The sequence below is a fragment of the Pleurodeles waltl genome, chromosome 1_2 (genome assembly GCF_031143425.1).
Source record: "Pleurodeles waltl isolate 20211129_DDA chromosome 1_2, aPleWal1.hap1.20221129, whole genome shotgun sequence".
Classification (NCBI taxonomy): Eukaryota; Metazoa; Chordata; class Amphibia; order Caudata; family Salamandridae; genus Pleurodeles; species Pleurodeles waltl.
The window spans coordinates 1,353,358,347-1,353,430,435 of NC_090437.1; positions in this window are offsets into that span (position 1 = coordinate 1,353,358,347).

Consider the following 72,089-nt stretch of genomic DNA (forward strand, 5'->3'; position numbering starts at 1 on the left):
CTGCTTACTAGGCAATGATTTGGAGACATCAGCATGGGCTGAAGTGGAGTTGGAGGCTCATGCAGCAATGCTGGACATTCCAGGGCATATCTTTGCTTTGACAAGGGCTCAGGCCCAGAATCAAAGAGAACAGGGAATTTTGGATCCTGGAACAATGGACCAAGTGCTCCCAAAACCTAGGGGTAGAAAGGGGAAATCCTTGCCCACTATCCCTCCCTTTCCAGAAGATTCCCCTTTTGAGGAAGAGGAATCCGCTCCCTGTGCAGAACTTACACCAGATGAGCTGGCAGCAGTCACTGCTGAGGTTTTGGGTGCAGGGGGGGGCTGCTAGGGAAGAGCTGAGTGTGGCACAGCACACCTGTCCCATACTAGAGGGTTTAAGACAACAAGCTGCCAAACAGCAGAATGGGGATGTCACTGATAGCCATAAGGTGTATTGGGAATACAAACTCCTTTATACTGAGTCAAGGGACCCTAAACCTGGAGCTGCCAGGAGATTGGTCATCTCTTTACAGTATAGGGAGTTTCTTCTACCCTTGGCACATGGCATTCCTTTGGCTAGGCATCTGGGCCAGAGTAAAACTTGGGACAGTCCATTGCTGCACTGGCCTCATATGTCAGAGGACACTAAGGAGTTTTGTCGCTTCTGTGTGACCTGCCACACCAGTGGCAAGACTGGTGGCACACCCAAGGCCCCCTTAATTCCACTCCCAGTGGTTGGGGTACCCTTTGAAAGGGTAGGGATTGACATAGTTGGCCCCCTTGACCCTCCAACAGCTTCAGGCAATAGATTCATCCTTGTGGTAGTAGACCATGCCACTAGGTATCCTGAAGCAATTCCCTCAAGGACCACTACAGCTCCTGCAGTGGCAAAAGACCTCCTGGGAATCTTTTCCAGAGTGGGGTTCCCTAAGGAAGTGGTGTCAGACAGAGGGAGTAACTTCACGTCTGCATACCTGAAAGCTATGTGGAAGGAGTGTGGTGTAACTTATAAGTTCACTACTCCTTATCATCCACAGACAAATGGTCTGGTTGAGAGGTTTAATAAAACTCTCAAAGGTATGATTATAGGACTCCCTGAAAAACTCAGAAGGAGGTGGGATGTCCTGTTGCCATGCCTCATTTTTGCTTACAGGGAGGTACCCCAAAAAGGAGTGGGCTTTAGCCCTTTTGAACTCCTCTTTGGGAACCCTGTAAGAGGTCCCCTTGCACTTGTGAAGGAGGGTTGGGAACAACCTTTAAAAGCTCCAAAGCAAGACATTGTGGACTATGTACTTAGCCTAAGATCCAGAATGGCTGAGTACATGAAAAAGGCCAGTAAAAACCTTCAGGCCATCCAAGAGCTCCAAAAGCAATGGCATGTCCAGAAGGCTGTCCTGACCCAGTACCACCCAGGACAGAAGGTGTGGGTATTGGAGCCTGTGGCCCCAAGAGCACTCCAGGACAAATGGAGTGGACCCCATCTCATTGTTGAAAAGAAGGGTGAGGTTACCTATTTGGTAGACCTGGGCACTGCCAGGAGTCCCTTTAAGGTGCTCCATGTCAATCGCCTAAAACCCTACTATGACAGGGCTGACATAACCCTGCTCATGGCAACTGATGAGGGGCAGGAAGAAGAGAGTGACCCTATCCCTGACCTCTTCTCCACCACTGAAGCTGATGGCTTACTGGAGGGAGTGGTGCTTGCAGATTGGCTTACTGCTGAGCAGAAGGACAACTGTATAAATCTCCTAATCCAATTCTCTGACCTCTTCTCACTAATACCAGGTACAACTACCTGGTGTGAGCTCACAATCAACACTGGAGACAGTTTACCTGTCAAAAGTAGGATTTATAGGCAGCCTGACCATGTCAGAGACTGCATAAAACAAGAGGCACAGAAAATGTTAGATCTGGGAGTGATTGAGCCTTCTTAAAGCCCATGGGCTAGCCCATTGGGGCTTGTCCCTAAACCTCATAGTAAAGATGGTAAAAAGGAAATGAGGTTTTGTGTTGTCTATAGAGGTCTCAATCAAGTAACTAAAACTGATGCTCACCCTATACCCAGGGCAGATGAGCTAATAGATACACTGGCTTCTGCCAAGTATCTAATCACTTGTGACTTAACTGCAAGGTATTGGCTGATTAAGTTGTCAGAAGATGCTAAACCTAAACCAGCATTTTCAAACATTGGAGGGCACTATCAGTTCACTGTTATTCCCTTTGGTTTGAAGAATGCACCTGCCACTTTTCAGAGGTTGGTGAACACAGTCCTGCAAGGTTTGGAAGCGTTTAGTGCAGCATATCTGGATGATATAGCTGTCTTTAGCTCCACCTGGGATGAACACCTGGTCCACCTATGGAAAGTTTTGGAGGCCCTGGAAAAGGCAGGCCTCACTATCAAAGCTAAAAAGTTCCAGATAGGCCAGGGGAAAGTGGTTTATCTGGGCTACCTGGTAGGTGAGAAACAGATTGCACCACTGCAGGGGAAGATCCAAGCCATTATGGAATGGACTCCCCCTACAACTCAAAGCCAGGTGAGAGCCTTCTTAGGCCTAACATGGTACTATAGGAGGTTCATTAAGAACTATGGCTCCATTGCAGCTCCTCTTCATGACCTCACTAGTAAAAAGATGCCTAAAAAGGTATTGTGCACAGCTAGCTGTCAAAAGGCTTTTGATGAGGTAAAACAGGCCATGGGCTCTGCACCTGTCCTAAAAAGCCCTTGTTACTCAAACAAATTCATAGTCCAGACTGATGCTTCTGACTTAGGGGTAGGGGCAGTACTATCATAGCTTAACACTGAGGGCCAGGATCAACCTGTTGCTTTTATCAGCAGAAGGTTGACCCCTAGAGAAAAGCGTTGGTCTGCCATAGAGAGGGAGGCCTTTGCTGTGGTCTGGGTCCTGAAGAAGTTGAGACCATGCCTGGTTGGTACTCACTTCATTGTTCAGACAGACCACATACCTCTATTATGGCTTAAACAAATGAAAGGTGAAAACCCTAAATTGTTGAGGTGGTCCATCTCCCTACAGGGAATGGACTATACAGTGGAACATAGACCTGGGAGTACCCAATCCAATGCAGATGGACTCTCCAGATATTTCCACTTAGACAATGAAGACTCATCTGGGCAAGGTTAGCCTTATTGTCCCTCGTTTGGGGGGGGGGGGGTTGTGTAGGAAAGTACCTTCTTGGCTGGCATGTTACCCCCATTTTTACTTGTGTGTCAGTTTGTTTTTGCCTGTCTCACTGGGATCCTGCTAGCCAGGACCCCAGTGCTCATAGTTGTGGCCTGAATGTGTGTTCCCTGTGTGGTGCCTAACCGAGTCACTGAGGCTCTGCTAACCAGAACCTCAGTGCTTATGCTCTCTCTGCCTTTAAAATTGTCACTTCAGGCTAGTGACCATTTTCACCAATTCTAAATTGGCACACTGGAACACCCTTATAATTCCCTAGTATATGTTACCTAGGTACCCAGGGTATTGGGGTTCCAGGAGATCCCTATGGGCTGCAGCATTTCTTTTGCCACCCATAGGGAGTTCAGACCATCGTTACACAGGACTGCCACTGCAGCCTAAGTGAAATAACGTCCACATGATTTCAAGGCCATTTTACACCGCACTTAAGTAACTTATAAGTCACCTATATGTCTAACCCTCACTTGGTGAAGGTTAGGTGCAAAGTTATTAAGCGTGAGGGCACCCTGGCACTAGCCAACGTGCCCCCACACAGTTCAGGGCAATTTCCCCAGACTTTGTGAGTACAGGGACACCATTACACGCGTTCACTACATATAGGTCAATACCTATATTTAGCTTCACAATGGTAACTCCAAAAATGGCCATATAACATGTCTAAGATCATGGAATTGTCCCCTCATGCCAAATCTGGTATTGGGGTGCCAATCCCATGCATCCCGGGGGCTCCAGCATGGACCCCGGGTACAGCCAAACCAGATCTCTGGTGTTTTCACTGCAGCTATGCTGCTGCCAACCCACAGACAAGCTTCTGCCCTCCTGGGGTCTGGGCAGCCCAGCCCCAGGAAGGCAGAACATAGAATTTCCTCTGAGAGAGGGTGTTACCCACTCTCCCTTTGGAAATAGGTGTGAGGGGTTGGGGAGGAGTAGCCTCCCCCAGCCTCTGAAAATGCTTTGAAGGGCACAGATGGTGCCCTCCTTGCATAAGCCAGTCTACACCAGTTCAAAGATCCCCCAGCCCCTGCTCTGGCGCGAAACTGGACAAAGAAAAAGGGAGTGACCACTCCCCTGTCCATCACTACCACAGGGGTGGTACCCAGAGCTCCTCCAGTGTGTCCCAGACCTCTGCCATCTTGAATGCAGAGGTGTGAGGGCACAATGGAGACCTCTGAGTGGCCAGTTCCAGCAGGTGAAGTCAGAGACCCCTCCTGATAGGTGCTTACCTCTCTAGCTAGCCAGTCCTCCTCTGAGGGCTACTTAGGGTCTCTCCTCTGGGCTATTCCTCAGATAACGAATGCAAGAGCTCACCAGAGTTCCTCTGCATCTCCCTCTTCGACTTCTGCCAAGGATCGACCGCTGACTGCCCCAGGACGCCTGCAAAACTGCAACAAAGTAGCAAGAAGACTACCAGCGACATTGTAGCGCCTAATCCTGCCGGCTTTCTCGATTGTTTCCTGGTGGTGCATGCTCTGGGGGCTGTCAGCATTCACCCTGCACTGGAAGCAAAGAAGAAATCTCCCGTGGGTTGACGGAGTCTTCTCCCTGCTACTGCAGGCACCAAACTTCTACTTCACCGGTCCTCTGGGTCCACTCTCATCGTGACAAACATGGCCCCTTGAACACAGGTGGTAGACCCAAGTGACCCAGACTGTCCAGTGGTCCAACTGTCCAAATTTGGAGGAGGTAAGTCCTTGCCTCCCCTCTCCAGACAGTGATCCTGTTTACCACGTGAACTGCAGCTGCTAGGGCTTCTGTGCACCTTTCCAAGGAATCCTTTTTGCACAGCCAAGCCTAGTTCCCCAGCACTCCGTCCTGCATTGATCAACTCCCTGAGTTGACCTCTGGTTTCGTGGGACCCTTTTTTGTAGTGTTGAGACGACCGCTGTGCTCAGTCTTCTTGAACCCTTCTTCAAGGACTTCTGTGGGTGCTACCTTCTTGTGTGTGGGCTCTCTATGTTGCTGAGGGCCCCCTCTATCTCCTCTCCCCAGTGGCGACATCTAGGCCCTTCCTGGGCCTGGAAAGCACCCTTTTTCTTCAACTGTGACTCTTGCAGCTAGCAAAGCTTGTTTGCAGTCTTTCTCCAAAGAAACAACTCTGCATCCTCCAACACTCCGTGGGAAATCTTCTGCACAAAGGAGAAGTTCCTAGCACCTTTCGTTGTTGCGAATCTTCAGCTTCTTCCATCCAGAGGCATCCATTTTTCACCTTCATCTGGGGTTTAGTGGGCTCCTTCCCCCCCGGACACTTTCACGACTTTTAGACTTGGTCCCCTTCCTTTGCAGGTCCTCAGGTCCAGGAATCCGTCTTCAGTGCTTTGCAGTCTGGTATGGTCTTTGCAAAATCCACTATCACAAGTTTAGTGTGTTTCTGGGGAAATAATAGTACTTTACTCCTACTTTCCAGGGTATTGGGGTGGGGTATCTTGGACACCCTTAATGTTTTCTTATGCTTCCAGTGACCCTCTACACACTACACTAGCCTAGTGGTCCATTCGTGGGTCACATTCCACTTTCTTAGTATACGATTTGTGTTGCCCCTAGGCCTATTGCATCCTATAGTATCCTATAGTATTCTACAGTGTTTGCACTACTTTCTGACTGTTTTACTTACCTGATTTGGGTTTGTGTGTATATTTTGTGTATTTTACTTACCTCCTAAGGGAGTATATCCTCTGAGATATTTTTGGCACATTGTCACTAAAATAAAGTGTTTTATTTTGTTTCCGGTCCAGGGAGGACCTGGCCTGGCAGTTCGGGCTGGACTGTTCCCATGAGTGACAGGGTCAAGACTGATTTGCATATGGCTGGGTCCAAACTGGGGTGTCATGGTGAGCAAAAGAACGATGGATTAAACCCAGATCTGTGACTGGGGGTGAGTGTTTGCATTGTCAGCACTCCGTCCATCATACTTTTGTGTTGCTAAAATAAAGTAACTCTATTTTTAGTAACCCTGAGTATTGTGTTTCTTATGATATAGGCCCTCATTACAACCCTGGCGGTCGGTGTTAAAGCAGCGGTAATACCGGCAACAGCCCGGCTGAAAAAAAATGGAATCACGACCATGGCGGAAACCGCCAACATAGACAGCCACTTTAACACTCCGACCGCCACAGCGGTACAAACAAACACCGCGTTGGTAACCGCCAACAGACAGGCGGAAGACAAAGTATCGCCCACACTAATACAAGAGGCCTATCCGCCACCTTTTTCGGGGTGGTACCAACGACATCAAAAGCACAGTGGAAACAGGACTTGGAACGGAAACCTCACCTCTCGACACCCAACGATGAACCAGGACGCCATGGAGCCCGAACTACAGGTCCTGACCATGATGGTCTTCCTCCTGTTGTATCAGGAGCAGCAAAGATGCCAGCGACGACCACAAAGAGTACTGCACCTAGCACACAGCGGAGGGTGGGAGGGAAAAGAGAGTGACACACACACGCAATACGCAATACCCCCACCCTCACCCACAACACCATACACACAAATACATGCATCAACATTACCTATACACCCCCTCACCCCCTGGAAGAATGCAAGGACAAAAGGAAATGATTGTAACAAGTGTAATCAATAAAAAATCAGCTAGGGCAATTTAAAAAATCAGTATATACAAATATGTACACCAACTACACAAGTCCGGATAGTTTTCCAATCATTGTCCGTGGACCAGTGGTCCCAAAATGCATGGGAGAAGCCCACACAAGATACCTGACTCGAAACGGAGAGAACACTGCAAGGGCATCAGATCGAAATATTACAGGCACCTCAGGGGAAGGGGGGGCACCTCAGCCGGATGAACACACGGCGCCACTGATGCACGAGGGGACTCCATGCCCACTGCTCTATCCTGGGGAATGCAAAGCCACAGTCTCTCAAGTCTTTCCAGTGGGTAGTTTGCCCACTGCTCTATCCTGGGGAGTACAAAGCCACAGTCTCTCAAGTCTCTCCAGTGGGTGGTTTGCCCACTGCTCTATCCTGGGAAGTGCCAAGCCACAGTCTCTCAAGTGGTTGCTTTTCTCCACTGGTTCTGGAGGGAGCTTTGTGCCCAGAGTGCTTCACCGTGCCAAGGACTGGTGTAGTGGATGTATTTCGCCACTGGTTCTGGAGGGGGCTTTGTGCCCAGAGTGCTTCACATGCAGTGCCTGGGTGTGTGTGCCACGAGATTGCCTGGGAACAGGTAGCATGATACGCCATGGAGGCAGAGACACACTCCACCCTGCTGCAACTTCGCCTGCCACCTGCAGGTATAAACCCTGCTGAGAGTCATGCCTCATGGACGCTGGGCAGGTTCCAGGACGTCTCCAGGAGCCTCGGACGGCTGCCCACTGGGGATGATTGCCATTTCAGCTGTGACGGCACTGGCTGAGCACGTCGCGGGGCTGGTGGCGGTGGTTGCAGCGGTGTCTGTGGCGGAGGTGCTGGCGGTGGTGGATGTGTCTGCACCTGTTGAGGGACACAACAGGACGTCTCCTGCAGCCTCGGACGGCTGCCAACTGGGGATGATGCTGGGGACTGTTGCTGAGGCAGCAGACGTGCAGGTGGAGGTGCAGGTGGCGGTGCTGGTCGCGGTGCTGGTGATGGTGCTGGTGGCGGGGTCCACCGCCGTACTGGTTGACAGAAGGGGTGACTCTGGTCCCTCAGCCGGAGCCATCGTGCCCTGTCCTGACCTGCTCTTCGGTTTGTGTCCCTTCCCCACCTTTGATGTTGCTGCTGGTGACTTGCCACTGTCCCCTTTTAGTTTGGAGGAGCCCTTGCTTGGTGGTAGGTGCGGCTTCTCCCTCTGGCATGTGGGCACCTTCTTCACCTTGGCAGGTGGTGGAATGGCCTGCTCCTTGGCCTCGCTAGGTGGCACACTGGCAGCCCTGATGGGTGGCGGCCGCAATGAGACCAGAGTTGCTGTGACCACTGTGCTTGGGGATTTGGTGGCTGAGGTGCTGGGCTGTGACCTGGACAGCCTGGCCCTAGGGGAAGGATGGGGGGGCAGGTGTAGGGAAGAGGTCAAAGTTAGCGAGGAAAAGTTTCTTAGACACACTGGGATGGGAAGATGGAGGGGGTTTGGGAGTGGAGGAAGAGGTAGTGGTTGTAGGAGGTGTACTGAAAACAAAGGAGAGGGACCTGGGAGATTAGTGGTCCAGTGTACAGTCTCCCATAAGCAATAGTAAGAAAAGAAGGGTACACTGTTCCAAAAAATAACTAGCTGGGACTACTTTCTACAGGAGCGAGAACCCTCAAGCATTGCATTGGATGTATGATTTCATCATTGGGAAAGCTCCTCGTTAGGCCGGTGCTCCAATGCCTAACGGGCTCCACTGAGGGGGCTCTTAACCGTATATGCTCTACTGATAGTTAGAGATTAGTAATCAGTCTGAAAGGGTATCTGAAGATCACCCAAGCAATATAGGAGAGAAAAAATAAAATTGGTTATCCATCAACACTCAATAATCATGGTTTTAATCAATACTACTGTGATGGAGACCAACATTAAAAACCAAGAGGGAGTAGAAACTGAGTTGTAATGCTCATCTACTCGCACACACAATATGAATTAGAGGATAAACCCAAAAGTGGCTCCTCAGAAAAAGGGGTCTGCATGTTTCGCTTCTGGTGGTCCATACGGATCCCTCGACGCTTCATCAGGACCATAGAAAATCTTCTCCAAAAATCAAAAATCAAAATAGGAGCAAAAATTAAGTAAAAACACAGTCACTTACTGTGAAGTTGTTTATGTCAGTCAAGGTCGCCCTAAAAAATAAATAAAGCAACAGCATGTAGAAAGTATAGTGCCCATTAATTGCACACAAACACAATTTGATTAATTTATCATGCGCAGGAAAAGACACTATATAATATAACAATGAGCAATCTAAAATATAAAACATTTCTTAAGGCTTACCATCCCCGGTCTGGGGATAGAGCCTCATGGGAATCATGTATCAGGAACCGGAACAAACAATCTGAATGTCGTAGTAGTGTAAAAGAAAACATCAGGAGTAATGCCAACGACAGTCAAGAATCAAATGCAACAATTATCTAAGCTGTAGATGTTGTTGGTGCAGAATCAAAAAGAACAAAAATCTGAAACTTGTTTGTTAAAATGTGATAAAATCCGATAGTACACCTCCATAAATCAGGGGCTCGGTGATAAGACACTAGCAAAAATTGTCGCCCGTGTTGTACGAAGTACTAATAGGATCACGGTGAAAGAAAGAGAACTCAACTTTCTACGCCTTAGAGATCCTGTGGACGCACCCCGGAGATATCGATGACACAGCGGTTATGTACAGATATGGACAATACAAAGTACTTACTTGTATTGCCGGTCCGTAGGGCATCTAGCACCTACCCCCTTGATAGCGTCCCCGTGTAACCAAGAACGCGCACCTCCGGGTCCTCAAATACGTATTGTGGGACCCAGAAGTGCACTCGAGCGCGTGCGCGTCTCGCGCTGTCTCGTAGGCAGTCAAAGAAACAAAAAACAAAAATGAAAGACGGACTTGCGCTCCGTCGCCATTTTTAGAAGGAAAACCGCTGGATTCAAAACTATTGGGTCTGAAAAAAAAGTCTAAACAGTTCAAAAATTGTAAAAGCCTTTATAGTAAAGGGTGGTGGAAGACTCCAAACATGAGATTGTGAATTACTAATGCCATAGTCTTAAAAATGCTGGTAATGGAAAAATAATCAAGCACTCAGCAGGCAGATGAAGTCATTAAAATCATCTACGGGAATCATGAGTACAGAGATTATGTCAAATTAGAGAGGCAAATAAAAATTGTTAGAGTCATATAAGGGAGTCACGAATACAGAGATAATGTCATAATAGAGATTACAAAAAGGTAGTCAGTATATTCGATTGTCAAAAATTGTCAATTGCTGGTAAAAAGACTTGATTTATCTAAGGCTGAGTGAGGACCATGGAATTTCATCATTTAATCCCCGAGTTGAGGTACCCAATCGAAAAATCCAACGTTGTTCGATTCTAAAAAGAGACTGAGTAACGTTCTGTTTAGTTCTTGGTGCTTCCAGGACCACCCACCGTAACTCATCTGGGGTATGGGGAAAATCAATGAAATGAGCGCTAAGTTTGGTAGTTATTCTGCGGCATCTAATGTTGCTCCTGTGTTCATTGATACGTATCTTCACAGGGCGTGTGGTCATTCCTATGTAACGTAGTCCACAGGGGCATGTGATCATGTAAATACAATTCTTTGAGTTGCAATTTGTGTGTTTTTTTAGAAACCATCTCCCGATAGGATCTAGGTCCAATGACATTGTTTGGTTAGTCAGTGCGCATACATTGCAATTACCGCACGGGTAATGACCCTCAACTGGGGGTAAGTCCCATAATGTTCTTTGAGTGGAGGTGTCGTGTAATGTACTTGGACGTGTATGGACCACTATGTCCTTAATATTGGAAGTCCGTCTAAAAGCAAATAAGGGTTTAGGCATTGAGGTACCTCCACTTTCTAATATCGACCAACGTTTGTTGATCAGTTTCTTAATGTCATTGGAAAGAGGGGTAAACGTCGAGACACAGGTAATAAATGTCTGCAGGACCTTCTCTTTATATTCTAGTAAACTCTCCCTATGGTTATTCCTGGCTCTTTTACGAGCCAGGTTGACAACCTTAGATGGATAGTGGCGTTCATGAAGTTTGGTCTGAAGTGAACTAGCTTGTTGGTCAAACTGTGTAAGAGTGCTGCAGTTCCATCTAAGTAGTAGGAATTGACCATCAGGTAGATTGTCTCTGAGTGCTTTCGGATGATAGCTCTCATATAAAAGGAGGCTATTCCGATCTGTGGGTTTTTGATATGTGCTAGCTGACATACGGCCGTTGTCAATGGTAATCATAAGGTCGAGAAAAGGTAAATGAGTCGATGATATGGAAGCAGTGAATTTCAGAAAAGTGTCAAGGGAATTAATCCAGGTTGTGAACTCATCTGCTAAGGATAATGGTCCTTGCCATATGACTAATATATCCTCTATATAGCGTTTCCATAATTTAATATCTCTCTGGAAGGGATTGTCTGCTGTCAAAATAAATGTCTTCTCAAAGTTATACATATATAGACAGGCAAGACTAGGTGCAAATGTGCTACCCATCGATGTACCTCTGATCTGATGGAAAAATGTATCTTCAAATTGGAAGTAATTCTCAGTGAGGGCCAGGGTAGCGCATTGCATAATGAAAGATGTAGGGGTGGAAAGTGAGGCTGAATCGTTCAAAAGTGCTGTTTCTACTACATGCAAAGTGGCCTCCTGGGGGATGTTGGTATAGAGTGCTTCAACATCTAAGGTGATTAAACCCTGGATGTCTCCAGTCTGGTTCACAGTTTCAATTAGTCTAAGGACATCCTTGGTGTCCTGTAGATAGGTGGAAGAATTTTTCACTAGAGGTTGTAAAAAGTGATCACAAAAAATTGACAAAGGTTCTAGGACGGAGCCTATACCTGACACAATGGGTCGACCCGGAGGTGGGTTTACACGTTTGTGAATTTTAGGTAAACAATAGAAGTAAGGTATTTTAGGGTCGGTAGTGTCAAGAAACTCAGCCTCTTTGGCAGAGATCCAGGTATTGCTTTTAGCTTCCTCTAAGAAGCTCCTGATCTGAATCTGTAGTCTCTTGGTGGGGTCAATGGTGATCTTAGAATAATAGGTGGTGTCATCCAGCAATCGTAAACATTCATGTCTGTAATCCTCTGTGTCCATGATTACTATTGCCCCACCTTTGTCGGCCTGTTTAATGGTGATGTAAGGATCAGTTGCTAAAGATTGTAAAGCCTGTTTCTCCTTCGTAGGGATATTGATATAGGGGTGCTTAGGTAGTAAACGGGATATATCAGATAGTACAGCTTTTTCAAACGTCATAACCTCGCTAGGCATCACAGAGGATAGTGGTAGAAAAGTCTAAGGTTTTTTAAGACCTGAGTCCAGGATTTGAAGTTCCACAGGTTTGTCTTTGAAAAAAACATGAAGACGGATCTTGCGGAAAAATTGGGCCAGTTCGATCTGTATGCGAAAAAAGTCCTCATCAGGGGTAGGGACAAAACCAAGGCCTCTATTAAGAACCCTTGTTTCGTCTGTTGATAGTTGTCTCTTGAACAGGTTGACAACTAAGTTCTCAGTGTGGGGCTCTTGGCTTGGCTCCTGGTCACCATTTGTGGCTCTTCCCTTGACCATCGGACAACAAATCGAACTGGCTCAATTTTTCCGCAAGATCCGTCTTCATGTTTTTTTCAAAGACAAACCTGTGGAACCTCAAATCCTGGACTCAGGTCTTAAAAAAACCTTCGACTTTTCTACCACTATCCTCTGTGATGCCTAGCGAGGTTATGACGTTTGAAAAAGCTGTACTATCTGATATATCCCGTTTACTACCTAAGCACCCCTATATCAATATCCCTACGAAGGAGAAACAGGCTTTACAATCTTTAGCAACTGATCCTTACATCACCATTAAACAGGCCGACAAAGGTGGGGCAATAGTAATCATGGACACAGAGGATTACAGACATGAATGTTTACGATTGCTGGATGACACCACCTATTATTCTAAGATCACCATTGACCCCACCAAGAGACTACAGATTCAGATCAGGAGCTTCCTAGAGGAAGCTAAAAGCAATACCTGGATCTCTGCCAAAGAGGCTGAGTTTCTTGACACTACCGACCCTAAAATACCTTACTTCTATTGTTTACCTAAAATTCACAAACGTGTAAACCCACCTCCGGGTCGACCCATTGTGTCAGGTATAGGCTCCGTCCTAGAACCTTTGTCAATTTTTTGTGATCACTTTTTACAACCTCTAGTGAAAAATTCTTCCACCTATCTACAGGACACCAAGTATGTCCTTAGACTAATTGAAACTGTGAACCAGACTGGGGACATCCAGGGTTTAATCACCTTAGATGTTGAAGCACTCTATACCAACATCCCCCAGGAGGCCACTTTGCATGTAGTAGAAACAGCACTTTTGAACGATTCAGCCTCACTTTCCACCCCTACATCTTTCATTATGCAATGCGCTACCCTGGCCCTCACTGAGAATTACTTCCAATTTGAAGATCAATTTTTCCATCAGATCAGAGGTACATCGATGGGTAGCACATTTGCGCCTAGTCTTGCCTGTCTATATATGTGTAACTTTGAGAAGACATTTATTTTGACAGCAGACAATCCCTTCCAGAGAGATATTAAATTATGGAAACGCTATATAGAGGATATATTAGTCATATGGCAAGGACCATTATCCTTAGCAGATGAGTTCACAACCTGGATTAATTCCCTTGACCCTTTTCTGAAATTCACTGCTTCCATATCATCAACTCATTTACCTTTTCTCGACCTTATGATTACCATTGACAACGGCCGTTTGTCAACTAGCACATATCAAAAACCCACAGATCGGAATAGTCTCCTTTTATATGAGAGCTATCATCCGAAAGCACTCAGAGACAATCTACCTGTTGGTCAATTCCTACGACTTAGACGGAACTGCAGCACTCTTACACAGTTTGACCAACAATCTAGTTCACTACAGACCAAACTTCATGAACGCCACTATCCATCTAAGGTTGTCAACCTGGCTCGTAAAAGAGCCAGGAATAACCATAGGTAGAGTTTACTAGAATATAAAGAGAAGGTCCCGCAGACATTTATTACCTGTGTCTCGACGTTTACCCCTCTTTCCAATGACATTAAGAAACTGATCAACAAACGTTGGTCGATATTAGAAAGTGGAGGTACCTCAATGCCTAAACCCTTATTTGCTTTTAGACGGACTACCAATATTAAGGACATAGTGGTCCATACACGTCCAAGTACATTACACGACACCTCCACTCAAAGAACATTATGGGACTTACCCCCAGTTGAGGGTCATTACCCGTGCGGTAATTGCAATGTATGCGCACTGACTAACCAAACAATGTCATTGGACCTAGATCCTATCGGGAGATGGTTTCTAAAAAAACACACAAATTGCAACTCAAAGAATTGTATTTACATGATCACGTGCCCCTGTGGACTACGTTACATAGGAATGACCACACGCCCTGTGAAGATACGTATCAATGAACACAGGAGCAACATTAGATGCCGCAGAATAACTACCAAACTTAGCGCTCATTTCATTGATTTTCCCCATACCCCAGATGAGTTACGGTGGGTGGTCCTGGAAGCACCAAGAACTAAACAGAACGTTACTCAGTCTCTTTTTAGAATCGAACAACGTTGGATTTTTCGATTGGGTACCTCAACTCGGGGATTAAATGATGAAATTCCATGGTCCTCACTCAGCCTTAGATAAATCAAGTCTTTTTACCAGCAATTGACAATTTTTGACAATCGAATATACTGACTACCTTTTTGTAATCTCTATTATGACATTATCTCTGTATTCGTGACTCCCTTATATGACTCTAACAATTTTTATTTGCCTCTCTATTTTGAAATAATCTCTGTACTCGTGATTCCCGTAGATGATGTTAATGACTTCATCTGCCTGCTGAGTGCTTGATTATTTTTCCATTACCAGCATTTTTAAGACTATGGCATTAGTAATTCACAATCTCATGTTTGGAGTCTTCCACCACCCTTTACTATAAAGGCTTTTACAATTTTTGAACTGTTTAGACTTTTTTCGGACCTGATAGTTTTGAATCCGGCGGTTTTCCTTCTAAAAATGGCGACAGAGCGCAAGTCCGTCTTTCATTTTTGTTTTTTGTTTCTTTGACTGCCTACGAGACAGCGCGAGACGCGCACGCGCTCGAGTGCACTTCTGGGTCCCACAATACGTATTTGAGGACCCGGAGGTGCGCGTTCTTGGTTACACGGGGACGCTATCAAGGGGGTAGGTGCTAGATGCCCTACGGACCGGCAATACAAGTAAGTACTTTGTATTGTCCATATCTGTACATAACCGCTGTGTCATCGATATCTCCGGGGTGCGTCCACAGGATCTCTAAGGCGTAGAAAGTTGAGTTCTCTTTCTTTCACCGTGATCCTATTAGTACTTCGTACAACACGGGCGACAATTTTTGCTAGTGTCTTCTCACTGAGCCCCTGATTTATGGAGGTGTACTATCGGATTTTATCACATTTTAACAAACAAGTTTCAGATTTTTGTTCTTTTTGATTCTGCACCAACAACATCTACAGCTTAGATAATTGTTGCATTTGATTCTTGACTGTTGTTGGCATTACTCCTGATGTTTTCTTTTACACTACTACGACATTCAGATTGTTTGTTCCGGTTCCTGATACTTGATTCCCATGAGGCTCTATCCCCAGACCGGGGATGGTAAGCCTTAAGAAATGTTTTATATTTTAGATTGCTCATTGTTATATTATTTAGTGTCTTTTCCTGGGCATGATAAATTAATCAAATTGTGTTCGTGTGCAATTAATGGGCACTCTACTTTCTAAATGCTGTTGCTTTATTTATTTTTTAGGGCGACCTTGACTGACATAAACAACTTCACAGTAAGTGACTGTGTTTTTACTTAATTTTTGCTCCTATTTGGATTTTTGATTTAGGGAGAAGTTTTTCTATGGTCCTGATGAAGCGTCGAGGGATCCGTATGGACCACCAGACGCGAAACATGTAGACCCCTTTTTCTGAGGAGCCACTTTTGGGTTTATCCTCTAATTCATATTGTGTGTGCGAGTAGATGAGCATTACAACTCAGTTTCTACTCCCTCTTGGTTTTTAACTTTGGTCTCCATCACAGTAGTATTGATTAAAACCATGATTATTGAGTGTTGATGGATAACCAATTTTATTTTTGCTCTCCTATATTGCTTGGGTGATCTTCAGATACCCTTTCAGACTGATTACTAATCTCTAACTATCAGTAGAGCATATATGGTTAAGAGCCCCCTCAGTGGAGCCCGTTAGGCATTGCAGCACCGGCCTAACGAGGAGCTTTCCCAATGATTAAATCATACATCCAAAGCGATGCTTGAGGGTTCTCGCTCCTGTAGAAAGTAGTCCCAGCTAGTTATTTTTTGGAACAGTGTACCCTTCTTTTCTTACTGTAGGAGGTGTACGTCTGCTGAATTTAAGTGAAGGTGCATGGGCCAGAGGCTGTTGTGAGGTGGATGGCTGTTGGGTGGGTGTGTGCCTGCGTTTGTGTACTTTGGGAGGAGGGCTCACAGACACACTGGGAGAGGACACAGATGTGTGAATGGTAGTGGGGGTGGTGAGTGCACGTGAGCGGTGTGTGGTGATGGGCGTGTTGGTGATGGAGGTAGTGGCTGTGGATGTAGTGCATGCAGGTGTGAGTGGAGACGAGACAGGGAGGGAGGACGAGGATGTGGAGGAGGGGGACACAGTGGAGGCAGTGGATGTTGCTGTGTCTGCAAGGGGATGGTGCTTGTGGGAGTGCCTGTGGAATGTGTGGTGCTTATGTTTGCCATGTCTAATCTTGTGTGTTGATGAGTGTGCATGCTGGTCTGATGGTGTGTGAGAAAGTAGCCTCTTTCTAGCCTTGTTACCCCCACTTTTGGCCTGTTTGTGAGTGTATGTCAGGGTGTTTTCACTGTCTCACTGGGATCCTGCTAGCCAGGGCCCAGTGCTCATAGTGAAAACCCTATGTTTTCAGTATGTTTGTTATGTGTCACTGGGACCATGCTAGCCAGGACCCCAGTGCTCATAAGTTTGTGGCCTATATGCATGTGTTCCCTGTGTGATGCCTAACTGTCTCACTGAGGCTCTGCTATCCAGAACCTCAGTGGTTATGCTCTCTCATTTCCTTCAAATTGTCACTAACAGGCTAGTGACCAATTTTACCAATTTACATTGGATTACTGGAACACCCTTATAATTCTCTAGTATACGGTACTGAGGTACCCAGGGTATTGGGGTTCCAGGAGATCCCTATGGGCTGCAGCATTTCTTTTGCCACCCATAGGGAGCTCTGACAATTCTTACACAGACCTGCCACTGCAGCCTGAGTGAAATAACGTCCACGTTATTTCACAGCCATTTACCACTGCACTTAAGTAACTTATAAGTCACCTATATGTCTAACCTTTACCTGGTAAAGGTTAGGTGCAAAGTTACTTAGTGTGAGGGCACCCTGGCATTAGCCAAGGTGCCCCCACATTGTTCAGGGCCAATTCCCCGGACTTTGTGAGTGCGGGGACACCATTACACGCGTGCACTACATATAGGTCACTACCTATATGTAGCTTCACAATGGTAACTCCGAATATGGCCATGTAACATGTCTATGATCATGGAATTGCCCCCTCTATGCCATCCTGGCATAGTTGGCACAATCCCATGACCCCAGTGGTCTGTAGCACATACCCTGGTACTGCCAAACTGCCTTTCCTGGGGTTTCACTGCAGCTGCTGCTGCTGCCAACCCCTCAGACAGGTTTCTGCCCTCCTGGGGTCAAGCCAGGCTTGTCCCAGGATGGCAGAACAAAGGACTTCCTCTGAGAGAGGGTGTTACACCCTCTCCCTTTGGAAAATGGCGTGAAGGCAGGGGAGGAGTAGCCTCCCCCAGCCTCTGGAAATGCTTTCATGGGCACATTTGGTGCCCATTTCTGCATAAGCCAGTCTACACTGGTTCAGGGACCCCTTAGCCCTGCTCTGGCGCGAAACTGGACAAAGGAAAGGGGAGTGACCACTCCCCTGACCTGCACCTCCCCTGGGAGGTGTCCAGAGCTCCTCCAGTGTGCTCCAGACCTCTGCCATCTTGGAAACAGAGGTGCTGCTGGCACACTGGACTGCTCTGAGTGGCCAGTGCCACCAGGTGACGTCAGAGATTCCTTCTGATAGGCTCCTTCAGGTGTTGCTAGCCTATCCTCTCTCCTAGGTAGCCAAACCCTCTTTTCTGGCTATTTAGGGTCTCTGTCTCTGGGGATTCTTTAGATAACAAATGCAAGAGCTCATCCGAGTTCCTCTGCATCTCTCTCTTCACCTTCTGCCAAGGAATCGACTGCTGACCGCGCTGGAAGCCTGCAAAACTGCAACATAGTAGCAAAGACGACTACTGCAACTCTGTAACGCTGATCCTGCCGCCTTCTCGACTGTTTTCCTGGTGGTGCATGCTGTGGGTGTAGTCTGCCTCCTCTCTGCACTAGAAGCTCCGAAGAAATCTCCCGTGGGTCGACGGAATCTTCCCCCTGCAACCGCAGGCACCAAAGAACTGCATCACCGGTCCCTTGGGTCTCCTCTCAGCACGACGAGCGAGGTCCCTCGAATCCAGCAACTGTGTCCAAGTGACCCCCACAGTCCAGTGACTTTTCAGTCCAAGTTTGGTGGAGGTAAGTCCTTGCCTCCCCACGCCAGACTGCATTGCTGGGAACCGCGACTTTTGCAGCTACTCCGGCCTCTGTGCACTTCCGGCAGAAATCCTTTGTGCACAGCCAAGCCTGGCTCCACGGCACTCTAACCTGCATTGCACGACTTTCTAAGTTGGTCTCCGGCGACGTGGGACTCCTTTGTGCAACTTCGGGTGAGCACCGTTTCACGCATCCTCGTAGTGCCTATTTCTGGCACTTCTCCGGGTGCTGCCTGCTGCTGAGAGGGCTCCTTGCCTTGCTCGACGTCCCTCTGTCTCCTGGCGCAATTTGCAACATCCTGGTCCACAGCAGCATCCAAAAACACTAAATGCACGATTTACAGCTAGCAAGGCTTGTTGGCTGTCTTTCGGCGGGAAAACACTTCTGCACGACTCTCCACGGCGTGAGGGATCTGTCCTCCAAAGGGGAAGTCTCTAGCCCTTGTCGTTCCCGCAGAAACCTAAGCTTCTACTGTCCAGTAGCAGCTTCTTTGCACCCACAGCTGGCATTTCCTGGGCATCTGCCCATCTCCGACTTGCTTGTGACTTTTGGACTTGGTCCCCTTGTTCCACAGGTACCTTCGACTGGAAATCAATCGTTGTTGCATTGCTGGTTTGTGTCTTTCCTGCAGAATTCCCCTATCACGACTTCTATGTCCTTTGGGGAACTTTAGTGCACTTTGCACTCACTTTTCAGGGTCTTGGGGTGGGCTATTTTTCTAACCCTCACTATTTTCTAATAGTCCCAGCGACCCTCTACAAGGTCACATAGGTTTGGGGTCCATTCGTGGTTCGCATTCCACTTTTGGAGTATATGGTTTGTGTTGCCCCTATCCCTATGTGTCCCCATTGCATCCTATTATAACTATACATTGTTTGCACTGTTTTCTAAGACTATACTGCATATTTTTGGTATTGTGTACATATATCTTGTGTATATTTCCTATCCTCTCACTGAGGGTACACTCTGAGATACTTTGGCATATTGTCATAAAAATAAAGTACCTTTATTTTTAGTATAACTGTGTATTGTGTTTTCTTATGATATTGTGCAAGTGACACTAGTGGTACTGTAGGAGCTTCACTCGTCTCCTAGTTCAGCCTAAGCTGCTCTGCTAAGCTACCATTATCTAACAGCCTATGCTGCTAGACACCCTATACACTAATCAGGGATAACTGGGCCTTGTGCAAGGTGCAAGTACCCCTTGGTACTCACTACAAGCCAGTCCAGCCTCCTACATGGTGTGCTTGGGATAGGCTGAGGTACAGGGGATTGGGTCTGGGTGGAGGAAGTTGGAGGGGGAGGGTGGACACAGGGACAATGGCTGCCATCAGTGCTGAGGCCAGAGCTTGAAATGCTCTCTGTTGGGTCGCCTCCCCAGAATGAATGCTCTCCAGGTATCCATTTGATTGCTGCAAATGCCTCTCAACAACCTGGATGGCATTCAAAATGGTAGATTACCCAGCAGTGAGGGATCTCAGGAGGTCAATAGCCTCCTCACTGCGGGCAGCAGGGCTGACTGGGGCAGGGCCTGAGGTGCATGGGGCGAAGGAGATGACCACCCTCCTGGGTGAGCAGGCACAGGAACCGCGCTGAGGGGCTGCTGGGAGGGCGGTGCTGGTAGGGGGGTGGCGGTTGTACCTGTTGATGCAGTGGGCACAGAGGTGCCCGCCACCGCAAGGGAGCTCCCATCAGAGGAGGAGTCGCTGTCGCTGGTGTATGCTCCAGTCCCCGTCGTGGAGCTCCCCTCACCCTCCGTCCCACTGGTGCCTTCTGACTCCGTTACTTAACCCTCCAGGGCCATATGGGATGCAGATTCCTCCTGCTCCGGTGCCACTGCTCCTCTGCCAGATGATGCTAATGCACACAAGAACAGGTTGACAAAACAGAAAGGGGGGGGGGAGAGAGAAGATACACATGGTCAGTGCATGCAACACCACTACCGTTGGCGGACACAACACACAGGGATCAGCTCTATGCACTAAGCCATGCACTAACAGTGCAGGAGAAAAGCACATGCCCAAGGGGGACTCTGTCTAGACCCATCTCATGCACAGCTGGCACCCATGGGGCCTGACTAGGTGTAGAGGACAAATACCACCTTTGGATTTGGACTGGGAATGAGGCTGCAAAACAATGGATCTACCTTTGCGCATATGCCCTTGCCTAGGGGAACCCACAGGCCACCACCCCTACCCAGACACCTCGTCAAGCGCGCAAAGTCAGCTAAATGAGAGTGTACTCACCCCCTTGGGGCTACTGTGATGCCCTCAAGCGCTCATCCAACTCCGGATGTGCCATCGCCAGGATCCGGTTCGTCAGGGGGGTCATGGTGCGACGGGCACCCCTTCCACGTTGGGAGGCCATACCCAGCTGGGCCTCCACCATCTTGTTGCTCCAGTGGCGCAGGTCCTCCCATCTTTTCCGGCAGTGGGTGCTCCGTCTATGGTAGACCCCCAGGATCCGCACTTCCTTGGCGATGGCACGCCAAATCCCCTTCTTCTGGTGGGCACTGACCTAGAGGAAAATTTAAGTAATGATGGATGTTACTATCCCGCACTGTTCTTCTCACGCATTGCCTAAAAACCTCCCACCCTGGCCTAGACATACATACACACACACTACCCTCACATGCTGGCCTGTCCCCCTCCCCTCCATCTTCCATCCACGACACTCCACACAATCATGTGCCATCCACCATGCTCACAGTGTACTCACCTGTTTGTCTGGAGGACCATACAGTTGTGTGTACTGGGGGAGTTTCTCCAACTCCTCCGAAGTGAAGGCAGGGGCCCTTTCACCAGACACTGTAGCCATTGTCGCTTCCAGACTGAGGTCACAGCATCACTTGCAGTGTAGGTCCTCTCCTGTTGAAGGTCAGGTATCAAATGAGTGAACAGATAGAAAATAGCGGCCACGTCCGTGGCTTTGCGTACTATCACCGCCGGCGTACATCGTCATTGGCTCCTGGAACCCATAGGGCCCAATGTTAACCTATGCTGAATTGCACCGCGGTCTTCGACTGCCTAGAGCGACGCTGCCCAACGCCAGCCCTGTTACCTCATTTCCCCTTGTCCCACCTTACAGGTCAGGCAGCTGTCCTTTCAGGGGGCCACATGGCAGGCCAAACAACTGTGTCACACCTATTTAGGGCAGGAATACGGACAGACAAAGGCACAATGAGAAAATGTTAAGTTTTTGCTAAACGGCATTGTGATACCTAAGTTTTGTATGACCTTCAGCTCACCTTTCTCCTCCATAGGGCACGTCAGCCGGGGCAGGTGATGAGATGGCGGCATCCTCCGGTGTATGGACCCCTGGTGGTCTTGTCGACAGTGGAGAAGTGTGGCTCAATGGTTAGAGTGCCAGACCCTGATGCATAAATCTAGCCCGGGACCAGGGTTCAATTGCCGCCTGTAGTAGGCTGGACTGGCTTGTAGTGAGTACCAAGGGGTACTTGCACCTTGCACCAGGCCCAGTTATCCCTTATTAGTGTATAGGGTGTCTAGCAGCATAGGCTGATATATAATGGTAGCTTAGCAGAGCAGCTTAGGCTGAACTAGGAGACGAGTGAAGCTCCTACAGTACCACTAGTGTCACTTGCACAATATCATAAGAAAACACAATACACAGATATACTAAAAATACAGGTACTTTATTTTTATGGCAATATGCCAAAGTATCTCAGAGCGTACCCTCAGTATGAAGATAGCAAATATACACAAGATATATGTACACAATACCAAAAATATGCAGTATAGTCTTAGAAAACAGTGCAAACAATGTATAGTTACAATCATATGCAATGGGGACACATAGGGATAGGGGCAACACAAACCATATACACCAAAAGTGGAATGCGAACCACGAATGGACCCCAAACCTATGTGACCTTGTAGAGGGTCGCTGGGACTATTAGAAAATAGTAAGGGTTAGAAAAATAGCCCACCCCAAGACCCTGAAAAGTGAGTGCAAAGTGCACTAAAGTTCCCCAAAGGACCTAGAAGTCGTGATAGGGGAATTCTGCAGCAAAGACACAAACCAGCAATGCAACAACGATGGATTTCCAGTCGAGGGTACCTGTGAAACAAGGGGACCAAGTCTAAAAGTCACAAGCAAGTCGGAGATGGGCAGATGCCCAGGAAATGCCAGCTGTGGATGAAAAGAAGCTGCTACTGGACAGTAGAAGCTGAGGATTCTGCAGGAACGACAAGGGCTAGAGACTTCCCCTTTGGAGGATGGATCCCCCACGCCGTGGAGAGTCGTGCAGAAGTATTTTCCCGCCGAAAGACCGCCAACAAGCCTTGCTAGCTGCAAATCGTGCGGTTAGGGTTTTTGGATGCTGCTGTGGCCCAGGAGGGACCAGGATGTCGCCAATTGCGTCTGGGAACAGAGGGGGCGTCTGTAGGAGGCAGGACTGGCTTGTAGTGAGTACCAAGGGGTACTTGCACCTTGCACCAGGCCCAGTTATCCCTTATTAGTGTATAGGGTGTCTAGCAGCATAGGCTGATAGATAATGGTAGCTTAGCAGAGCAGCTTAGGCTGAACTAGGAGATGAGTGAAGCTCCTACAGTACCACTAGTGTCACTTGCACAATATCATAAGAAAACACAATACACAGTTATACTAAAAATAAAGGTACTTTATTTTTATGACAATATGCCAAAGTATCTCAGAGTGTACCCTCAGTGAGAGGATAGGAAATATACACAAGATATATGTACACAATACCAAAAATATGCAGTATAGTCTTAGAAAACAGTGCAAACAATGTATAGTTACAGTAGGATGCAATGGGGACACATAGGGATAGGGGCAACACAAACCATATACTCCAAAAGTGGAATGCGAACCACGAATGGACCCCAAACCTATGTGACCTTGTAGAGGGTCGCTGGGACTATTAGAAAATAGTGAGGGTTAGAAAAATAGCCCACCCCAAGACCCTGAAAAGTGAGTGCAAAGTGCACTAAAGTTCCCGAAAGGACAAAGAAGTCGTAATAGGGGAATTCTGCAGGAAAGACACAAACCAGCAATGCAACAATGATGGATTTCCAGTCGAGGGTACCTGTGGAATAAGGGGACCAAGTCCAAAAGTCACAAGCAAGTCGGAGATGGGCAGATGCCCAGGAAATGCCAGCTGTGGGTGCAAAGAAGCTTCTACTGGACAGAAGAAGCTAAGGTTTCTGCAGGAACGACAAGGGCTAGAGACTTTCCCTTTGGAGGACGGATCCCTCACGGTGTGGAGAGTTGTGCAGAAGTATTTTCCAGCCGAAAGACCGCCAACAAGCCTTGCTAGCTGCAAATCATGCGGTTAGTGTTTTTGGATGCTGCTGTTGCCCAGGAGGGACCAGGATGTCGCAAATTGTGTCAGGAGATAGAGGGGACGTCGAGCAAGATAAAGAGCCCTCTCAGCAGCAGGTAGCACCCGGAAAAGTGCCAGAAACAGGCACTACAAGGATGTGTGAAACGGTGCTCACCCAAAGTTGCACAAAGGAGTCCCACGTCGCCGGAAACCAACTTAGAAAGTCGTGCAATGCAGGTTAGAGTGCCGTGGACCCAAGCTTGGCTGTGCACCAAGGATTTCCGCCGGAAGTGCACAGAGGCCGGAGTAGCTGCAAAAGTCGCTGTTCCCAGCAATGCAGTCTGGCGTGTGGAGGCAAGGACTTACCTCCACCAAACTTGGACTGAAGAGTCACTGGACTGTGGGGATCAATTGGACACAGTTGCTGGATTCGAGGGACCTCGCTCGTCGTGCTGAGAGGAGACCCAATGGACCGGTAATGTAGTTCTTTGGTGCCTGCGGTTGCAGGGGGACGATTCCGTCGACCCACGGGAGATTTCTTCGGAGCTTCTAGTGCAGAGAGGAGGCAGACTACCCCCACAGCATGCACCACCAGGAAAACAGTTGAGAAGGCGGCAGGATCAGCGTTACAGAGTTGCAGTAGTCGTCTTTGCTACTATGTTGCAGTTTTGCAGGCTTCCAGCGCGGTCAGCAGTCGATTCCTTGGCAGAAGGTGAAGAGAGAGATGCAGAGGAACTCGGATGAGCTCTTGCATTCGTTATCTAAAGTTTCCCCAGAGACAGAGACCATAAATAGCCAGAAAAGAGGGTTTGGCTACCTAGGTGAGAGGATAGGCTAGCAACACCTGAAGGAGCCTATCAGAAGGAGTCTCTGACGTCACCTGGTGGCACTGGCCACTCAGAGCAGTCCAGTGTGCCAGCAGCACCTCTGTTTCCAAGATGGCATAGGTCTGGAGCACACTGGAGGAGCTCTGGACACCTCCCAGGGGAGGTGCAGGTCAGGGGAGTGGTCACTCCCCTTTCCTTTGTCCAGTTTCGCGCCAGAGCAGGGCTAAGGGGTCCCTGAACCGGTGTAGACTGGCTTATGCAGAAATGGGCACCAAAAGTGCCCATGAAAGCATTTCCAGAGGCTGGGGGAGGCTACTCCTCCCCTGCCTTCACACCATTTTCCAAAGGGAGAGGGTGTTACACCCTCTCTCAGAGGAAGTCCTTTGTTCTGCCATCCTGGGACAAGCCTGGCTTGACCCCAGGAGGGCAGAAACCTGTCTGAGGGGTTGGCAGCAGCAGCAGCTGCAGTGAAACCCCAGGAAAGGCAGTTTGGCAGTACCATGGTCTGTGCTACAGACCACTGGGATTATGGGATTGTGCCAACTATGCCAGGATGGCATAGAGGGGGCAATTCCATGATCATAGACATGTTACATGGCCATATTCGGAGTTACCATTGTGAAGCTACATATAGGTAGTGACCTATATGTAGTGCATGCGTGTAATGGTGTCCCCGCACTCACATAGTTCGGGGAATTGGCCCTGAACAATGTGGGGGCACCTTGGCTAGTGCCAGGGTGCCCTCACACTAAGTAACTTTGCACCTAACCTTTACCAGGTAAAGGTTAGACATATAGGTGACTTATAAGTTACTTAAGTGCAGTGTAAAATGGCTGTGAAATAACGTGGACGTTATTTCACTCAGGCTGCAGTGGCAGGCCTGTGTAAGAATTGTCAGAGCTCCCTATGGGTGGCAAAAGAAATGCTGCAGCCCATAGGGATCTCCTGGAACCCCAATACCCTGGGTACCTCAGTACCATATACTAGGGAATTATAAGGGTGTTCCAGTAAGCCAATGTAAATTGGTAAAATTGGTCACTAGCCTGTTAGTGACAATTTGAAAGAAATGAGAGAGCATAACCACTGAAGTTCTGATTAGCAGAGCCTCAGTGAGATAGTTAGTCACTACACAGGTAACACATTCAGGCACACTTATGAGCACTGGGGCCCTGGGTGACAGGGTCCCAGTGACACATACAACTAAAACAACATATATACAGTGAAAAATGGGGGTAACATGCCAGGCAAGATGGTACTTTCCTACAGCGTCGAGCAAGACAAGGAGCCCTCTCAGAAGCAGGCAGCACCCGCAGAAGTGTCGGAACAGGCACTTCGAAGAAGAGTGAAACGGTGCTCACCCGAAGTTGCACAAAGGAGTCCCACGTCACCGGAGACCAACTTAGAAAGTCGTGCAATGCAGGTTAGAATGCCGTGGACCCAGGCTTGGCTGTGCACAAAGGATTTCCGCCAGAAGTGCACAGGGGCCGGAGTACATGCAAAAGTCGCGGTTCCCAGGAATGCAGTCTGGCGTGGGGAGGCAAGGACTTACCTCCACCAAACTTGGACTGAAGAGTCACTGGACTGTCGGAGTCACTTGGTCAGAGTTGCTGGAATCAAGGGACCTCGCTCGTCGTGCTGAGAGGAGACCCAGAGTACCGGTAAAGCAGTTCTTTGGTGCCTGCGGTTGCAGGGGGAAGATTCCGTCGACCCACAGGAGATTTCTTCGGAGCTTCTAGTGCAGAGAGGAGGCAGACTACCCCCACAGCATGCACCACCAGGAAAACAGTTGAGAAGGCGGCAGGATCAGCGTTACAGAGTTGCAGTAGTCGTCTTAGCTACTTTGTTGCAGTTTTGCAGGCTTCCAGCGCGGTCAGCAGTCGATTCCTTGGCAGAAGGTGAAGAGAGAGATGCAGAGGAACTCTGATGAGTTCTTGCATTCGTTATCTAAGGAAATCCCCAAAGCAGAGACCCTAAATAGCCAGAAAAGAGGGTTTGGCTACTTAGGAGAGAGGATAGGCTAGTAAGGAGCCTATCAGAAGGAGTCTCTGACGTCAACTAGGTGGCACTGGCCACTCAGAGCAGTCCAGTGTGCCAGCAGCACCTCTGTTTCCAAGATGGCAGAGATCTGGAGCAAACTGGAGGAGCTCTGGACACCTCCCAGGGGAGGTGCAGGTCAGGGGAGTGGTCACTCCCCTTTCCTTTGTCCAGTTTCGCACCAGAGCAGGGCTAAGGGGTCCCTGAACCGGTGTAGACTGGCTTATGCAGAAATAGGCACCATCTGTGCCCACGAAAGCATTTCCAGAGGCTGGGGGAGGCTACTCCTCCCCTGCCTTCACGCCATTTTTCAAAGGGAGAGGGTGTAACACCCTCTCTCAGAGGAAGTCCTTTGTTCTGCCATCCTGGGCCAGGCCTGGCTGGACCCCAGGAGGGCAGAAACCTGTCTGAGGGGTTGGCAGCAGCAGCAGCTTCAGTGAAACCCCTGAAAAGGCAGTTTGGCAGTACCAGGGTCTGTGCTACAGACCACTGGGATCATGGGATTGTGCCAACTATGCCAGGATGGCATAGAGGGGGCAATTCCATGATCATAGACATGTTACATGGCCATATTCGGAGTTACCATTGTGAAGCTACACATAGGTAGTGACCTATGTGTAGTGCACACGTGTAATGGTGTCCCCGCACTCACAAAGTCTGGGGAATTTGCTTTGAACAATGTGGGGGCACCTTGGCTAGTGCCAGGGTGCCCTCACACTAAGTAACTTTGCACCTAACCTTTACCAGGTAAAGTTTAGACGTATAGGTGACTTATAACTTACTTAAGTGCAGTGGTAAATGGCTGTGAAATAACGTGGACGTTATTTCAGTCAGGCTGCAGTGGCAGGCCTGTGTAAGAATTGTCAGAGCTCCCTATGGGTGGCAAAAGAAATAATGCAGCCCATAGGGATCTCCTGGAACCCCAATACCCTGGGTACCTCAGTACCATATACTAGGGAATTATAAGGGTGTTCCAGTAAGCCAATGTAAATTGGTAAAATTGGTCACTAGCCTGTTAGTGACAATTTGAAAGAAATGAGAGAGCATAACCACTGAGGTTCTGGATAGCAGAGCCTCAGTGAGACAGTTAGTCACTACACAGGTAACACATTCAGGGACACTTATGAGCACTGGGTCCCTGGCTGGCAGGGTCCCAGTGACACATACAACTAAAACAACATATATACAGTGAAAAATGGGGGTAACATGCCAGGCAAGATGGTACTTTCCTACACAACCCCCCCCCAAACGAAGGACAATAAGACTAGTCATTCCCTGATGGGTCTTCATTGTCTAAGTGGAAATATCTGGAGAGTCCATCTGCATTGGAGTGGCTACTCCCAGGTCTATGTTCCACTGTATAGTCCATTCCCTTTAGGGATATGGACCACCTCAACAATTTAGGATTTTCACCTTTCGTTTGTTTTAGCCAAAGTAGAGGTTTGTGGTCTGTCTGAACAATGAAGTGAGTGCCAAAAAGGTATGGCCTCAACTTCTTCAGTGCCAAGACCACAGCAAAGGCCTCCCTCCCAATGGCAGACCAACGCTTTTCTCTAGGGGTCAACTTTGAGAAAGTAGCCTCTTTCTAGCCTTGTTACCCCGACTTTAGGCCTGTTTGTTAGTGTATGTCAGGGTGTTTTCACTGTCCCACTGGGATCCTGCCAGCCAGGGCCCAGTGCTCATAGTGAAAACCCTATGTTTTCAGTATCTTTGTTATGTGTCACTGGGACCCTACTAGTCAGGACCCCAGTGCTCATAAGTTTGTGGCCTATATGTATGTGTTCCCTGAGTGGTGCCTAACTGTCTCACTGAAGCTCTGCTAACCAGAACCTCAGTGGTTATGCTCTCTCATTTCTTTCAAATTGTCACTAACAGGCTAGTGACCAATTTTACCAAATTACATTGGCTTACTGTGTAGGAGGCTGGACTGGCTTGTAGTGAGTACCAAGGTGTACTTGCACCTTGCACCAGGCCCAGTTATCCCTTATTAGTGTATAGGGTGTCTAGCAGCTTAGGCTGATAGATAATGGTAGCTTAGCAGAGCAGCTTAGGCTGAACTAGGAGACGTGTGAAGCTACTACAGTACCACAAGTGTCACCTGCACAATATCATAAGAAAACACAATACACAGTTATACTAAAAATAAAGGTACTTTGGGCCATATTTATACTTTTTGACGCAAAACTGCGCTAACGCAGTTTAGCGTCAAAAAATTTAGCGCCGTCTAACGCCATTCTGAAGCGCCATGCGGGCGCCGTATTTTTTGAATGGCGTTAGCCGGCGCTACCAGCAGGCGCTGCCTGGTGTGCGTGGAAAAAAACCACGTACACCAGACAGCGCCGGCGTAGGGGGAAAATGGCGTATGGGCGTCTTAAAATGGGGCAAGTCAGGTTGCGTCGAAAAAATCGTCTTAACCCGACTTGCCCCATTTTTTAACGACGCCCATCCCCCATCAACATGACTCCTATCATTGTAAAGATAGGAGTCATGCCCCCTTGCCCAATGGCCATGCCCAGGGGACTTCTGTCCCCTGGGCATGGTCATTGGGCATAGTGGCATGTAGGGGGGCACAAATCAGGCCCCCCTATGCCACAAAAAAAAAAAAAAATACTTACCTGAACTTACCTTAATGTCCATGGGATGGGTCCCTCCGTCCTTGGGTGTCCTCCTGGGGTGGGCAAGGGTGGCAGGGGGGGTCACTCTGGGCTCATTTTGAGCCCACTTGTCCCTTAACGCCATGCCTGACCCAGGCGTTAAAAAGCGGCGCAAATGCGCCGTTTTTGGCCACGCCCACTCCCGGGCGTCATTTTTGCCCGGGAGTATAAATACCACGTAAAGGCCTGGGAGTCATTTTTTAAGACGGGAACGCCTCCCTTGCATATCATTAACGCAAGGAAGGGGTTCACGCTAAAAAATGACGCACACTCCGGGCACTTTGGCGCCCGAAGCGTCTAACGCCATAGTATAAATATGGCGTTAGTTGGCGTTAGTTTAGCGTCGAATTTGCGTCGAAAAAAACGACGCAAATTCGGCGCAACCAGAGTATAAATACGGCCCTTTGGGCCATATTTATACTTTTTGACGCAAAACTGCGCTAACGCAGTTTAGCGTCAAAAAATTTAGCGCCGTCTAACGCCATTCTGAAGCGCCATGCGGGCGCCGTATTTATTGAATGGCGTTAGCCGGCGCTACCAGACCGGCGCTGCCTGGTGTGCGTGGAAAAAAACCACGTACACCAGACAGCGCCGGCGTAGGGGGAAAATGGCGTATGGGCGTCTTAAAATGGGGCAAGTCAGGTTGCGTCGAAAAAATCGTCTTAACCCGACTTGCGCCATTTTTTAACGACGCCCATCCCCCATCAACATGACTCCTATCATTGTAAAGATAGGAGTCATGCCCCCTTGCCCAATGGCCATGCCCAGGGGACTTCTGTCCCCTGGGCATGGTCATTGGGCATAGTGGCATGTAGGGGGGCACAAATCAGGCCCCCCTATGCCACAAAAAAAAAAAAAATATATACTTACCTGAACTTACCTTAATGTCCATGGGATGGGTCCCTCCGTCCTTGGGTGTCCTCCTGGGGTGGGCAAGGGTGGCAGGGGGGGTCCCTGGGGGCAGGGGAGGGCACTCTGGGCTCATTTTGAGCCCACTTGTCCCTTAACGCCATGCCTGACCCAGGCGTTAAAAAGCGGCGCAAATGCGCCGTTTTTGGCCACGCCCACTCCCGGGCGTCATTTTTGCCCGGGAGTATAAATACCACGTAAAGGCCTGGGAGTCATTTTTTAAGACAGGAACGCCTCCCTTGCATATCATTAACGCAAGGAAGGGGTTCACGCTAAAAAATGACGCACACTCCGGGCACTTTGGCGCCCGAAGCGTCTAACGCCATAGTATAAATATGGCGTTAGTTGGCGTTAGTTTAGCGTCGAATTTGCGTCGAAAAAAACGACGCAAATTCGGCGCAACCAGAGTATAAATACGGCCCTTTATTTTTATGACAATATGCCAAAGTATCTTAGAGTGTACCCTCAGTGAGAGGATAGGAAATATACTCAAGATATATATACACAATAGCAAAAATATGCAGTATAGTCTTAGAAAACAGTGCAAACAATGTATAGTTACAATAGGATGCAATGGGGAAACATAGGGATAGGGGCAACACAAATCATATACTCCAAAAGTGGAATGCGAACCACGAATGGACCCCAAACCTATGTGACCTTGTAGAGGGTCGCTGGGACTATTAGAAAATAGTGAGAGTTAGAAAAATAACCCTCCCCCAGACCCTGAAAAGTGAGTGCAAAGTGCACTAAAGTTCCCCTAAGGATAAAGAAGTCGTGTTAGAGGAATAATGCAGGAAAGACACAAACCAACAATGCAACAACTGTGGATTTCCAATCTAGGGTACCTGTGGAACAAGGGGACCAAGTCCAAAAGTCACAAGCAAGTCGGAGATGGGCAGATGCCCAGGAAATGCCAGCTGCGGGTGCAAAGAAGCTTCTACTGGACAGAAGAAGCTGAGGTTTCTGCAGGAACAAAAAGGGCTAGAGACTTCCCCTTTGGTGGACGGATCCCTCTCGCCGTGGAGAGTCGTGCAGAAGTGTTTTCCCGCCGAAAGAACGCCAACAAGCCTTGCTAGCTGCAAATTGTCCAGTTAGCGTTTTTGGACACTGCTGTGGCCCTTGAGGGACCAGGAGGTCGCAAATTGGACCAGGAGAGAGAGGGGACATCGAGCAAGACAAGGAGTCCTCTCAGCAGCAGGTAGCACCCGGAGAAGTGCCAGAAACAGGCACCACGAGGATGCGTGAAACGGTGCTCACTCGAAGTTGCACAAAGAAGTCCCATGTCGCCGGAGAACAACTTAGGAGGTCGTGCAATGCAGGTTAGAGTGCCGTGGACCCAGGCTGGACTGTGCACAAAGGATTTCCGCCGGAAGTGCACGGAGGCCGGAGTAGCTGCAAAAGTCGCGGTTCCCAGCAATGCAGTCTAGCGAGGTGAGGCAAGGACTTACCTCCACCAAACTTGGACTGAAGAGTCACTGGACTGTGGGGGCCACTTGGACAGAGTTGCTGGATTCGAGGGACCTCGCTCGTCGTGCTGAGAGGAGACCCAAGGGACTGGTAATGCAGCTTTTTGGTGCCTGCGTTTGCAGGGGGAAGATTCCGTCGACCCACGGGAGATTTCTTCAGAGCTTCTGGTGCAGAGAGGAGGCAGACTACCCCCACAGCATGCACAAACAGGAAAACAGTCGAGAAGGCGGCAGGATCAGCGTTACAGAGTTGCAGTAGTCGTCTTAGCTACTTTGTTGCAGTTTTGCAGGCTTCCAGCGCGGTCAGCAGTCGATTCATTGGCAGAAGGTGAAGAGAGAGATGCATAGGAACTCTGATGAGTTCTTGCATTCGTTATCTAAGGAAATCCCCAAAGCAGAGACCCTAAATAGCCAGAAAAGAGGGTTTGGCTACTTAGGAGAGAGGATAGGCTAGCAACACCTGAAGGAGCCTATCAGAAGGAGTCTCTGACGTCACCTGGTGGCACTGGCCACTCAGAGCAGTCCAGTGTGCCAGCAGCACCTCTGTTTCCAAGATGGCAGAGATCTGGAGCACACTGGAGGAGCTCTGGACACCTCCCAGGGGAGGTGCAGGTCAGGGGAGTGGTCACTCCCCTTTCCTTTGTCCAGTTTCACGCCAGAGCAGGGCTAAGGGGTCCCTGAACCGGTGTAGACTGGCTTATGCAGAAATAGGCACCATCTGTGCCCATGAAAGCATTTCCAGAGGCTGGGGGAGGCTACTCCTCCCCTGCCTTCACGCCATTTTCCAAAGGGAGAGGATGTAACACCCTCTCTCAGAGGAAGTCCTTTGTTCTGCCATCCTGGGCCAGGCCTGGCTGGACCCCAGGAGGGCAGAAACCTGTCTGAGGGGTTGGCAGCAGCAGCAGCTTCAGTGAAACCCCAGGAAAGGCAGTTTGGCAGTACCAGGGTCTGTGCTACAGACCACTGGGATCATGGGGTTGTGCCAACTATGCCAGGATGGCATAGAGGGGGCAATTCAATGATCATAGACATGTTACATGGCCATATTCGGAGTTACCATTGTGAAGCTACACATAGGTAGTGACCTATGTGTAGTGCACACTTGTAATGGTGTCCCCGCACTCACAAAGTCTGGGGAATTTGCCCTGAACAATGTGGGGGCACCTTGGCTAGTGCCAGGGTGCCCTCACACTAAGTAACTTTGCACCTAACCTTTACCAGGTAAAGTTTAGACATATAGGTGACTTATAAGTTACTTAAGTGCAGTGGTAAATGGCTGTGAAATAACGTGAACGTTATTTCACTCAGGCTGCAGTGGCAGGCCTGTGTAAGAATTGTCAGAGCTCCCTATGGGTGGCAAAAGAAATGCTGCAGCCCATAGGGATCTCCTGGAACCCCAATACCCTGGGTACCTCAGTACCATATACTAGGGAATTATAAGGGTGTTCCAGTAAGCCAATGTAAATTGGTAAAATTGGTCACTAGCCTGTTAGTGACAATTTGAAAGAAATGAGAGAGCATAACCACTGAGGTTCTGGATAGCAGAGCCTCAGTGAGACAGTTAGTCACTACACAGGTAACACATTCAGGCACACTGATGAGCACTGGGTCCCTGGCTGGCAGGGTCCCAGTGACACATACAACTAAAACAACATATATACAGTGAAAAATGGGGGTAACATGCCAGGCAAGATGGTACTTTCCTACACAACCCCCCCCAAACGAAGGACAATAAAACTAGTCATTCCCTGATGGGTCTTCATTGTCTAAGTGGAAATATCTGGAGAGTCCATCTGCACTGGAGTGGCTACTCCCAGGTCTATGTTCCACTGTATAGTCCATTCCCTTTAGGGATATGGACCACCTCAACAATTTAGGATTTTCACCTTTCATTTGTTTTAGCCAAAGTAGAGGTTTGTGGTCTGTCTGAACAATGAAGTGTAGGAAAGTACCATCTTGCCTGGCATGTTACCCCCATTTTTCACTGTATATATGTTGTTTTAGTTGTATGTGTCACTGGGACCATGGTAACCCAGGGCCCCAGTGCTCATAAGTGTGCCTGAATGTGTTACCTGTGTAGTGACTAACTGTCTCACTGAGGCTCTGCTAATCAGAACCTCAGTGGTTATGCTCTCTCATTTCTTTCCAAATTGTCACTGACAGGCTAGTGACCATTTTTACCAATTTACATTGGCTTACTGGAACACCCTTATAATTCCCTAGTATATGGTACTGAGGTACCAGGGTATTGGGATTCCAGGAGATCGCTATGGGCTGCAGCATTTCTTTTGCCACCCATAGGGAGCTCTGACAATTCTTTCACAGGCCTGCCACTGCAGCCTGAGTGAAATAACGTCCACGTTATTTCACAGCCATTTTACACTGCACTTAAGTAACTTATAAGTCACCTATATGTCTAACCTTTACCTGATAAAGGTTAGGTGCAAAGTTACTTAGTGTGAGGGCACCCTGGCACTAGCCAAGGTGCCCCCACATGGTTCAGAGCCAATTCCCTGAACTTTGTGAGTGCGGGGACACCATTACACGCGTGCACTACATATAGGTCACTACCTATATGTAGCTTCACAATGGTAACTCCGAATATGGCCATGTAACATGTCTATGATCATGGAATTGCCCCCTCTATGCCATCCTGGCATAGTTGGCACAATCCCATGATCCCAGTGGTCTGTAGCACAGAACCTGGTACAGCCAAACTGCCCTTCCTGGGGTTTCACTGCAGCTGCTGCTGCTGCCAACCCCTCAGACAGGCATCTGCCCTCCTGGGGTCCAGCCAGGCCTGGCCCAGGATGGCAGAACAAAGAACTTCCTCTGAGAGAGGGTGTGACACCCTCTCCCTTTGGAAAATGGTGTGAAGGCAGGGAAGGAGTAGCCTCCCCCAGCCTCTGGAAATGCTTTCTTGGGCACAGATGTGCCCAATTCTGCATAAGCCAGTCTACACCGGTTCAGGGACCCCTTAGCCCCTGCTCTGGCGCGAAACTGGACAAAGGAAAGGGGAGTGACCACTCCCCTGACCTGCACCTCCCCTGGGAGGTGTCCAGAGCTCCTCCAGTGTGCTCCAGACCTCTGCCATCTTGGAAACAGAGGTGCTGCTGGCACACTGGACTGCTCTGAGTGGCCAGTGCCACCAGGTGACGTCAGAGACTCCTGCTGATAGGCTCCTTCAGGTGTTAGTAGCCTATCCTCTCTCCTAAGTAGCCAAACCCTCTTTTCTGGCTATTTAGGGTCTCTGTCTCTGGGGAAACTTCAGATAACGAATGCAAGAGCTCATCCGAGTTCCTCTGCATCTCTCTCTTCACCTTCTGATAAGGAAACGACTGCTGACCGCGCTGGAAGCCTGCAAACCTGCAACATAGTAGCAAAGACGACTACTGCAACTCTGTAACGCTGATCCTGCCGCCTTCTCGACTGTTTTCCTGCTTGTGCATGCTGTGGGGGTAGCCTGCCTCCTCTCTGCACCAGAAGCTCCGAAGAAATCTCCTGTGGGTCGACGGAATCTTCCCCCTGCAACCGCAGGCACCAAAAAGCTGCATTACCGGTCCCTTGGGTCTCCTCTCAGCATGACGAGCGAGGTCCCTCGAATCCAACGACTCTGTCCTAGTGACCCCCACATTCCAGTGACTCTTCAGTCCAAGTTTGGTGGAGGTAAGTCCTTGCCTCACCTCGCTGGGCTGCATTGCTGGGAACCACGACTTTGCAGCTACTCCGGCCCCTGTGCACTTCCGGCGGAAATCCTTTGTGCACAGCCAAGCCTGGGTCCACGGCACTCTAACCTGCATTGCACGACTTTCTACGTTGGTCTCCGGCGACGTGGGACTCCTTTGTGTAACTTCGGCGAGCACCATTTCACGCATCCTCGTAGTGCCTGTTTCTGGCACTTTTCCGGGGGCTACCTGCTTCAGTGAGGGCTCTTTGTCTTGCTCGACGTCCCTTCTCTCTTCACTTTCAATTTGCGACCTCCTGGTCCCTCCTAGGCCCCCGCAGCGTCCAAAAACGCCAAACGCACGATTTGCGACTAGCAAGGCTTGTTGGCATCCTTCCGGCGGGAAAACACTTCTGCACGACTCTACAAAGCGAGTGGGATCTGTCTACCAAAGGGGAAGTCTCTAGCCCTTTTCGTTCCTGCAGAAACCTCAGCTTCTTCTGTCCAGTAGAAGCTTCTTTGCACCCGCAGCTGGCATTTCCTGGGCATCTGCCCATCTCCGACTTGCTTGTGACTTTTGGACTTGGTCCCCTTGTTCCACAGGTACCCTAGATTGGAAATCCACAGTTGTTGCATTGCTGGTTTGTGTCTTTCCTGCATTATTCCTCTAACACGACTTCTTTGTCCTTAGGGGAACTTTAGTGCACTTTGCACTCACTTTTCAGGGTCTTGGGGAGGGTTATTTTTCTAACTCTCACTATTTTCTAATAGTCACAGCGACCCTCTACAAGGTCACATAGGTTTGGGGTCCATTTGTGGTTCGCATTCCACTTTTGGAGTATATGGTTTGTGTTGCCCCTATCCCTATGTTTCCCCATTGCATCCTATTGTAACTATACATTGTTTGCACTGTTTTCTAAGACTATACCGCATATTTTTGCTATTGTGTATATATATCTTGTGTATATTTCCTATCCTCTCACTGAGGGTACACCCTAAGATACTTTGGCATATTGTCATAAAAATAAAGTACCTTTATTTTTAGTATAAATGTGTATTGTGTTTTCTTATGATATTGTGCATATGACACTAAGTGGTACTGTAGTAGCTTCACACGTCTCCTAGTTCAGCCTAAGCTGCTCTGCTAAGCTACCATTATCTATCAGCCTAAGCTGCTAGACACCCTATACACTAATAAGGGATAACTGGGCCTGGTGCAAGGTGCAAGTACCCCTTGGTACTCACTACAAGCCAGTCCAGCCTCCACATTGGTTGTGCAGTGGTGGGATAAGTGCTTGAGACTACTTACCACTCTTGTCATTGTACTTTTCATAAGAGAAAAATATACAAAACAAGGTCAGTGTATATAAACATAGCCAAAAAGTTTTGCATTTCCTCTTTTCACTCTTTTCTAAGTGCTGAAAAGTACTTCTAAACTTTCAAAAAGTTCTTAAAAGTTTAAAAAGTTTTTTTTCTGTCTTTCCAAAAAGCTCTGAAAACTTTTTTCTCTTTTTCTATCACTTTAACTCTCTCTAAAAATGTCTGGCACAGGCCAAAATGTTGATCTGTCCAAACTTGCATATGACAACCTTAGCTGGAAAAGAGCAAGGAGTCTCTGTATAGAGAGAGGTTTGAGTGTAGGGAAGAATCCTTCCTTGGAACTGTTACTTAACATGCTTAGAGAACAGGATAAGGCCATAGGTGCCTCATCTGTTGAAAAAGTACCTAATAGTTCTCAATCTGATTCAGGGACTCCCCCAGGAAAAGATTCAGGAAAGAAACTTCCTAGCCTGCCCATTACTAGACAATCTAGCATAGTTGGTAATGATGATGAGCCACACCATATAAATAGTGTTGTCTCACATCATAGCAAAAGCATTTATTCTCACCATACTGGTAGTAATGTTTCTGTTAACCAAGCTGTTAGGGTGGCTTCTGTAAGGGACAGGTCTCCTTCTGTTCATTCCCATCATAGCTCTGTTTCTAGGAATGTCCCTCCCACCAACCCTGATGACAGAATGTTAGAGAGGGAACTCAATAAGTTGAGGGTGGAACAAACCAGACTGAAGCTTAAAAAGCAACAGCTGGATTTGGATAGACAGTCTTTTGAATTAGAGAAGGAAAGACAGAAGTTGGGTTTAGATACCCATGGAGGCAGCAGCAGTATTCCCCATAGTCATCCTGCAAAAGAGCATGATTCCAGGAATCTGCACAAGATAGTTCCCCCTTATAAGGAGGGGGATGACATTAACAAGTGGTTTGCTGCACTTGAGAGGGCCTGTGTTGTACAGGATGTCCCTCAAAGGCAGTGGGCTGCTATCCTATGGCTATCATTTAGTGGAAAAGGTAGGGATAGGCTCCTTACCGTGAAAGAAAATGATGCTAATGATTTCCAAGTTCTTAAGAATGCACTCCTGGATGGTTATGGCTTAACCACTGAACAGTACAGGATAAAGTTCAGAGAGACCAAAAAGGAGTCTTCACAAGACTGGGTTGATTTCATTGACCATTCAGTGAAGGCCTTGGAGGGGTGGTTACATGGCAGTAAAGTTACTGATTATGACAGCCTGTATAACTTAATCCTGAGAGAGCATATTCTTAATAATTGTGTGTCTGATTTGTTGCACCAGTACTTGGTGGACTCTGATCTGACCTCCCCCCAAGAATTGGGAAAGAAGGCAGACAAATGGGTCAGAACAAGAGTGAACAGAAAAGTTCATACAGGGGGTGACAAAGATGGCAACAAGAAGAAGGATGGTAAGTCTTCAGACAAGGGTGGGGACAAATCTAAAAATGAGTCTTCATCAGGCCCACAAAAACTCTCTGGTGGGGGTGGTGGGTCCAAATCCTCCTTTAATCAGAACAAGGAAAAGAAACCATGGTGCTATTTATGTAAAATAAAAGGCCATTGGACAACAGATACCAGTTGTCCAAAGAAAGGCACCACTGCTCCTACCACTACAACCCCTACTGCTACACCTAGTGTCCCTACTAATAGCAGTGGTGGTGGGAGCAAACCTACTAATAGCCAATCCAAGGGAGTAGCTGGGCTCACTTTTGGTAATTTAGTTGGGGTTGGCCTTGTTAGGGAGGCCACAGAGGCTGTGTTAGTCTCTGAGGGGGCTATTGATTTAGCCACCTTAGTTGCTTGTCCCCTTAATATGGATAAGTACAAGCAGCTACCCCTAATAAATGGTGTTGAGGTTCAGACCTACAGGGACACTGGTGCCAGTGTGACTATGGTCATAGAGAAACTGGTCCACCCTGAACAACACCTACTTGGTCACCAGTACCAAGTAACCGATGCTCACAACAACACACTTAGCCACCCCATGGCTGTTGTTAATCTCAACTGGGGGGGGGTTACTGGTCCAAAGAAAGTTGTGGTAGCCACAGATTTACCTGTAGACTGTCTACTAGGAAATGATTTGGAGACATCAGCTTGGTCAGATGTGGAGTTGGAGGCCCATGCAGCAATGCTGGGCATCCCAGGGCATAATTTTGCTTTAACAAGGGCTCAGGCCAAAAAGCAAAAAGGACAGGGAAGCTTGGATCCTGGAACAATGGACCAAGTGCTCCCTAAAGCTAGGGCTAGTAGAAGCAAACCACTTCCTACTATCCCTCCCTCTACAGTGGATTCTACTTCTGAGGAAGAATAATTCCCTCCCTGTGCAGAACCTACACCAGAGGAGCTGGAAGCAGACACTGCTGAGCTTTTGGGTGAAGGGGGGCCTGCCAGAGAGGAGCTGAGTGTGGCACAGCAAACCTGTCCCACATTAGAGGGTCTCAGACAGCAAGCTGTCAAACAGGCTAATGGGGATGTCAGTGACTCTCACAGAGTTTACTGGGAGGACAACCTCTTGTACACTGAGCATAGGGATCCTAAACCTGGAGCTGCCAGGAGATTAGTGATTCCTCAGGAGTACAGAAAGTTCCTCCTAACACTGGCACATGACAGTCCCTTAGCTGGGCATCTAGGACAAATGAAAACTTGAGACAGGCTTGTTCCCCTGTTTCATTGGCCTAGGATGTCTGAGGACACAAAGGAATTTTGTAAGTCCTGTGAAACCTGTCAAGCCAGTGGCAAGACAGGTGGCACCCCAAAGGCACCCCTTATTCCACTGCCTGTGGTTGGGGTTCCCTTTGAAAGGGTAGGGGTTGACATAGTTGGTCCCCTTGACCCTCCTACTGCTTCAGGCAAGAGGTTTATCTTGGTGGTAGTGGACCATGCCACAAGATATCCTGAAGCTATTCCTTTAAGGACCACTACAGCACCTGCAGTGGCAAAGGCCCTCCTGGGAATATTTTCCAGGGTGGGCTTCCCAAAGGAAGTGGTATCAGACAGGGGAAGCAATTTCATGTCTGCATACTTAAAGGCCATGTGGAAGGAGTGTGGTGTAACTTACAAGTTCACAACACCCTATCATCCACAAACAAATGGACTGGTGGAGAGATTTAAAAAAACTCTCAAAGGCATGATAATGGGTCTCCCTGAAAAACTCCGCAGGAGATGGGATATCCTTCTACCATGCCTCCTTTTTGCCTACAGGGAGGTACCCTAGAAAGGAGTGGGCTTCAGCCCCTATGAACTTCTTTTTGGACACCCTGTTAGGGGTCCACTCACACTTGTAAAGGAGGGTTGGGAACAACCTTTAAAAACTCCTAAGCAGGATATTGTGGATTATGTACTTGGCCTCAGATCAAGGATGGCTGAGTACATGAAAAAGGCCAGTAAAAACCTTCAGGCCAGCCAAGAGCTCCAGAAGCAATGGCATGATCAGAAGGCTGTTTTGGTTCAGTACCAACCAGGGCAGAAAGTGTGGGTCTTGGAGCCTGTGGCCCCAAGAGCACTCCAAGATAAATGGAGTGGTCCCCACACAATTGTTGAAAAGAAGGGAGAAGTCACCTATTTAGTTGACTTAGGCACTGCCAGGAGTCCCCTTAGGGTGCTCCATGTCAACCGCCTGAAACCCTACTATGACAGGGCTGATCTCACCCTGCTCATGGCAACTGATGAGGGACAGGAAGAAGACAGTGATCCTCTACCTGATCTCTTCTCTTCCACAGAACAAGATGCTCTTGTGGAAAGTGTAGTTTTGGCTGATTGTCTTACTGCTGAGCAGAAAGATAATTGCATAAATCTCCTAGATCAATTCTCTGAACTCTTCTCTACTGTGCCAGGTACCACTTCTTGGTGTGAGCACACTATACATACTGGAGACAGTTTACCTGTCAAAAGTAAGATCTATAGGCAGCCTGACCATGTCAGGGACTGCATAAAGCAAGAGGTCCAGAAAATGTTAGAACTAGGAGTAGTTGAGCACTCTGACAGTCCATGGGCTTCTCCTGTGGTACTGGTTCCAAAACCCCATTCCAAAGATGGAAAGAAGGAAATGCGGTTTTGTGTAGACTATAGAGGTCTCAACTTGGTAACCAAAACTGATGCTCACCCTATACCCAGGGCAGATGAGCTCATAGATACACTGGCATCTGCCAAGTATCTAAGCACTTTTGATTTGACTGCAGGGTATTGGCAGATCAAATTATCAGAAGATGCTAAACCTAAGACTGCATTTTCTACCATTGGAGGACATTACCAGTTTACTGTAATGCCTTTTGGTTTGAAAAATGCACCTGCCACTTTTCAGAGGTTGGTGAACACAGTCCTGCAAGGGCTGGAAGCTTTCAGTGCAGCATATTTGGACGATATAGCTGTCTTTAGCTCCAACTGGGATGATCACCTGGTCCACCTATGGAAAGTTTTGGAGGCCCTGCAAAAGGCAGGCCTCACTATCAAGGCTTCAAAGTGCCAGATAGGGCAGGGTAAGGTGGTTTATCTGGGACACCTTGTTGGTGGGGAACAGATTGCACCACTTCAGGGGAAAATGCAAACAATTATTGATTGGGTTCCCCCTACCACTCAGACTCAGGTGAGAGCCTTCCTAGGCCTCACTGGGTATTACAGGAGGTTCATTAAGAACTATGGCTCCATTGCAGCCCCTCTTAATGACCTCACATCCAAGAAAATGCCTAAAAAGGTATTATGGACAGCAAACTGTCAGAAAGCTTTTGAGGAGCTGAAGCAGGCCATGTGCTCTGCACCTGTCCTGAAAAGCCCTTGTTACTCTAAAAAATTCTATGTCCAAACTGATGCATCTGAATTAGGAGTAGGGGCAGTCCTATCACAACTTAATTCTGAGGGCCAGGATCAACCTGTTGCTTTTATTAGTAGGAGGTTGACCCCTAGAGAAAAGCGTTGGTCTGCCATAGAGAGGGAGGCCTTTGCTGTGGTCTGGGCACTGAAGAAGTTGAGGCCATACCTGTTTGGCACTCACTTCATTGTTCAGACAGACCACAAACATCTACTTTGGCTAAAACAAATGAAAGGTGAAAATCCTAAATTGTTGAGGTGGTCCATATCCCTACAGGGAATGGACTATACAGTGGAACATAGACCTGGGAGTAGCCACTCCAATGCAGATGGACTCTCCAGATATTTCTACTTAGACAATGAAGACTCATCAGGTCATGGCTAGTCTTATTGTCCTTCGTTTGGGGGGGGGGTTGTGTAGGAAAGTACCATCTTGCCTGGCATGTTACCCCCATTTTTCACTGTATATATGTTGTTTTAGTTGTATGTGTCACTGGGACCCTGGTAACCCAGGGCCCCAGTGCTCATTAGTGTGCCTGGATGTGTTACCTGTGTAGTGACTAACTGTCTCACTGAGGCTCTGCTAATCAGAACCTCAGTGGTTATGCTCTCTCATTTCTTTCCAAATTGTCACTGACAGGCTAGTGACCATTTTTACCAATTTACATTGGCTCACTGGAACACCCTTATAATTCCCTAGTATATGGTACTGAGGTACCCAGGGTATTGGGGTTCCAGGAGATCCCTATGGGCTGCAGCATTTCTTTTGCCACCCATAGGGAGCTCTGACAATTCTTACACAGGCCTGCCACTGCAGCCTGAGTGAAATAACGTCCACGTTATTTCACAGCCATTTTACACTGCACTTAAGTAACTTATAAGTCACCTATATGTCTAACCTTTACCTGGTAAAGGTTAGGTGCAAAGTTACTTAGTGTGAGGGCACCCTGGCACTAGCCAAGGTGACCCCACATGGTTCAGAGCCAATTCCCTGAACTTTGTGAGTGCGGGGACACCATTACACGCGTGCACTACATATAGGTCACTACCTATATGTAGCTTCACAATGGTAACTCCGAATATGGCCATGTAACATGTCTATGATCATGGAATTGCCCCCTCTAATAGAGCAGGGCTAAGGGGTCCCCTGAACCGGTGTAGACTGGCTTATGCAGAATTGGGCAAATTTGTGCCCTAGAAAGCATTTCCAGAGGCTGGGGGAGGCTACTCCTCCCCTGCCTTCACACCATTTTCCAAAGGGAGAGGGTGTCAGACCCTCTCTCAGAGGAAGTTCTTTGTTCTGCCATCCTGTGCCAGGCCTGGCTGGACCCCAGGAGGGCAGATGCCTGTCTGAGTGGTTGGCAGCAGCAGCAGCTGCAGTGAAACCCCAGGAAGGGCAGTTTGGCAGTACCAGGGTCTGTGCTACAGACCACTGGGACCATGGGATTGTGCCAACTATGCCAGGATGGCATAGAGGGGGCAATTCCATGATCATAGACATGTTACATGGCCATATTCGGAGTTACCATTGTGAAGCTACATATAGGTAGTGACCTATATATAGTGCACGCGTGTAATGGTGTCCCCGCACTCACAAAGTTCAGGGAATTGGCTCTGAACAATGTGGGGGCACCTTGGCTAGTGCCAGGGTGCCCTCACACTAAGTAACTTTGCACCTAACCTTTCCCAGGTAAAGGTTAGACATATAGGTGACTTATAAGTTACTTAAGTGCAGTGTAAAATGGCTGTGAAATAACGTGGACGTTATTTCACTCAGGCTGCAGTGGCAGGCCTGTGTAAGAATTGTCAGAGCTCCCTATGGGTGGCAAAAGAAATGCTGCAGCCCATAGGGATCTCCTGGAACCCCAATACCCTGGGTACCTCAGTACCATATACTAGGAAATTATAAGGGTGTTCCAGTGAGCCAATGTAAATTGGTAAAATTGGTCACTAGCCTGTTAGTGACAATTTAGAAAGAAATGAGAGAGCATAACCACTGAGGTTCTGGTTAGCAGAGCCTCAGTGAGACAGTTAGGCACCACACAGGGAACACATACATATTGGCCACAAACTTATGAGCACTGGGGTCCTGACTAGCAGGGTCCCAGTGCCACATAACAAACATACTGAAAACATAGGGTTTTCACTATGAGCACTGGGCCCTGGCTAGCAGGATCCCAGTGAGACAGTGAAAACACCCTGGCATACACTCACAAACAGGCCAAAAGTGGGGGTAACAAGGCTAGAAAGAGGCTACTTTCTCACACAACCCCCCCCCCAAACGAAGGACAATAAGGCTAACCTTGGCCAGTTGAGACTTTATTGTCTAAGTGGTGATAAGTAGAGAGTAGCTCTGCAATAGACTGGTTACTCCCTTTATCATCCACTATATGGTTACTTCCCTGTGGGGATGTAAACCACCCTGTTTGAAGTTTTTTAGCTAAGCAACAATGTGAAGATGTATTTTCAGAGTTTCTATCAGTAAGTTTTAGTTTAGAGCAGTGGGAATTGTCCACTGAACCTATTTGTAGTGATGGAAATGCCAGACAGGGATGCTGTCTCAGAAAAGCCATAGCTGGGCTAAAACTTTGTCCATATGGCTGGAAGAGAGAACAGGGATGCTGTTTCTCTTGGGTTGGAGCAGGGCAGGGATGCTGTCCTATGAGCTCCACACTAGGGCAGGGATGCTGTCCTAAGTGTTGTGAGGCAGTGCAGAGTTTCTGCTCTAAAGTTTCTCTGGGAGGGTTGTAGGGATGCTCCATGTTAACTAAAATGGTGCTCTTTTTCTCACCAATGTTAGTTATCCCACAGAGAGGTACTTCTACCTCAGGGAGTACAGTTTTGCCAACTGATGATTCCCTTGGAACAGGTGCCACCCCAGGAGAGGTTTCTCCCACCACAGGAATGGTATCCTGAATGGTAGGGTGGTTAGGGGATACTGTGATACCCCTTTTACCTGTTGTTGGAGAGGGATCCTGAGTTTTCAGGCCTTCTCTCCTTTGCTTTTTCATTTCAGTAGAAATGAGAGGGAACAATTCCTCAGGGATGCCCAGCATGGCTGCATGGGCATAAAACTCTACATCAGCCCAACCTGAGGCCTCTAGGTCATTACCTAAGAGACAGTCTACAGGTAAGCTAGGTGATACCACCACCTGCTTAGGGCCAGTAACTCCACCCCAACTAAACTGAATTATAGCTAAGGGAAGAAACTTAGTGGAGTTATGAACATCAATAATCTTATACTGTTGTCCAATGATGTGTTGATCAGGGTGCACTAGGTTTTCAGTCACCAAAGTGATACTGGCACCTGTGTCCCTGTAGGCCAAGGCCTCAACACCATTTATTGAAACTGTCTGCCTGTACTTATCCATTGTAAGGGGACAAGCAGCCAGTGTGGCAAGGCCAATGCTACTAGGTGTGACAGAAACTGTCTTGGGACTGACTACCCCAGTTTCTATGATGGACCCATAAGTGAACCCAACTACACCCTTTGCTTGACTGTTGCCAGCAGTCCCACCACTAGTACCACTACTGCTAGGGGTACTAGAGCTTGATGTATTAGTGGTGGTAGGCTCAGGGGGTTTACCTGGACAGGACTTATCCCCTGGCCTATGGCCTCTGTTTTTACACACAAAGCACCAAGGCTTTTTAAATTGTGTAGGTTGAGAAGAAGAGGAAGAATTTGTTTTATCCCCACCCGATGAAGAGTGTTTAAGATTTGAAGTGGGATCTTTGGTTTTACCCTTGTCCCCATGCTTATCTTGAGATTTTTCACCATCTTTCTTCTTAGTGTTCTCTTTGTCACCACCTGTATGAACTTTTCTGTTCACCCTTGTTCTGACCCATTTGTCTGCCTTCTTTCCCAATTCTTGGGGAGAGGTCAGATCAGAGTCCACCAAGTACTGGTGCAACAAATCAGACACACAATTATTAAGAATATGCTCTCTCAGGATCAAGTTATACAGGCTGTCATAATCAGTAACTTTACTGCCATGTAACCACCCCTCCAAGGCCTTCACTGAATGTTCAATGAAATCAACCCAGTCTTGTGAAGACTCCTTTTTGGTCTCTCTGAACTTTATCCTGTACTGTTCAGTGGTTAAGCCATAACCATCCAGGAGTGCATTCTTAAGTACTGTAAAATTATTGGCATCACTTTCTTTCACAGTAAGGAGCCTATCCCTACCTTTTCCACTAAATGATAGCCATAGGATAGCAGCCCACTGCCTTTGAGGGACATCCTGTACAACACAGGCCCTCTCAAGTGCAGCAAACCACTTGTTAATGTCATCCCCCTCCTTATAAGGGGGAACTATCTTGTGCAGATTCCTGGAATCATGCTCTTTTGCAGGATGACTACGGGGAATACTTCTGCTGCCACCATGGGTTTCTAAACCCAACTTCTGTCTTTCCTTCTCTAGTTCAAAAGACTGTCTATCCAAATCCAGCTGTTGCTTTTTAAGCTTCAGTCTGGTTTGTTCCACCCTCAACTTATTGAGTTCTCTCTCTAACATTCTGTCATCAGGGTTGGTGGGAGGGACATTCCTAGATACAGAGGTATGATGGGAATGAACAGAAGGAGACCTGTCCCTTACAGAAGCCACCCTAACAGCTTGGCTAACAGAAACATTACTACCAGTATGGTGAGAATGAATGCTTTTGCTATGATGTGAGACAACACTATTTGTATGGTGTGGCTCATCATCATTACCAACTATGCTAGACTGTCTAGTAATGGGCAGGCTAGGAAGTTTCTTTCCTGAATCTTTTCCTGGGGGAGTCCCTGAATCAGATTGGGAACTATTAGGTACTTTTTCAACAGATGGGGCACCTATAGCCTTATCTTGTTCTCTAAGCATGTTAAGTAACAGTTCCAAGGAAGGATTCTTCCCTACACTCAAACCTCTCTCTATGCAGAGACTCCTTGCTCCTTTCCAGCTAAGGTGATCACATGCAAGTTTGGACAGATCAACATTTTGGCCTGTGCCAGACATTTTTAGAGAGAGTTAAAGTGATAGAAAAAGAGAAAAAAGTTTTCAGAACTTTTTAGAAAGACAGAAAAAAAACTTTTTCAACTTTTAAGAACTTTTTGAAAGTTTAGAAGTACTTTTCAGCACTTAGAAAAGAGTGAAAAGAGGAAATGCAAAACTTTTTGGCTATGTGTATATACACTGACCTTGTTTTGAATATTTTTCTCTTATGAAAAGTACAATGACAAGAGTGGTAAGTAGTCTCAACGCACTTATCCCACCGCTGCACAACCAATGTAGGAGGCTGGACTGGCTTGTAGTGAGTACCAAGGGGTACTTGCACCTTGCACCAGGCCCAGTTATCCCTTATTAGTGTATAGGGTGTCTAGCAGCTTAGGCTGATAGATAATGGTAGCTTAGCAGAGCAGCTTAGGCTGAACTAGGAGACGTGTGAAGCTACTACAGTACCACTTAGTGTCATATGCACAATATCATAAGAAAACACAATACACAGTTATACTAAAAATAAAGGTACTTTATTTTTATGACAATATGCCAAAGTATCTTAGAGTGTACCCTCAGTGAGAGGATAGGAAATATACACAAGATATATATACACAATAGCAAAAATATGCAGTATAGTCTTAGAAAACAGTGCAAACAATGTATAGTTACAATAGGATGCAATGGGGAAACATAGGGATAGGGGCAACACAAACCATATACTCCAAAAGTGGAATGCGAACCACGAATGGACCCCAAACCTATGTGACCTTGTAGAGGGTCGCTGGGACTATTAGAAAATAGTGAGAGTTAGAAAAATAACCCTCCCCAAGACCCTGAAAAGTGAGTGCAAAGTGCACTAAAGTTCCCCGAAGGATAAAGAAGTCGTGTTAGAGGAATAATGCAGGAAAGACACAAACCAACAATGCAACAACTGTGGATTTCCAATCTAGGGTACCTGTGGAACAAGGGGACCAAGTCCAAAAGTCACAAGCAAGTCGGAGATGGGCAGATGCCCAGGAAATGCCAGCTGCGGGTGCAAAGAAGCTTCTACTGGACAGAAGAAGCTGAGGTTTCTGCAGGAACGAAAAGGGCTAGAGACTTTCCTTTTGGTGGACGGATCCCGCTCACCGTGGAGAGTCGTGCAGAAGTGATTTCCCGCCGAAAGAACGCCAACAAGCCTTGCTAGCTGCAAATCATGCTGTTAGCGTTTTTGGACGCTGCTGTGGCCCTGGAGAGACCAGGAGATCGCAAATTGGACCAGGAGAGAGAGGGGATGTCGTGCACCATAAGGAGCCCCCTCATCAGCAGGTAGCACCCGGAGAAGTGCCAGAAACAGGCACTACGAGAATGCGTGAAACGGTGCTCACCCGAAGTCGCACAAAGAAGTCCCACGTCGCCGGAGAACAACTTAGGAGGTCGTGCAATGCAGGTTAGAGTGCCGTGGAACCAGGCTGGACTGTGCACAAAGGATTTCCGCCGGAAGTGCATGGAGGCCGGAGTAGCTGCAAAAGTCGCCGTTCCCAGCAATGCAGTCAAGCGAGGTGAGGCAAGGACTTACCTCCACTAAACTTGGACTGAAGAGTCACTGGACTGTGGGGGCCACTTGGACAGAGTTGCTGGATTCGAGGGAACCCAATCAATAATTGTTTGGATTTTCCCCTGAAGTGGTGCAATCTGTTCCCCACCAACAAGGTGTACCAGATAAACCACCTTTCCCTGCCCTATCTGGCACTTTGAAGCCTTGATAGTGAGGCTTGCCTTTTGCAGGGCCTCTAAAACTTTCCATAGGTGGACCAGGTGATCATCCCAGCTGGGGCTAAAGACAGCTCTATAGTCCAAATATGCTGCACTGAAAGCTTCCAGCCCTTGCAGGACTGTGTTCACCAACCTCTGAAAAGTGGTAGGTGCATTTTTCAATTCAAAAGGCATTACTGTGAACTGGTAATGGCCTCCAATGGTTAAAAATGCAGTTTTAGGTTTAGCATCTTCTGATAATTTGATCTGCCAATACCCTGCAGTCAAATCAAAAGTGCTTAGATACTTGGCAGATGCTAGTGTATCTATGAGCTCATCTGCCCTGGGTATAGGGTGAGCATCAGTTTTGGTTACCTGGTTGAGACCTCTGTAGTCTACACAAAACCGCATTTCCTTCTTTCCATCTTTGGAATGAGGTTTTGGTACAAGTACCACAGGAGAAACCCATGGACTTTCAGAGTGCTCAAACACTCCCAGTTCTAACATTTTCTGCACCTCTTGCTTTAAGCAGTCTCTGACATGGTCAGGCTGCCTATAGATTTTACTTTTGACAGGCAAGCTGTCTCCAGTATCTATAGTGTGCTCACACCAAGAAGTGGTACCAGGCACAGTAGAGAAGAGTTCAGAAAACTGACCCAGGAGATTTATGCAATGGTCTTTCTGCTCAGCAGTAAGACAATCAGCCAAAACTACCCCTTCCACCAGAGCATCTTGTTCTGTGGAAGAGAAGAGATCAGGAAGAGGATCACTGTCTTCTTCTTGTCCCTCATCAGTTGCCATGAGCGGGGTGAGATCAGCCCTGTCATAGTAGGGTTTCAGGCGATTGACATGGAGCACCCTAAGGGGACTCCTGGCAGTGCCTAAGTCAACTAAGTAGGTGACTTCACCCTTTTTCTCAACAATTGTGTGGGGCCCACTCCATTTATCTTGGAGTGCTCTTGGGGCCACAGGCTCCAAGACCCACACTTTCTGCCCTGGTTGGTACTGAACCAAAACAGCCTTCTGATCATGCCATTGCTTCTGGAGCTCTTTGCTGGCCTGAAGGTTTTTACTGGCCTTTTTCATGTATTCAGCCATCCTTGATCTGAGGCCAAGTACATCATCCACAATATCTTGTTTTGGAGCTTTTAAAGGTTGTTCCCACCCTCCTTGACAAGTGTTAGTGGACCCCTAACAGGGTGTCCAAAGAGGAGATCAAAGGGGCTAAAGCCCACTCCTTTCTGGGGTACCTCCCTGTAGGCAAAAAGGAGGCATGGTAACAGGATATCCCATCTCCTGCAGAGTTTTTCAGGGAGACCCATAATCATGCCTTTGAGAGTTTTATTAAATCTCTTCACCAGTCCATTTGTTTGTGGATGATAGGGTGTGGTGAACTTGTATGTCACCCCACACTCTTTCCACATGGCCTTCAAGTAAGCAGACATGGAATTGCTCCCTCTGTCTGAAACTACCTCTTTTGGGAAGCCCACCCTTGAAAAGATTCCCAGGAGGGCCTTTGCTACTGCAGGAGCTGTAGTGGTCCTTAGAGGAATTGCTTCAGGATATCCGATGGCATGATCCACTACCACCAAGATAAACCTATTGCCTGAAGCAGTAGGAGGGTCAAGGGGGCCAACTATGTCAACCCCTACCCTTTCAAAGGGAACCCCAACCACAGGCAGTGGAATAAGGGGTGCTTTGGGGTGCCACCTGTCTTGCCACTGGCTTGACAGGTTTCACAGGACTTACAAAAATCTTTTGTGTCCTCAGACATTCTAGGCCAATAAAACAAGGGAACAAGCCTGTCCCAAGTTTTCATTTGCCCCAAATGTCCCGCCAGGGGAATGTCGTGAGCAAGAGTTAGTAGGAACTTTCTGTACTCCTGAGGAATCACTAATCTCCTGGCTGCTCCAGGTTTAGGATCCCTTGCCTCAGTGTACAAGAGGTTGTCCTCCCAGTAAACTCTGTGAGAGTCACTGACATCCCCATTAGCCTGTTTGACAGCTTGCTGTCTTAGACCCTCTAGTGTGGGACAGGTTTGCTGTGCCACACTCAGCTCCTCCCTGGCAGGCCCCCCTTCACCCAAAAGCTCAGCAGTGTCTGCTTCCAGCTCCTCTGGTGTAGGTTCTGCACAGGGTGGAAATTCTTCTTCCTCAGAAGTAGAATCCACTGTAGAGGGAGGGATAGTAGGTAGTGCTTTACTTCTACTAGCCCTAGCTTTAGGGAGTACTTGGTCCATTGTTCCAGGATCCAAGTTTCCCTGTCCTTTTTGCTTTTTGGCCTGAGCCCTGGTTAAAGCAAAAATATGTCCTGGGTTGCCCAGCATTGCTGCATGGGCCTCCAACTCCACATCTGACCAAGCTGATGTCTCCAAATCATTTCCTAGTAGACAGTCTACAGGTAAATTGTGGTATCAAAGTTGAGTAAGAGTCCAAGTCCACGCATGTGATGATTATAGAACCATTTATTCCAGGAAACTTCATAGATAAAATAACAGGAACTCCAGCCTACAGTAAAACCTCCAGCTCCATCAACTGTCCAGCACGGAATGCTGTCCAGCTGAGGAAGAAACTAAATGCTGAAGGAGGGACCAGAAGATACCAAATGAGAACAACACTAAACAAATAACCTTAAAACATAACATACAAACATATCCTAATATACTACAAAACAATACCTACAATGTTGATAAAGATATAAATACAATACCACACCACCCCCCTCTCTATATAAGTTAAATCACAACAATTCTATTCATATTCCAGATCCTCCCATCATCAAGTTTGACAGCCCCTCTAAACACTTTGACAACTTCATGTACAGGACTGAACTTGGAAGTACTAGACCTGCAAATTCTAGGTAATTTGACTCTAACTTTGTCTCCAACACATACAACGCTTTCTTTGACAGATTTACGAACATCATAGATTTCTTTCCTTTTCAGACAGTGATATTCATCTTTATCTTTAGCATTTCTTTCAATAGATTCTCTATCCACAGCACAAGAAAGATGTTTCCTAAGCCAGGGAGGATTGATTTTGGTATGTGGCACTCGTTTCCTAAACAATAAGAACGGTGTCTGTCCAGTGCTGGAATGTGGAGTAAACCTGTACTCTTCAACTTTTCCTTCCACCCAACTCTCCCACGCAACTCCATTTAATTTAGCTAATTGTATGGTTTCTTTCAAAGTTCTATTAAAACGTTCCACCATACCATTGGTTTCTGGATGATAAAGAGCACATTTTTTGTGAACAATTCCCCTTGACAAAAGAAAATCTCTCATAAACTTCGAGGTGAACTGAACCCCATTGTCTGACAATATCGCACCAGGATTCCCCTCCCTACTGAAAACTTTGGACAAAAAGTCCACCACTATCTTTGAAGTGATCTCAGAAGCTATGCACACCTCAGGCCAACGGGAAAGCATGTCCATCAGCACTATGATATACTTAGAGCTAGACCCGGAGGATACAGGACCCAAAATGTCAATAGCAACTTCTTCCCACACTTCATTTGGAATCTCTTTAAGTACTAACGGTTGAGTCCTCACCTTAAGTGTCTTGTCTGCTAAACGGCATTCAACACAATCTCGTACTCTCCTTTCTAAAGCAATATCCATTCCTGGCCACCAATAAGAAGCCCTCATTCTTTCTTTAGTTTTGCTTATGCCAGGATGACCCGAATGAGAGAGAGAAAGAAGCCGATCACGTAAAGATGTTGGAGGAACAAGCTTGTTACCCCTTAGCAACATACCTTCATGTGACCACAACTCATCCCACACCTTCTTGAAAGGAGATAATGAGGTGCCATGGTACTCCTTCAATTTCCCAGAATCCACCAATTTTATAACCTCAGAAAGATCTTGATCTTTACTTAATTCATCACGCCATTCACCTTCTAAAACACACCCATCCGTTATAGTGCAAACTTTAACTTCTTCATCCGTCCACCACGACAAACTATCACACTCATTAGTCTCATCACCAGACCCTAACCTAGACAAGCAATCTGCTGTCTTGTTGTCACATCCTGGAACATTTTTTACTGTAAAACGATAATCTTGGAGCCCAACAATCCATTTACAAATGCGGGAAGAAATATTATCCAAACCTTTCTTCCCAAAAATCTCTTGTAATGGTTTATGATCGGAGTGAACTTCAAAAGAAATTCCCCAAAGAAACTGTCTAAATTTCTTAATAGCCCAATAAATTGCCAGAGCTTCTTTCTCTATGGTAGAATAATTAAATTCTGCACCACGTAGAGTGCGAGAAGCAAAAGCAACCGTAGATTCATTTTTTCCCCTTAGTTGCTTTAACACACAACCCAGACCTTTATCAGATGCATCTGTAATAAGATGACAAGGAAGACCAGGTTGAAAGCCACAAAGAGAATGAGCAGAAGAAAGAGCTTCCTTGAGATCTTGAAATTCTCTCTCACAATCTGAGGACCAAACAAACTCACTTCCCTTCTTGAGCAAAGATCTAATAGAGCATGATCTTTTAGCAAAGTCGGAAATGTACCTGGCATAGAATTCTGCCATGCCTAAAAAGATTTGAATGTCTTTTTTACACATAGGAGTAGACAAACCTGTAATGGTACGTACTAGATCATCTTTCGGTTTGACCCCATCACATGAAATGACATGTCCTAAATACGTTATCTGAGACTGAACAAATTTACATTTTTATTTTTTCTGCGTGATACCCTTGGCTCTGAACAATGAAAGTACACATCTTAATTTCCTAAGATGTTCTTCATGAGTATTGGTGAATACTAGAACATCGTCTTGGAAAAAACATACACCTTCTAACTTCCCTAATATATCTTGCATAAGCCTTTGGAATACAGCTGCTGCAGAACACAGACCAAAAGGCATACGATTGAATTTGAAGACACCAAAGGGAGTAATGAAAGACGTGAGAAGTTTCGAATCTTCAGTCAGTTGCACTTGATGGTATGCAGAAGTTAGGTCAAGAGTAGAAAAAACTTTTGCATTTCCTAAAGAACTTATCATTTCCTTAATGTTCGGTAAAGGAAATCTGTCTTCAACCACTTCCTTATTCAGGTTGCGAAGATCAATACATAGTCTAATGTCTCCAGAATGTTTGGTGGCAACAACAACCGGAGCTATCCATTGTGCTTTGCACGCGTGGGTTCGTATCCCACCTTCGTCGCCAAAATGTGGTATCAAAGTTGAGTAAGAGTCCAAGTCCACGCATGTGATGATTATAGAACCATTTATTCCAGGAAACTTCATAGATAAAATAACAGGAACTCCAGCCTACAGTAAAACCTCCAGCTCCATCAACTGTCCAGCACGGAATGCTGTCCAGCTGAGGAAGAAACTAAATGCTGAAGGAGGGACCAGAAGATACCAAATGAGAACAACACTAAACAAATAACCTTAAACCATAACATACAAACATATCCTAATATACTACAAAACAATACCTACAATGTTGATAAAGATATAAATACAATACCACATGAATCTGTGGCTACCACAACTTTCTTTGGACTAGTAACCCCCCCCCCCCAGTTGAGATTTTCAACAGCCATGGGGTGGCTAAGTGTGTTGTTGTGAGCATCGGTTACTTGGTACTGGTGACCAAGTAGGTGTTGTTCAGGGTGGACCAGTTTCTCTATCACCATTGTAACACTGGCACCTGTGTCCCTGTAGGCCTGAACCTCAACACCATTTATTAGGGGTAGCTGCTTGTACTTATCCATATTAAGGGGATAAGCAACTAAGGTGGCTAAATCAATAGCCCCTCAGAGACTAACACAGCCTCTGTGGTCTCCCTAACAAGACAAACCCCAACTAAGTTACCAAAGGTGAGCCCAGCTACTCCCTTAGATTGGCTATTAGTAGGTTTGCTCCCACCACCACTGCTATTAGTAGGGACACTAGGTGTAGCAGTAGGGGTTGTAGTGGTAGGAGGCTTGGTGCTTTTCTTTGGACAACTGGGATCTGTTGTCCAATGGCCTTTTATTTTACATAAATAGCACCATGGTTTCTTTTCTTTATTTTGATTTGAAGAGGATTTGGATCCACCACCCCCACCAGAGTGTTTTTGTGGGCCTGATGAAGACTCATTTTTAGATTTGTCCCCACCCTTGTCAGAAGACTTACCATCATTCTTCTTATTGCCATCTTTGTCGCCCCCTGTATGAACTTTTCTGTTCACCCTTGTTCTGACCCATTTGTCTGCCTTCTTTCCCAATTCTTGGGGAGAGGTCAGATCAGAGTCCACCAAGTACTGGTGCAACAAATCAGACACACAATTATTAAGAATATGCTCTCTCAGGATCAAGTTATACAAGCTGTCATAATCAGTAACTTTACTGCCATTTAATCACCCCTCCAAGGCCTTCACTGAATGGTCAATGAAATCAACCCAGTCTTGTGAAGACTCCTTTTTGGTCTCTCTGAACTTTATCCTGTATTGTTCAGTGGTTAAGCCATAACCATCCAGGAGTGCATTCTTAAGAACTTTGTAATCATTGGCTTCTTTCACAGTAAGGAGCCTATCCCTACCTTTTCCACTAAATGATAGCCATAGGATAGCAGCCCACTGCCTTTGAGGGACATCCTGTACAGCACAGGCCCTCTCAAGTGCAGCAAACCACTTGTTAATGTCATCCCCCTCCTTATAAGGGGGAACTATCTTGTGCAGATTCCTGGAATCATGCTCTTTTGCAGGATGACTATGGGGAATACTGGTGCTGCCACCATGGGTTTCTAAACCCAACTTCTGTCTTTCTTTCTCTACTTCTAAGGTCTGTCTATCCAAATTCAGCTGTTGCTTCTTGAGCTTCAGTCTGGTTTGTTCCACTCTCAATCTATTGAGCTCCCTTTCTAACATTCTGTCATCAGGGTGGGTGGGAGGGACATGCCTTGAAACAGAAGTATGGTGAGAATGGACAGAAGGAGACCTGTCCCTTACAGAAGGCACCCTATCAGCTTGGTTAACAGAAACATCACTTCTACTGTGGTGAGAAGGAATATTCTTGCTATGATGTGAGACACCACCATCTGTATAGTGTGACTCCACATCAGTACCAACTATGCTAGACTGTCTAGTAATGGGCAGGCTAGGAAGTTTCTTTCCTGAATCTTTTCCTTGGGGAGTCCCTGGATCAGATTGGGAACCATTAGCTACTTTTTCAACAGATGGGTTCCTTTTGGCCTTATCTTGTTCTCTAAGCACGTTAAGCAACAATTCCAAAGAAGGATTCTTCTCTACACTCAAACCTCTTTCTATACAGAGACTCCTTGCTCCTTTCCAGCTAAGGTGGTTATATGCAAGTTTGGACAGATCAACATTTTGGCCTGTGCCAGACATTTTAGAAAGAGTTTAAGTGACAGAAAAAGTGAAGAAAACGTTTTTCAGAACTTTTGGAAAGACAGAAAAAAAACCTTTTAAAGCTTTTTAAGAACTTTTTGAAAGTTTAGAAGTACTTTTCAGCACTTAGAAAAGAGTGAAAAGAGGAAATGCAAAACTTTTTAGTTATGTGTACACACACTGAACTTGTTTTGTATATTTTTCTCAAATGAAAAGTACAATGACAAGAGTGGTAAGTAGTCTCAAAGCACTTATCCCAGCGCTGCCCACCCAATGTTGGAGGCTGGACTGGCTTGTAGTAAGTACCAAGGGGTACTTGCACCTTGCACCAGGCCCAGTTATCCCTTATTAGTGTATAGGGTGTCTAGCAGCATAGGCTGATAGATAATGGTAGCTTAGCAGATCAGCTTAGGCTGAACTAGGAGACGAGTGAAGCTCCTACAGTACCACTAGTGTCACTTGCACAATATCATAAGAAAACACAATACACAGATATACTAAAAATAAAGGTACTTTATTTTTATGGCAATATGCCAAAGTATCTCAGAGTGTACCCTCAGTATGAGGATAGCAAATATACACAAGATATATGTACACAATACCAAAAATATGCTGTATAGTCTTAGAAAACAGTGCAAACAATGTATAGTTACAATAGGATGCAATGGGGACACATGGGGATAAGGGCAACACAAACCATATACTCCAAAAGTGGAATGCGAACCACGAATGGACCCCAAACCTATGTGACCTTGTAGAGGGTCGCTGGGACTATTAGAAAATAGTAAGGGTTAAAAAAATAGCCCACCCCAAGACCCTGAAAAGTGAGTGCAAAGTGCACTAAAGTTCCCCAAAGGACCTAGAAGTCGTGATAGGGGAATTCTGCAGGAAAGACACAAACCAGCAATGCAACAACGATGGATTTCCAGTCGAGGGTACCTGTGGAACAAGGGGACCAAGTCCAAAAGTCACAAGCAAGTCGGAGATGGGCAGATGCCCAGGAAATGCCAGCTGTGGGTGCAAAGAAGCTGCTACTGGACAGTAGAAGCTGAGGATTCTGCAAGAACCACAAGGGCTAGAGACTTCCCCTTTGGAGGATGGATCCTCCACGCCGTGGAGAGTCGTGCAGAATTGTTTTCCCGCTGAAAGACCGCCAACAAGCCTTGCTAGCTGCAAATCATGTAGTTAGGATTTTTGGATGCTGCTGTGACCCAGGAAGGACCAGGATGTCATCAATTACGTCTGGGGACAGAGGGGGCGTCGAGCAAGACAAGGAGCCCTCTCAGAAGCAGGCAGCACCCGCAGAAGTGCCGGAACAGGCACTTGAAAGAAGAGTGAAACGGTGCTCACCCGAAGTTGCACAAAGGAGTCCCACGTCGCCGGAGACCAACTTAGAAAGTCGTGCAATGCAGGTTAGAGTGCCATGGACCCAGGCTTGGCTGTGCACAAAGGATTTCCGCCGGAAGTGCACAGGGGCAGGAGTAGCTGCAAAAGTCACCGTTCCCAGCAATGCAGTCTGGCGTGGGGAGGCAAGGACTTACCTCCACCAAACTTGGACTGAAGAGTCACTGGACTGTGGGAGTCACTTGGACAGAGTTGCTGGAATCAAGGGACCTCGCTCGTCATGCTGAGAGGAGACCCAGAGTACCGGTAATGCAGTTCTTTGGTGCCTGCGGTTGCAGGGGGAAGATTCCATCGACCCACAGGAGATTTCTTCGGAGCTTCTAGTGCAGAGAGGAGGCAGACTACCCCCACAGCATGCACCACCAGGAAAACAGTTGAGAAGCCGGCAGGATCAGCGTTACAGAGTTACAGTAGTCGTCTTAGCTACTTTGTTGCAGTTTTGCAGGCTTCAAGCGCGGTCAGCAGTCGATTCCTTGGCAGAAGGTGAAGAGAGAGATGCAGAGGAACTCTGATGAGCTCTTGCATTCGTTATCTAAGGAAATCCCCAAAGCAGAGACCCTAAATAGCCAGAAAAGAGGGTTTGGCTACTTAGGAGAGAGGATAGGCTAGCAACACCTGAAGGAGCCTATCAGAAGGAGTCTCTGACGTCACCTGGTGGCACTGGCCACTCAGAGCAGTCCAGTGTGCCAGCAGCACCTCTGTTTCCAAGATGGCAGAGGTCTGGAGCACACTGGAGGAGCTCTGGACACCTCCCAGGGGAGGTGCAGGTCAGGGGAGTGGTCACTCCCCTTTCCTTTGTCCAGTTTAGCGCCAGAGCAGGGCTAAGGGGTCCCTGAACCGGTGTAGACTGGCTTATGCAGAAATGGGCACCATCTGTGCCCATGAAAGCATTTCCAGAGGCTGGGGGAGGCTACTCCTCCCCTGCCTTCACACCATTTTCCAAAGGGAGAGGGTGTAACACCCTCTCTCAGAGGAAGTCCTTTGTTCTGCCATCCTGGGCCAGGCCTGGCTGGACCCCAGGAGGGCAGAAACCTGTCTGAGGGGTTGGCAGCAGCTGCAGTGAAACCCCTGAAAAGGCAGTTTGGCAGTACCAGGGTCTGTGCTACAGACCACTGGGATCATGGGATTGTGCCAACTATGCCAGGATGGCATAGAGGGGGCAATTCCATGATCATAGACATGTTACATGGCCATATTCGGAGTTACCATTGTGAAGCTACACATAGGTAGTGACCTATGTGTAGTGCACGCGTGTAATGGTGTCCCCGCACTCACAAAGTCCGGGGAATTTGCCCTGAACAATGTAGGGGCACCTTGGCTAGTGCCAGGGTGCCCTCACACTAAGTAACTTTGCACCTAACCTTTACCAGGTAAAGGTTAGACATATAGGTGACTTATAAGTTACTTAAGTGCGGTGGTAAATGGCTGTGAAATAACGTGGCCGTTATTTCACTCAGGCTGCAGTGGCAGGCCTGTGTAAGAATTGTCAGAGCTCCCTATGGGTGGCAAAAGAAATGCTGCAGCCCATAGGGATCTCCTGGAACCCCAATACCCTGGGTACCTCAGTACCATATACTAGGGAATTATAAGGGTGTTCCAGTAAGCCAATGTAAATTGGTAAAATTGGTCACTAGCCTGTTAGTGACAATTTGAAAGAAATGAGAGAGCATAACAACTGAGGTTCTGGATAGCAGAGCCTCAGTGAGACAGTTAGTCACTACACAGGTAACACATTGAGGCACACATATGAGCACTGGGGCCCTGGCTGGCAGGGTCCCAGTGACACATACAACTAAAACAACATATATACAATGAAAAATGGGGGTAACATGCCAGGCAAGATGGTACTTTCCTACACCGCTTCAGCGGGTCTTGGGCTCAATTTCCTCGGACCTGATAATTCTCCCATCGGTGCCTAATGTAATTCATGAGTCCCACTCTGTAACTCTGGGCAATAGCTTGCTTAATCTCCACAACGGCCCCAACAGCGCTGGGATCCCTGGCTTCACTTTGGAGGTTGCCTAGGAGTGGGCACCTCACAGGGAATAGCCAGGAGGGGTTCCACAGCGGTATGCGTACAGCGTCTTGAGACCCTAACGGGTGAGTAGTGCGCTATACAAGTACGAAGTTTACAGTTTAATGGAAGAGAGACACATAATTATCACTTACAGACTTGATCGTGCAACAATCCAGGAACTGTGTGCCCAGTTGGAGCCAGACCTGATTTCAGCTATCCGCCATCCCACAGGAATACCCCCTCTAGTGCAGGTCCTGTCTGTACTCCATTTCCTGGCGAGTGGGTCTTTTCAAACAACAGTGGCCATGGCATCAGGGATGTCACAGCCAATGTTCTCTAACGTGTTGTCCAAAGTGTTGTCTGCCCTGCTGAAACACATGTGCATCTACATTGTTTTACCTCAAGTGGAGGATTTGCCCACAGTGAAAGGAGACTTTTATGCCCTGGGACATATCCCCAACATCATTGGTGCCATTGATAGTACACATGTGGCATTTGTCCCCCCCGCCCGCAGGAATGAACAGGTGTACAGAAACCGGAAAAGCTACCATTCTATGAATGTGCAGATGGTGTGTTTGACAGACCAGTACATCTCCCATGTGAATGCCAAGTATCCAGGCTCAGTGCATGACGCTTACATTTTAAGGAATAGCAGCATCCCTTATGTGTTGGGGCAACTCCAGAGGCACAGTGTGAGGCTAATAGGTGAGCCTAAAGTCCCCACACAGTTTCATTTGCTGTCTGGGTGTGGGAGATTCCCTAATGTTTGGAGGATGTCTAACAGTTGTCCCTCTATATTTGCAGGTGACTCTGGTTACCCAAACCTGTCATGGCTACTGATCCCAGTGAGGAATCACAGGACAAGGGCAGAGGAACGCTACAATGAGGCACATGGGCGAACTAGGAGGATAATAGAACGCACCTTCGGCCTCCTGAAGGCCAGGTTCCGGTGCCTCCATCTGACAGGTGGCTCCCTATACTACTCACCGAAGAAGGTGTGCCAGATCATCGTGGCATGCTGTATGTTGCACAACCTGGCATTGCGACACCAGGTGCCTTTTCTGCAGGAGGATGGGCCTGATGGTGTTCTTGTGGCAGCTGTGGAGCCTGTGGACAGTGAAGAAGAGGAGGCAGAAGAAGAAGCTGTAGACAACTGCAATAGCGTCATCATGCAATACTTCCAGTTAGACATAGGTAAGAAGATGGATCTGCTTCCCACATCTCATACTGTTGTAGGACGTAGCATAAGTCTGCCTTTTAACCTCTGTGTATGGACCCTGACTTGTCACTTTGGCTTTCCATTCCACAGATCTAGGTCCCAATTTGTGCCCTCTGCTATGTTTACTCCTGGCCTACAGCTGTGTAACATTGGTATGTGAACAAGTACATTGACATTGCTATATTCCAGAGATTTAGCAATTACACATTTGTGAAAGCACAGACTGACTCCAGATTGATTTGTGATTCAAGGGTGTTTATTTCTGTGCAAATAAGTGGAGGGGTGTGTGAAATGGGCTGGGGTGATGGTGGAGGAATGTCCATGGCAGAGTCCAGTCTCTTGGTATCACAGGTGCATTGTCCAATGGGGCATAGGAAGGTGAGCAATATCAGTTTAAGGTGGACAGGGTGACAAAGTTGGACAGAAGGGTGACATTCAGGAGAGTCTAATTTCCTGGTGGGGGTCTTGGCAAAGTTCTCTGTCTTGTTCCTGGATCTCAGGGACTGTTTGTGGGGTGGTTCTCCTTCTGCAGGGGGTGGGGTGCTGGTGTCCTGTTGGTTCTGTGGCGGGGCCTCCTGTCCACTAGCGCCGGCGGAGGTGGAGGGCTGTTCATCGTCCAGCCTAGTTTCAGGGACCCGTTTGTGTGCCACTGTGTCCCTCATGGTGTTGACAAGGTCCCTGCAATGGTGACCAGGGTGGTGTAATGGACTTCATGTCCTCCCTGATCCCCAGGTAGTGTTCCTCCTGCAGCCGCTGGGTCTTCTGAAACGTGGCCAGTACCGTGCCCATGGTCTCCTGGGAATGGTGGTAAGCTCCCATGATGTTGGAGAGTGCCTCATGGAGAGTGGGTTCCATGGGCCTGTCCTCCCCCTGTCGCACAGCAGTCCTCCCAGCTTCCCTGTTATCCTGTGCCTCCATCCCCTGAACCATGTGCCCACTGCCACTGACCCCAGGTCCCTGATTGTCTTGGGTTAGTGGGTTTGCCAGGGGTCCCTGTAGTGGTGGACACACTGCTGATTGACGTGTCCTAGGGGCAGAGGTATGGGCCCGCTGGGTGGGTGCTATGGCGGTGTTTCCTGAGGGGGGAGGCTCTGTGGTGTTTTGGGACTGTGACAGGGGAACCGACTGTCCCAAGGTCCCTGGTGGGCCGGGCAGGTCATCTTGATCCAGGCGTGCAGAGCTGCTGTCATCACTGTGGGCCTCTTCTGTGGGGGGACTGGATATGGCTGGCACCTCCTCTCCAGTGACATTGGGTAGGGGTCCTGTTGGGGTGTAAATGCATAGTTTTAGTATCTGTATGTGCAATCTTGTGCATTGGGTGAGGTACCCTCTACTCCTGTACTTGCGTCATTGTGTTAGCCCTTTTGTGATAGTTGGTTTGGGGTCTGTGTGGGTTTCTCTACTGGACATGCTTTGGTGACGGTGGTCCATGCATCGGTGTTGCATGCAGGGCCTTGGTATTGAGATGTGTGGGTTGTGATAGTGGGACATATGGAGATGATGGTGTGATGGGGGTGAGGGTAAGAGTGGGAGTATGTGATGGCATGCAGGTGGGGTGGGACGGATGAAGTAGTTAAGATATGGCTTACCAGAGTACATTCCTCCTGCTACTCCTGCGAGGCCCTCAGGATGCATGATCGCCAAGACTTGCTCCTCCCATGTTGTTAGTTTTGGGGGAGGAGGTAGGGGTCCACCGCCAGTCCTCTGTACAGCAATCTGGTGTCTTGATACCACGGAATGTACCTTCCCCCATAGGTCGTTCCACCTCTTCCTGATGTCATCCCGTGTTCTTGGATGCTGTCCCACGGCGTTGACCCTATCGACGACTCTCCGCCATAGCTCCATCTTCCTTGCAATGGATGTGTGCTGCACCTGTGATCCGAATAGCTGTGGCTCTACCCGGATGAATTCCTCCACCATGATGCTGAGCTCCTCCTCAGAAAACCTGGGGTGTCTTTGAGGTGCCATGATGTGGTGTGAGTGATGTGTGAGGTGATGTGTGGGGTGATGTTTTGGGGTGTGTGGTGTTTTGTGCGTGGATGTTGCATAAGTGATGGTGTTGTGTGTCTGTGGATGTTGGTGTTGTGTTAGCTAATCTCTCTCTCTGGCCTTCTTCAAAAAATTTGGTTGTAAGAGGTTGTGGGTAATGTGGGTGTGTGTTTTATAGTGTTGTGAGTGTGTGGGTGTGGTGTGTGTATGTGTGCCAGGTGTGTGTTTTTCGAATTGTCCAATGTGGTTGTGTTTTGTAAATGTGTGTGTATTTTGAGCGCGGCAGTGTGTACCGCCAATGGATTACCGTAGTTTAATGACCGCTGCGTTGATTCGTGGGTCGTAATAGTGTGGGCATATTCTTGTTGGCGTGACAGTGTAGGTTTTGGTATCGCCAGTTTATCACTGACTGACTGGTGTGGCAGACTTGTGTGGGTGTCTGTATTGTGGCGGATTCCGAGATGTGGGTCGTAATAACTGTGGCGGATTTCCGCCACTGCAACGGTATGTTGGCTGTCTTCAGCACAGCAGTAAGTGGGATTTACCGCCAGGGTTGTAATGAGGGCCATAGTACCTAGATGATATAAGTGGTATAGTAGGAGCTTTTCATGTCTCCTAGTTCAGCCTAAGCTGCTCTGCTATAGCTACCTCCATCAGCCTAAGCTAATCTACTAATAAAGGATAACTGGACCTGGCACAAGGTGTAAGTACCCTCAGGTACCCACTATAAGCCAGGCCACCCTCCTACATGCGTCAAAAAGTATAAATATACCCCTGAGTGTCCAAGTGCAAACCTAAAACACAAACTAGACATGGCACAGTGTGTTTTGACTGTGATCACTGGGATCCTGCTAACCAGGCCCTCAGTGACTGTGTTCTATCCCCCTAAATTAGGTTGTTCCTGACTTACTACACACCACAATTGGCATACTGGTGCCCCCATGTAAGTCCCTAGTATATGGTACCGGGGTACCAGGGCATTGGGGCAACAGGGGACTCCCCTGGGCTGCAGCATGAAATATGCCACCCATGGAAGCCCAGGCAAATGTGCCTGCAGGCCTGCCTTTGCAGCCTGCATGAAAAGGTGCATGCACCCCTTTCACTACAGGTCACTGCACCAGGTCACTGTAAGTCACCCCTATGGCAGGACCTCCTAGCCCAGAGGGCAGGGTGGACACACCTGTGTCTGATGGCACCCCTGCCTGTGCAGAGGTGCCCTAACGAACTCCAACTTCAATTCCCTGGAATTTGTACGTGCGGGGAAGCCATTTTACCAGTGTACTGGACTTGTGTCCAGCTACCTAATGGTAATCCCGAATCTGGGCATGTTTGGCATCAAACATGTTGGAATCATGCCCCAATACTGTTGCCAGTATTGGTTGAATGATTCCATGCACTCTGGGGGCTCCTTAGAGGACCCTCAGGTTTGCTCGTACCAGTTTGCAGGGTTTTCCAGGCAGCCCAAGCTGCTGTCACCTACAGATGGGTTTCTGCCCTCCTGCTGCTTGACCAGCTCAAGCCCAGGCAGGCAGAACAAAGGTTTTCCTTTGGGAGTGGGAGGCTAGACCCTCTCCCTTTGGAAATAGGAAATAGGAGTCACAGGGCTTGGGAGGAGTGGCCTTCCCAAGCCACCGGTATGCTTTGAAGGGCACATTTGGTGCCCTCCTTGCATAAACCAGTTTGCACCAGCCCAGGGACCCCTGGTCCCTGCTCTGGAATGAAACTGAACAATAGAAAGAGGAGTGACCACTCCCCTGTCCAACACCACCGCAGGAGTGTTGCCCAGAGCTCCTCCAGGTGCCCACTCGATTCTGCCATCTTGAATCCAAGGTGGGCAGAGGCCTCTGGGAACATCTGAGTGGCCAGGACAGGCAGGTGACGTCAGTGCCCTTACCTGATAGGTGGTCACCCTGCTAGGTGACCAACCCCCGTTCGTGGGCTATTTAGGGTCTCCCTCTTGGGTGGGTCTTCAGATTCGATGAGCAAGACTTCAGCAGGACTCCTCTGCATCATTTACTTTACCTTCTGGCCACTGGAACTGCAACTGGACCCTCCAGGAACCGACAATCTGCATCTATAGTGATGACTCTACTTGCGAAATTGTTTCCACAGCTCCTTCCAGCATGTGCAACATTTCCCTGGCTGTGCATCCTCTGAGGATAACAAGTCTTCAGTCTGCATGAGATGAAAGAAGGAATCTCCCTTGGAGTGAAGGAGTCACGCCCCTGCATCCGCAGGCACCAACTGCATCAACGAACGCTTGCGTGGATCCCCTCTCCTACAGAACTGCGTGGATCCTGCATCATGGGTTGTGGGTCTGAAGTGGTCCCCTTGGTCCTCTCTGCCAGCTGTGCAACTTGGGGGACAGTAAGCCCTTGCCTCTCCACGCATGACAGTACCCCTGTGCACTGTGACTCTTGCTGCTACCAAGGTATGTTGGCATCTCCTCCAAGGGATTTTCACACTCCGTATAGCCCTGGGCCCCAGCACTCTTCCCTGTGAAGCTAAGCCCTCTTCGTGGTTCTCCAGCTACGTGGGTCTCCTTTCTAGGTGTGCTGCGTGGGCCTCATTGTGACTCATGTGCTTGCTGCCTGTGGGTCACCTATGGGCCTGCCTCCTCTTCCTGTGACTCTCCTCACTGCTGAGGGTCATCTAGGACTCCCCTCCATGGGTTGAGTCCCCCTGCACCTTGCTGGTCCCCGCCAGTCCCGCATTTCTTCTTCCATGACATTTGCCTTTGCCAAGGCATGTTGGTGGTTTTGCCACACCACTGACTGACTGCAATCCTTCTTGGGAAGTTATCTGCATCACTCCAGGAACTCTTCAGCTGTTCCAGTGCTGCACGACTGACTGTCTTCATCCATTGTCGATCTGGTCCTGCATTCACAGACGTGTGGGTAGTTGCGCGTGCCACCCCCAGACACTCCAACGTTAACTGGACTTGATCCCCTTCTTCCACAGGTCTTCCTCTTCCAGAATCCACCTTTGGTTTCTTGCAGTCTTGTCTGGGGCTTGCAAAATCCTTTCCTGAAGTCCTGTGAGTGGGTTTGGGGAAAACCAGGTACTTACCTCTTTTCCCCTGGTCGCTTGGGGCCACTATGGTACTTACCTTTTGGGGTTCCTAGTTCCTATAGCTCTCCTCTTCCGATTCCACGTCCTTAAGGGGGGGGGGGAACCGGACATTCGCATTCCACTTACTTAGTATGTGGTTTGGTCCCCCCAGGGCCTTCAGTACTTACTATTGCTGACACTGTTTTCTTTTAGTCTTTTATGCTATTCATTGACTTCTAATGTTTACATAATAGTGTGTTTACTTACCTCCAGCTGGGGTATTGCCTATATAGCATTTTTGGTATTTGTATTACCATAATAAAGTACCTTTATTTTTGTAACACTGTGTGGTTCTTTGATGTGTATTGGTGCTGTGTGACTATAGTGGCATTCCATAAGCTTTTCACGTCTCTTAGATAAGGCTGCTCATCCACAGCTACCTCTAGAGAGCCCTGGCTTCCTAGACACTGTCTACACTACACTAATAGGGGATACCTGGACCTTTATAAGGTGATAACACCATAGGTGCTAACCACACACCAGGCCAGCTTTCTTCAATCCCTAGACCAAGAAATCAGATTTGAAGGATACAAAGAAGCACAGCACAAAGAAGATCCAAGGCTCAAGAACTGCTGCACAAAGAAAAGGCGCCAAACCCTGTCCCCTGCGACCAGGACCCAAAAATTGCTACAGTGGAGCTGCTGGACAACTGGACTGACCACACAAATCCCAGGGGACCTCCAGGCTTTGCCAGTCACCCAAGAAGTCCCTCCAGAGTGGAGCTACCACTTTACAACCATGAAGAATCCATCAAGCCAGTGAGGGTGACTTCTCTGACCGGCTGCTCACTCCCGACCCTGAAGTTACAGTCAGAATCGATGATACACCAACGATCAGGAGGACAAACCCTGCAAGTGGGCCAAGTATGGTGATGCTGCGCCTTCCAGTGGGTGAGCCATACCAAGATCTTGGGTACTGGTCAGCTACATCAAACACCAAGAAAACCATCTTGCCCGGAGCTGAAAAAGTACCAGGAAGAAGCCCTAGCCAATGGACTTCAGGAACACCCTGTACCTTCCACCAGAGTGCACCCGTTGTCCTGTAAGTGAGCCTCAAAGTGACATCTCCAAATCCAAAGGGCATCTTTGCGCACAGTTCTCGGCTCACCAATTCGCTCTGCACTCAGCTGTCATATGCCCTGCAACGAAAAACCAGCTGTGCCCCAAGGGTCCCTCACCCCCTGAGGCCTCGACACACCAAGGGACCATTCAAATTCACTGGAGCAACCGTTTTCCAAGTGGTCCACCTCAGTGGTCCTTCACCCGAACTTCTCCAGCTGACACAGTGTGCCCACCAATGACCTCTACCAACCTGCAAAAGTGGAACTTGGTAAAGCAATTGTGTGATTTTACATGAATTTTTAAAAGTGTCTTCCTATTGATTCCTATGGTGTGTAAATAGGCACAGAAAGACTGCATTTATTAAAACTTTAAAAATCCATATCTTCAAAAGTACTTAACCAATTTTGATAATCTTGGTCTTAAAATTTATATAAAAATCCAAAGTATTTTTAATTGGTCTTGAGTTATTCCTCCGAATGTGTGAGTGGCATGATTGATGCTATGAGTGCGACAAATGCTTTGCACTTCTCCAAGATTTACCTAATAGTTCGACCAAGCTACCTTAAAAATTAGCGCATTAGGTGATCTAGTTTTTACCTCTGTAAACCAACCTGTGGTTGCCTGGACACCCTGCACAGTGTTACTAGTTTTGCAAACTACATAGAGGGCCAGCCTCCTACAAGAAGATAGACATTAAGAATATGCAAATGAAACTCACGTCTATAGAGCAAAAAACAGTTATGTTGAACTCACAAATCGAAACGATTGCCCATAAACTGGATTGAAATTAAAGTTTTATTCGAGAGGCAGAACAGAGAATTTCCATCTTGGAAGATACACATCAAGGTGGGAGAGAAAAAAAGCGCAAATTGATAAAGTATTTTCTATAATGTGGGCCAAAAACAGATCTAGATGCAAAATTAAGAAGAACAATCTAAGAATTGTGGGGATTGTGGAGTCAAATTAGAAACATTTTTTGAGGTGACGTTGGTTTCACTATTTGAAATAAACAGCTTTTCAAAGCTTCTGGTGGTGGAGAGGGCTTCTCATTCGCTGTTGCTCTGCCTGCCTCCAAGCACCCCTGTCACACTGATCGTTGCTAGAAAGCTAAGGGCCTCATTTACAATTTGTTTGCGGCACTACTGCGTAATATTTTTTGATTCAGTGGTGGCGCTAGTAGTTCACTATACTGCTCCATATTTACAAACTGACGCATTGGGCCCAATGCGTCAGTTTGAAAAGCCCTGCGTCATGTTATACTTACACCACGTAAAATATATGCAGGGTAGGCGTTCCCACGGGCAGTGAAATTTAGAACATCTTACAGCATCATTCTGCGACTTCACTATGTCAAAATGTTACTGCCTGCTCAGAGCAGGTGAAAAATTGATGCATGACTTTTTACTATGGGAGACTCCTTGCATTGCTGGAGTTGCGTCAGTTTAATGACACTGCTCCATCAATGCATGAGTTTAGTGCCAACAGATGCGTCTGAATTTCTGATGATTCTGTGAAAACGTGCCATGGAGCTCTGTATTGTAAATACAGCGAATATGTGGCGTCGTTAGCGGGTGTGCGGGAAGTGAAAGAAATCTGAAACATCAATGGCGATGCTTCAGATTTTTGTAAATATGGCCCTAAATCTTAGAGACAGAGATACTGCACTTCCACAGACAAGGGAAACATGTACCTCTAATACTGAAGATGTAGTGTGTCGCTACACACAGATTTCGCTATGACAGTGCAAGAGGCCCTGCACATATTTATGCCAGTGAAGAAACAAATGCTGCACCATGCTATATCCAGCACATCTGAAAGTTACACACCACAGCAGGCAAAAAATATTCATAGAACCACAGCTCGTAGTTGTATTTTTGAAAAACCTGAAGGAAAGTTATAAAAGCATGCCGCGGACAGGTGGGGCATCTTGAATCCCCACTCAAGGATTATTGGGCTATCCTGCAGCAACAACTGAAGACCACAAAAACTCAACTCTACACATTGTACCATGGAAGGAACAACACACCAAACTAACTGCACCCTGCCAATAGCTTGCAAGAAGCCCCAACAAGCCAAAGTTAACACTTGTGGTCTTGGATGGGGTGATTATTCTTCTCTCCACTCTTGGAGTGATCAAAATAATTACTTTTGTCCCTAGTTTGACATACCAGGCAGGAAACGGAGACTGTTCCGTTGACCCCAACTCCCTTTACAGTAAATTGCAAGGTGATTTATGAAGATTTCACAGACAATGTGTCTTTGATGCAGACACAATTACTGCTGGCTATGGGGGGTAGTTTACCAGCTGGTTAGGTTTACTGATGTGGGAAGGGGTGATGAGGGAGGATTATCACTAAAGTACTATAGTTGAGAGTACTGTCCTCATTATGAGGCTGGCGGTTCAAGGATAGCCAGCCTCACGGTGACGGTCAGACCACCGCAACTGTGGCAGTCTGATCACCACATTAGAACCCTGGTGGGTGAACCCACCAGGAAACCTGTCTTCCCCACCAGGATCATGATTCCAGATGGGGTGATGGAGGTCTGAGTTGTACTCAGCCAGGGCGGCACTCCCCCATGGAAAGGACTCCCCCATGGAAAGGGTGGTGTAAAGCCAGTGCTAGGTGTCACAGGGGGGCCCCTGCACTGCCCACAGAATGGGCAGTGCAGGGCCCCCCTGGCCAGCTTCCTGGGAATGCCGACTGTCGTCTTTGAAGGCAGTGCGCATTCCCAGGGTGCTGTATGCTACAATATTGGAATTGGTTGCCTTAAAGGAGCTGAGGCCAATATCGTAGCACTGTTCCCACTAGTCAGTCCAGCAGGAACATCATAATACAATGTTCCTGCCAGACAACCCAGTGGGAATACTGTAATATGATGATGGGGGGATGCCACCGGTATGACGGTGGCGTCCTCCCCGTGAGTTTAGCAGTTGGCTTGTCTGCCCACCAAACTTGCATCTTGTTACAAACCCAGTTTAATACTGCATAGATATTAAAATGAAGTACAGTACACACGCAGATGGAAAATTTAAGTTCTTCACCTGGAGTGTTCACAGATTAAACATCCCTAGAAAGAGCAGGATGATATTGGCATTCTGCAGCACACATAGAAAGAGGAAAATGCCTCTAAGGATTGTATCTTTGAAGGAAGGTGCCCCTTCCTGCACAAAAACAATCCTGCCTGCATCACGGTGCAAGGGTGCCTGCATTGGCACTAGGCATGACATTTTGGGCCAGCGCAAGGACAGGATAGAAATGAGCCAGTAGCGTAATGAAACTTGAAGGGCCCTCTTGAAAAGTACAAGGAGGGCACCCCTTCTGAACTCATTCATGTTTTTTTCAGGCCAGGATAATGTGGGGAGGGGGGGCCCATGAGCTGTGGGGCCCCCTGAACCACAGGGGCTGTGGAGGCCTTTGTTGCACCACTGGAGTGAGCCATAAAATGTTAAACAAGGTGCATTCCTGCCCTCTCCCTTTTACAAAGCACAGCACAGCAAGATGTTTTGCGGCGCTGTTGTGCATTTGGTGAGCATCCCCTTAGACTCCTTTCTGTATTACTGATTGAAACCGGCATGCAAAATGAGGGCAATTGGTTCCCCTCAAACCAGTGCGATTCAAAATGCTTAAAGTGGTACTTAGTACCAAAACCCCAAAGCATATACCACTATATTGGGAATCTCAGAGGGAGATGCCCTCTGGAGGTAACTTGGCTAGAGTGGAATGGAAAGCAGAGCTAGACTCCCCCATCACCAATGAACTAAGGGGCATATTTATACTCTTTGTGATGAATTAGCATCACTTTTTTTTAATGCAAATTCAGTACATACTCAACTCCATATTTATACTTTGGCGCTAGACCCATCTTGCGCCAAAGTTTTGGAGTTTGCAAAATGTTTTGTTTGCTGGAAACTACCTTGTGTCAATGAGATGCAAGGTAGGCGTTCCTGGGCAAAAAATGCCGCTATGGCCCTAGTGCCATATTTATCCCCTGTGCTTAAATTACGCATGGGGGATGGGGCTTTAAATAATGGCACTAAGCTTGCTTAGCCCCATTATTCAATGCCTGGTTCAGGGGTTAGGGGACCTGTGGGCCTATTTCCATGGTCAGAGATCATGGAAGTGGCCCACAGGTGCCCTTTCCTAGCCCCAGGTACATCACCACCCACCCCCACCCACACCAAGAGGACACCTAAGGATGGGGGGACCCCATCCCAGGTAAGTAGAGGTAAGTAGAAGTAAGTTTTATTAATTATTTTTTAAAGTGTCATATGCAGGCCTAACTTCCCCCCCCCTACATGGCACTGGGCCCAATGGCCATGCCTAGGGGACATTTGTTCCCTGGGCATGGTTATTGGGCTGGGGGGCATGACTCCTGTCTTTACTTAGGGGGTTGTGCATCTAAAAATTATGCTAGTCAGGTTAGAGTCATTTTGGTGACCTTAACCTGACTAGCGCCATTATTTGATGCCTGTTTTCCCTACGCCTTCCCCACCCGGTTAGCGTCATGTATTTTGACGCTAACCGGGCCTTACCCTAAGAGTGTTCTGTTGGGCACACACAGGCAAGCTCCTACCCAGCAGTAGAATGTGACTAATACGCTGCACATATATCTACAGAGTATACTATACCCCTGAGATGTTACACATATTGGGTTTGAGAGCTGACTCCAAATGCAAAAGGGAAGCAGTTAGTTTTATGCATCTGGCTTGGGGTTGCGCTGGGATACTAGAATTTTGGGAACAGGTATTAGGCACTACAGAGAGAATAAACCAATTCCCTATGTAGATGTCACCAAACTAATCATTTCACCTGATGGCAAGCAATCCATATAGCCACTTTCACCATGAGATACAATAGGGACATATTTAAGAGCCCCTAATGCCACTGGAGCGTCACTTTTCGTGACGTTCCGGTGGTGCAATGTCCTGCACCATATTTAAAAGGTGGCGTTAAGCCACTTTTTGTGGCTTAACGCCACCTTGTGAATACGGCCTCTTCACATGCAGCACGTTGTGTGGAAGGGGCGTGCAATGGTGTTGCTGCGGGAGTGCCACAGCAGCACCCATTGCATTTTGATGCTGCCTCAGATTTACGAGTTTTCGTAAACCTGAGGTAGCGACAAAATATAGCATGGTGCAACGAGAAGAAATGCTTACATTTCTGAAAGAGCAAATCACCATTTAAGATTGCTTTTGTGCAGGAAGGCGTTCCTTCCTCCACAAAAAAATCTCCCCCTCAATGCAGCCATCCCTGCATTATGGTGCAGAGGTTGCTGCGTTGGCGCACAGCAGCAAATTTAGTGCCGGAACAGGGGGAAACTCAGGGATATGCTGTGTTCTAGTAAACACGGCGCATCCCAGTGTTATTAAAATGACGGTGTGCGGCACTGCCAAATTTGACGCAGTGCTGTGCACCGCCTTTTTCTGTTAAATATGTCCCTTAGGGCCTCATTTACAAGGCGTGTGGCGCAGGGTGGCACAGCAAGTGCCTTGCTCCGCCTCCCTGCGCCACTGGGAAAGGGCAGAAATGTGCTGTACCCACAAGATACGGAACATTCTGTCATCTTCCTCTGCGCTGGCGCACAAATTGCTGCCTAGCTCCAACGCAGGCACTCTTGCATCATGGTGCCTTGTGGGGATGATTGTGTTTGTGCAGGAAGGTACACCTTCCTGCACAAAACAATCAAAAGAGGTGTTTTCATCTTTCTTTGTGTGCTGCAGAATGCAGCTCACACAGAA